The 58,234-nt window shown below is 46.3% G+C and overlaps 1 protein-coding gene and 2 long non-coding RNA genes across 5 annotated transcripts; all 3 read right to left on the bottom strand.

The window, feature by feature from the left end:
• Window positions 1-921: 921 nt before the first annotated feature.
• Window positions 922-6,387, bottom strand: LOC119866743. Of its 2 annotated transcripts, none has more exons than XR_005381237.1 (3): window positions 4,881-6,387; window positions 1,900-2,897; window positions 922-1,655 (listed from the first exon to the last, which is right to left on the bottom strand). It is a non-coding gene; the product is annotated as an uncharacterized LOC119866743 (long non-coding RNA). The 2 variants fall into 2 exon arrangements; XR_005381238.1 differs by lacking the exon at window positions 4,881-6,387 and adding an exon at window positions 3,083-3,383.
• A 10,784-nt stretch (window positions 6,388-17,171) lies between these two features.
• PDP1 (pyruvate dehyrogenase phosphatase catalytic subunit 1) lies at window positions 17,172-27,036 on the bottom strand. Of its 2 annotated transcripts, XM_038579762.1 has the most exons (3): window positions 26,901-27,018; window positions 25,320-25,354; window positions 17,172-21,265 (listed from the first exon to the last, which is right to left on the bottom strand). In XM_038579762.1, the coding sequence occupies exons 2-3, from the start codon at window positions 25,348-25,350 to the stop codon at window positions 19,608-19,610; spliced, it is 1,689 nt and encodes a 562-aa protein (XP_038435690.1). In that variant the 5' UTR covers window positions 25,351-25,354; window positions 26,901-27,018; the 3' UTR covers window positions 17,172-19,607. The 2 variants fall into 2 exon arrangements, with proteins under 2 accessions (XP_038435690.1, XP_038435691.1); XM_038579763.1 differs by lacking the exon at window positions 25,320-25,354 and having other exon boundaries at window positions 26,901-27,036.
• Window positions 27,037-34,221: 7,185 nt separating this feature from the next.
• On the bottom strand, window positions 34,222-39,882 carry LOC119866690. The gene is made up of 3 exons (XR_005380925.1): window positions 39,526-39,882; window positions 36,678-36,919; window positions 34,222-34,402 (listed from the first exon to the last, which is right to left on the bottom strand). It is a non-coding gene; the product is annotated as an uncharacterized LOC119866690 (long non-coding RNA).
• Window positions 39,883-58,234: the final 18,352 nt, after the last annotated feature.

Genomic DNA, 58,234 nt, shown 5'->3' with positions numbered 1-58,234 from the left:
GCACGGAGAGCAGGTGGCCGTCCTAAGTCATCCAGGTGACAGCCCAGTGCCACCTGCTTCGGTCATGGCATTTAGAAACGGCGGTACCAGACCTCGAGAAGGGGGCAGCAAACAGGCGTGCTCGGACGCTGCTGCTGGGACACTTCGTTGAGGCAACCTCAGGGAGAGCAATTGAGGAAAACGCAGTAAGGGCTTAAAAATGAAGGTAAACTTTGACCCAGCAAATCCACTTCTAGGATTTATTTTTAAAGAATGTAAAATGTGCAGCTGATCTCAACAGTAATTATAAGAAGAAAACAATGTACATGCCCCACGTCGCGGATCAGTCACACACTGTGCACAAATAATATGGGTAGGTATTAGAGATCGTGTTGCGAAAGATTCATTTTCCTCTGGATGCTTTTATCTTTTTGTATTTCTCCATAATTGGCACAGACCACTTTTGTAATTAGGAACAAATCAGTGAGAGATGTTTAGAGTTTATGAAAACACTATAAGGAATGTTTCCAAAGAACACAAGGAGTAAGTTCCCCGAATAGAAATGATGCAGGACTTATGCTTCGACCTCTACGGAATCGAAAATGAAAAGTAGCAGCGTATGTATAAGTGGCTCCACCCAGGAGGAATGCGAGCTCCAGCACGTTGTATTCATTTCTCAAATTACTCAACCCCAGTTTGAGTCCCCGTTGTCCGGGTTGCTGGAAAGTCACGGCCTTTGTGCTGCCGCCACGCGGCCCCTGCAGGCATCGGGGGAGTTCGCTGCAGGCGGTTCGAGATAGGACATTGGCAGCCACCTATTCTCAAGCAGAGAAGAAGCCTACGTTCTTCTTCTTCTTCTTCTTCTTCTTCTTCTTCTTCTTCTTCTTCTTTTTAAAGATTTTGTCTATTTATTCATGAGAGACACACAGAGAGAGAGGGAGGCAGAGACACAGGCAGAGGGAGAAGCAGGTTCCCTACAGGGAGCCTGATGCGGGGCTCGATCCCAGGACCCCGGGGTCACGACCTGGGCCTAGGGCAGACGCTCCACCACTGAGCCCCCACAGGAGGCCCAACTCCTAGGTTATGGAAGCCGGCTGCTGCCTCATCAATCAGAGTTGTTTCGTGCTTCACAAAGCACTTTAGCCAGCTTGGATTGTCCTCTCTCTGCCCCGCACTGCTGGTCCCTGTGTCCCAAGGTCATGTCACAACAGTCATGCCCTTCAAAGGTGAGCAGCACCGTGAGCAATCCCACATGGACAGCAGGGAGTCCAAAAGGGCAGGGCTTGTAGGATTTTCCAAATCAGATCGTCCCCGGGGGCAAGCGTCCGGTGTCTCCCCGCTTTTCTTCCCTGGCTCCCAGGTATCAAGCCTGCAGACCCCAGAGGTCACTGGGGGGCTCACAAGAACGCCGATGTTCATAGCAAGGCTGAACCCATTGAGGCACCATGAGTTTCCGCGGCTCGGGGGACCCAGAGCAGTGCTGGGTTCCACGGAGGAGGAGGAGGCTATTATCTCCTCTCTGACTCCTGCCACGTCAGACTCGTGCCCTGAAATAGTGGAGAGCCCCCAGAGCCCCCAGCGTTCCTCTCAATGTCTTCACCTCCTGGCACAACTCCTTGCCGTGAGCCCACCAAGGGCCTCAAGAAATATAGTTAGGTTTCCGAGCTGAAAACCCTCTGTAAGGAGACAAAAAAAAAAAAAAAAAATGAAACAAAACAAAAGCAAACAAAGCCAAACCAAATAACCAACCCCTACATATCCGTCACCTTTAACCCCGATTCCTCATTCAACCACCGTTGCACAACTGGAGCCGCAGGTGTGCGAGTGAGCGCACGAAGAGCCTCTGGGCCCTGGGGATGGAGATGTTTGTTCACAGCCTCTGAGTCCCAGGTTAGCAAGTCAGAAATGCCCCACACTCACCAAAAAGTCCATAAAACGATTCTTGGCTCATAAAACGCACTCAGGAAATGATCCCCCAAGAGCGTCAACGGTTGCTGAGTCAGGCCTCCCTCACGCGGGAGCTCAGAGCTTGGTGCTTACAGGGCGCAGCCACTGGCTTCTCTCCTTGCTTTTCCTCCCTTTGCCAGGTCTTCTTCCTGCGCCCTTCCCCATCCAGCTCTCCTTGGCTTTCTCTTTGTCTTTACTCTTTTTTTTTTGTCTTGACTCTACTAAATTCTGTTATTAATGATGATGGTTTGAATTGATTCTCTTGAGTTTTGCGGATAGAAAATGACATAATCTGAAAATCAGGCTACATTTACCTCTTTTCTGATAACACTTCCTTTCCTCGAATGCCATTTTGACACGTGTTAATCTCTCTTTTTTTTAATTTTTGTACAATACTTATCAGTAAATTCTTTTTTTTTAAAGATTTTATTTATTTATTCATGAGAGACACAGAGAGAGAGAGGCAATGTTAATCTCTTTTTTAACGTGTACTAGAATTTCGGTAAGCCATACTGTGCTCAAGACCTAACGCTGGAAAGTTCCCTAAATGTCCATTAATCAAGAACAGATAAAAATAAATGGTGGGGAATTCACACAATGGAATATTATGTGGTCGTGAAAAAGAACGACCTACTGCTGCGTGCAACGATGCGCGTGGATCTCATAAATACAATGTCGAATAGAAACCGCTGGACAGGAATCATACCTACTCTAGGGCCCCATTTATATCAAGTATAAATGCAGGTGCATCTAATCTCTGCTGAGAGAAGTGAGGATGATGACTGAACAGGGACGTGAGGGGGACCTCCGGTGTGAGGGTATCTTCTGTTTCTTGATCTGGGTGCTGTTCCGTGGATAGGTTCCGTGTGTTAGAACCTGACTGCGTCACAGGGAGGCGTGCTGAGGACGGCGACAGAGGCCGGGGCCAACTCCATCCAAAGGTGAACACACCGCTCAGGTCCAACCAGTTGCTGCAACTCAGAAAGAGAACATCAAGAAGCCAGAAGTCGAGATTTCTTTTTTTTTTTTTTACATGAAATCTTCCTTTTAAATATTTCTTTTTAAAACTTCAAACCAAACACAAACAAAAAACTAGTGTATCAGCCAAACACATCCTGTGTGAGGGCCAGACTTAGCTTATGGATCCCAAACTCACAGGCTCTGTTCACAATTCGGCAGGGCCAGGCGGACTCCAGCTGATTACAAGCTGACCACCTTCTTGGGGGGTGGGGGGTCTTTCTTCCCTGAAGGAGATGCTCTTCAGCTATGGCACATAAGGGTCACTTCGCAAAATTGTTACCTTCACTGATGCCCCCCCCCCCACCACACACACACACACACAAAACCTGGGAGGAAGGGGTAAAAGGAAAGGTTTGGGTCCCCTAAAGCCCACCGGCACCCCTTAATGTTTTATAATGTCCTTGCTCAGAAACTGCTCCTTTTTTTTTTCTAAGGGTTTTATTTATTTATTCATGAGAGAGAGAAAGAGAGAGAGAGAGAGAGGCAGAAGCAGGCTCCGTGCAGGGAGCCCGACACGGGACTCGATCCCAGGTCTTCAGGATCACGCCCTGGGCTGAAGGCAGGCACTAAACCACTGAGTCACCCAGGGATCCCCAGAAACTGCTCCTTATTAGTAGGTTGGTTTCTGGAAGAAGCAGGACAGGAAAAAAAATGAGGCAGCATTTGAACTGGAACAGAATCTGCCACAACGGGGCAGTATAACTACATCCTGCCCGCAGTCCCTAACCACCGGGGCTTTAAAGTCCCAGCCCCTGATCCCCGGAGAGGAGCCTTATGCAATGCGGGCGGAGGTCGTAGAGGGCCGAGAATACATTTGGGACACGATGCTCTTCCTGAGTCAGGACAAAAATTGGACTTGAAAATTGCCAGGTCCATGTTTTGAGGAAAGATGGAAAGTCCAACAACAGAGGAAGATGTATTATCGAGGATCTTCTGGGTGTTTTTTCCCTTGGGGATTTCAAAACGGATGGTTTTCCGTTACGAGTTAGACAGGGAAACTTCTTGCCACTGACTCTGCTGTGCTTTAGAAACAATCTAAGGGAAGTCTGCTGTTCTTAGCAATAAACATCCCATTTCTTTTCTCCATTCAATGGAGGGGAGAAGTGAATAAACAGACTCACACCTATAAAAAGGTCATTTCCGAAAGTGTGCTGTTGGGTGAATGTTTTGGCGGTTACAGTGCATTTTTTGCACAGAAACGAAGTGATACCCGAGGACTATGTTTTCATAAACAGGTCAAAAGAACCTAACGGTTCTTAACGGAACTAAAATATTATTTTTGCAATTAGGATGAGTAGAAAATGGCACTATCCTAAGAAAGGATCGTGGAGAAAACAGCCAACAAACTGAATAATTCAGCAGTCATTTACCAAATATTTGCTTTGTGCAGGACGCAGCCAATCTGAATTGGTTTAGAAGGAGGGCACTGGCAGGTTTAGTGGGGAGACGGGAACAGAAGCCCGAGGAAAATGGGCAAAAGGGAAAAGGAAGTGAGAAAGTAGAGCCAAGTGAGCTTTTTCTTTCCAGGACTTCCGTGGGGAGAGGAGAATGTTGTCATGATGACCAAGTGGGAAAGGATTCAGGATCACGTGGGGAAGGATTCAGGACCAAGAGGGAAAGAATTTGGGACCAAAAGGGAAAGGATTCAGGACCAAGTGGAAAAAGATTCAGGAACAAGTGGGAGAGGATTCGGGGCCAAGTGGGAAAGAATTCGGGACCAAGTGGGAGAGGATTCGGGACCAAGTGGGAAAGGATTCGGGACCAAGAGAGAAAGGATTTGGGACCAAAAGGGAAAGGATTCAGGACCAAGTGGGAGAGGATTTGGGGCCAAGAGGGAAAGGATTCGGGACCAAGTGGGAGAGGATTCAGGACCGAGCCCAGACAGCAGGAGAGGCAAAACGACAAGTTAAAGGAGGTGGAATCAATGGACGTACCTGTGTCCTTGTGCAAACGCTGCTGCTGCTCGCCGCTCTTCCATCTCTGGCCTGTCCTAGTCAGAGCCCCTAGATTTCCACCAGGAGGGGGTTGCACTTAGCTAGAAGGCTGGACTCTCCAGCCTCCCTGGCAGCAAGGTGTGGCCGAGGACTCAGGTCTGGCCCATGAGACAGACGTGGGAATTCAAGGTGGGACGTGTAATGGATCATTAGTGACGGAGGCCAGCAAGATGGCAGAGCCGGTCCAGCAGGGAAAAAAGAAATCCTGAAATAAGAATGCTAAGTTGGACAGAAAGAGGCAAATGTTCTTCAGAGTCCTCAAACCATCTCTCCCGAGAGAAATCCACCTGCCCCTTCCCCATTTTTAACAAATTAATGTCTGGAATGTGTGTGCAGTGGCTGGAGCCGCAGCAGCCACGGGGAGGAAGCCATGAACTGCGCTGGCAGGACAGAGAGGGAAAGGGGGCCTGGGCGCCTTGGCTTCATCGAATTCCCCGGTCTGATCCCTCTTTGGGCTTCATGCCGTGGGACTGTCACCTCGCATAGCAGCGCCTTGCGCAGTACACATGCCTTACACGGACGTACTACTCCATGCGCTCAGGCCTACATGGCACCCCGCAGGGCTGTGTTCCTACAGCCACAGCTGACGTCACGGGTGATCTGAGAAATCTGCTAGAACCCTTCTGAGCAGCTGGGACTCTTGCCCATGTGCCCACGTAAGGATCTAATCTCCACTTTGAGATGTGATTTCACTCAAGGGAGGCTGAAGGGGGAGCTGATGAAGGCCAGTGGAGGGACAAGCTTGAAAACCGGGGAGACGGAGGGAGAAGAGGCACGGACCCCTTTGCCGTCTGGGAAGTGGGAAAGCGAGCAAGCCCTGCTAGGGAATGGGTCTGGGAGGCGAGCGAGGCCTTTGCAAGATGACAAACAAAGGCATACGCTTAAACTCCACGCGTGATTTGGCCTCGGCTTGGCATCCTCTTCCTCTCCCTGTGTTTCCAGTCCCGGGGGTGGGGGGGACGTGGAGGGCGAGTGGGAGAAAGATCGAGTAGTTATGTGTTAAGCCTCTACTCAGAGTAAATACAGTCCGATCCGTAAGTAAGGTGACATTTTAGCAAGCTGTGCCGTCTGACCACATGTGGCTAAGAGCTGAAGTTTCCATCACGTATTTTACGCTTATTTTAGGTTAAATTCTGTCCCGGGGCAGAGTGTATACTTCATAAAGGCTGACGGATTGGCCAGAAACAAGGACTCCTGTAACTTTCTGAACCCTGCAGAAGCCACTGCTTAGAAGAAAAGCCCGTCGAGGCAAGAGCCCCTTCCTAGCGAAGGAGGCCTGCACCAGCACCGGCCTGGCCGCGGGTCTTGGGGGGCACCTTCCTCGCTCTCCCACCTCCTTCACGGCGGTGACAACGGGGGGTGCCCCGAACCAGAGGACTGAGCGCCATCCTTGGCCTCTCCCATGACCCATACTGTTAGCCAGTACCATGTCCTCCAGGGTGTGCGCTTGGCCTGAGGGCGCGGCCAGTGTCCCAAGGCCGCCCGGACGCCGGGAGTCCCCCTCCAGGTCCCCCTGGGGTTGGCTGGCGACCCCACAAGAAAGGAGGCCAGAGGCAGGAGCGGGGGCGGTGGCCTCCAGCACTGCGGCCTCTGCTCCTGAGCGGGGAGCTCAGCTTCTCCGTCCAGGTGGGGGCCCCCGGGGAGGGACGGCGGCCGGGCCTGGGGCCTCTGTGTGGCCCGGACGACCTTGGGCCCAGTGGGACCCCTGCGTCCTCAGGCCCCAGGTAGGGGGATCCCGCCACCGCCCGCCCCCCTCTCCCCGGGGGGTCTCCGTAGGGCTGCCCGCCCCCCTCCCTCCGGGGTGGGGAGGCCGAGTGTCCCCCCCTGGGGCACAGGCTGCCGGGGCACCCCCTCTGGGGCTGAAACATCATTAGACAGAGCCAGTCGCTCGGACTGGCGGGTATTTCCTCGCCCGTCCAGAGGGAAGGTGTGCCAGCTTCCTGGGCGTCTACAAGGCGCGGCAGGACTCTACTGCAACTAAGGACTTGGGGGCCACCCGGTGGCTCAGCGGTTAGCGCCGCCTTGGGCCCAGGGTGACCCCAGGGGTCCCGGGATCGAGTCCCACGTCCGGGCTCCCCGCAGGGCGCCTGCTCCTCCTTGGCCTGGGTCTTGGCCTGTCTCTCTGGGTCGAATGAACGAATGAATGAATGAATGAATGAATAAATAAATAAATAAATAAATAAATAAATCTTAAAAAAAAGAAAGTCCCAAACCCCGTCAGCTGTGGCCCGAAGCCGCTGCCGGGCCGAGGGCGCGGACAGGCCGCGGGATGGACGGGCTCCCAGGCCCGTGCGGAGCCCCGGGGACAGCGGCAGCGCCGGGAGGGAGGCGCCAGGGACCTGGGCCGGGGAGGGGTGGCGGGTGAAAGCTGTGAGAACCCGGTTTTCCGAGTGTCCAGTGTACACTGCGGACTCCGGGGAAACAGAGGCAGGTGGCCCGGAGGCCCGGCGGGGCAGCTGTGTGCTGGTCCAGTCACAGAGCGCCTGCTGGCCGCCCTCTTCCTAGGGGACCCGCACGGGTTAGAGACACGACCTTTATGAAGGTGGGATTCACATCCCCTACAACTCAGCCACCAGGTGACAACTCTGTGTTTTAGTACATTCAGAGTTGTGTGACCATCAGTCCTAGAACATTTTCTTCACCCACGCTACCCCCCACCCCCAAAACCGCACACCCATGGCAGTTGCACCTGTCACACCCCAACCAAGACAGTCTATCTAGAGATTTCCCTCGTCTGGACACTTCACAGAAACAGAACCACACAGCACGTGGCCCCTTGTCCCTGGCTTCTTTCACTCCGCATGACTGTTTTCACGTTTCTTCCATGTTCTATCCGTATCAACACTTCGTTCTTTTTTATCGTCAAGTGAGCTGCTGCGGCGTGGATGCGCCACGTCTGATTTCCCCACTCACCAGTTCACAGACACGTGTGTCATTTCCACTTTTTGGCTGTTATAAACGATGCTGCTGGGAACACGTATGTACGAGGTTTGTAGGACACGTATTTACGTATTTTCACTTGTCCTGGTATGTCCCTAGGTGTGGAACTGCTGGGTGATTTGGTAACTGTCTGTGTTGATCTTTTGAGGAACTGCCTTGGAGTGATCCCTATCCAAATCCTCTGCCCGTTTTTAAGTTGGGTTAGTTGTCCTTTATTATTGAGTTGTAGGGGTTCTCTATATACGTTCCGGATGCAAGTCCCTTATCAGATGTATGATTTGCAACATGCCTTATATTTGCAACATTAGATTGATGTTCCGTGTTGAGTCGACTTTGGAAGGTGTCCAATCGTGTTGTATTGCATGTGGTGCAATTTGGTGGTGGTACCCGTCCCATTTGTTGAAAAGCCACTGCACTGCCTTGGCACCCTTGCTGGAAGTCACTGATGGGCGAGGGCAGTACACTCTGGTCTCCCGCAGACTTCACTGTATAAGGAAACTGGAAGCAAGGGTAAATGGGACCCAAAGTGCTTGACCTGCCACATCCAGGGTGGAGCCTGCGTCTTAGGAGTGGGGACTGAGTGAAGGAAGGAAGCCTCCAATCTCTGGCTGCAACTTAACCTGGAATTTAGCCCCCACTATGTAGAGCTGGTGGGGATTCCTGCATTCCAGGGAAGACACCACACAGTCCTGGGCTGGTAGCTAGGGCAACACGAAGGAACTCCATAGTCTTGGTCACTCCGAACTGGAGTGGAGCTCCCATCGCGCTGAGCAGAGGCTGGGGAGAGGCAGGGAGCAGAGTGCAATAGACTTTCACCATTCTTACTGAGATTTATTAGATTTTCTTGAATGAATGATAAGTGCTTCTCCATTTGCCCTCAGGACAATCTCCACAAACTTTTTTGTTTTTTTAAAATAATTTTCACCAGTTATGGTTGTTTCACTGGGGAGCAGGCCTGAGAAGCTCCTCCTGCCATCATTCAGGAATTGCACATCTGGTACTTGCATTTGATATTTGAGCACAGAGGGAGAATACAGCTCAAGTTTGGTTGGGAGCCAGACAGAAAAGAAATGAGAACTTGGAAGCCAAAAAGAATCCCTTGGTCATGGTTACTTACCTCCTGGGGATTTTGTGGTGCAGCTCACTCTGGAGTTAGACCTCTTCTGGGCTGAGCCTGCACTGGCAAAGCTGTGGGCAGTGATGTATGACAGCCTAGCACCATTGGGAGGCATGTGATGTTCCCGCCAGCTTGCTCCTCTGACCAGAGACCAGAGAGGATGTGGGTTAGAGAGATAAGGCAAAAGTGGGGTTGGGGCTGGAGCCTCAGCAGGCCAGGAAGCAGAGAGGTAGGAAGTGAAGTGGGCAGGGTCAGGGACAGTCTCAAGCTGGCAGTTTTTGTTTGTAAAATATTCATGTCTTTCTTTTTCTTTTTTTTTTTTTAAGATTTTATTTATTTATTTATTTATTTGACAGAGAAAGAGAGAGAGAGAGAGAGAGAGCAAGCACAAGCAGGGGGAGCAGCAGAGGGAGAGGGGCAAGCACATTCCCCACCGAGCAGGGAGACTAACGTGGGGCCTGATCCTAGGATCCCAGATCATGATCTGAGCCGAAGGCAGACACTTAACTGACTGAGGCCCCAGGGGCCCCCATTTTCATGTATTTAAAGATTCTGTAAAGCAGTATCACAGTTATATTCTGCAAACTTCTGCTAAAGAATGGAAATTCTCTCTGCTACTAAGTCAAAGGTAAAGAGAATGAGAAAAAGTCTGAATTTAACCACTTAAATTATTATTTTTTTAGCATGGAAATTAATCCAATAAAAAAAAATCAGACAACTAAATATGAGCTCAGGTTCTTTGTAATAGAAAAAAATTAAGATATTGGTTATATGTATTTTGGCATGTCCAAAAAATAGATTACTATGCGATTATTTTTTAAAAGATATTTGTCATTAAAGGAGAGTTAATACCTATTCTTCTCAAATTGTTCCAGAAAATAGAAATGGAAGGAAAGCTTCCAAACTCATTCTACAAAGCCAGCATTGCCTTGGTTCCAAAACCAGACAAGGACCCCACTGAAAAGAATAACAGGCCAATATCCCTGATGAAAGTGGGTGCAAAAATTCTTAAAATACTAGATAATCAAAATCAATAATACATTATGAAAAGAATTATTCACCACGATCAAGTGGGATTTATTCCTGGGCTGGAGGAATGGTTCAATATTTACAAATCAATCAATGTGCTACACCACATTAATCAAAGAAAGAATAAGAACCACATGACCTTATCAATAGATGCAGAAAAAGCATTTAAAAAAAATAAAGCTAGATGAAATAGAAAACCTTCAAAAATAAATAAAAATATTTGTCATGTGCGAATTTCATTTTACTTATATATTTAAGGTATACAAAGTGATGATTTAGTATATGCATATATTGCAAAATAATCACCATAAAGCTAATTAACATATCCCTCACCTCACATAATTAAGTTTTTTGTTGTTGTTGTTGTTGTTGTTGTTTTTGTAGTGAGAATACTTGGGATCTACTCGCAAGGCATTTCAAGCATACGATACAGTATTATTGGGGATCCCTGGGTGGCTCAGCGGTTTGGCGCCTGCCTTTGGCCCAGGGCATGATCCTGGAGTCCCGGGATCGAGTCCCGCGTTGGGCTCCCGGCATGGAGCCTGCTTCTCCCTCTGCCTCTCTCTCTCTCTCTCTCTCTCTCTCTCTCCTCTGTGTCTATCATAAATAAATAAATAAATCTTAAAAAAAAAAAGAAACGATACAGTATTATTAATGGTAGTCACCAGGCTGTATGTTAGGTTCTCAGAATTTATTCATTCTGCATAATCCAAACTATACCCTTTGACCAATATCTCCCTATTTTCTCCACCCCTTAGCTCTTGGAAACCACCATTCTGCTCTTTGCTATTACAAGTTTGAATTTTGTAGATTCCACCTATGAGATCATGCAGTATTTGTCTTTCCGTGTCTGGCTATTTCACTTAGCATAACGTGCTCCAGGTTCTTCTGCGTTGTTGCAAATGGCAGAGTTTCCATCTTTTTCAAGGCTGAATAGTATTCCTCTGTGTGCGTGTTTATGTGTGCGTGCATGCGTGTGTGCGTGTATTACATTTGCTTTATCCATTCATCTGTCAATGGATTTTTAGGTCCTCGTATCTTGGCTATATGCCAATATGTGCATATACTAAATCATCACTTTGTATACCTTAAATATATAAGTAAAATGAAATTTGCACATGACAAATATTTTTATTTATTTTTGAAGGTTTTCTAGGTCATCTAGCTTTATCTTGGCTATTGTGAATAATGGCATGAGAGATACGGGAGTGTGGATATCTCTTTGGGATACTCATTCTACGTCCTTTAGATATACACCTACAGTTGGGATTGCTAGTCCATACTGCGGTTCCACTTTTAATTCTTTGAGGAGCCTCCATACTGTTTTCCATGGTGGCTGCACCAACTTACATTCCCACCAATAGCTCACAAAGTTCCCCTTTCTCTGAATCCTTGCCAACAGTTGTTACCTCTTCTCTTTTTGATAACAGCCATTCTAACAGGAGGGTGATATCTCGCTGCAGTTTTGATTTGCATTTCTCTGGTGATTAGTAATGTTGAGCACCTTTTTCATATACTGTTGACTTTTGTATGTTTTGAGAAACGTCTATTTGGATCCTTTGCTAATTTTTTAAAAAAATACTATGTACTTTATTTTTTTTAAGATTTATTTATTTTTGAGAGAGAGAGAGAGTGTGTGTGAGTGTGTGCATGCACACTAGTGGAGGGAGGGGCAGAGGGAGTGAGAGAGGGAACAGATTCCTGACCTGGAGAGCACGATCTGAGCAAAACCAAGAGTTGGATGTTTAACCGACTGAGACACCCAGGCGCCCCTCCTTTGCCCATTTTTAAATCCAGTTATTTGTCTTTTGCTATTGAGTTCCGTATATATTTTGGATATTAACCCTCACCAGATACATGGTTTGCGTATATTGTCTGCAAGTCTGTAGACTGTCTCTTCGCTCTGATGATTGTTTCTTTTGCTGTGCAGAAGCTTTTCAACTTGACGCAATCCCATTTCTCTATTTTTGCTTTTGTTGCTTGTACTTTGGGGGCCAGATATGCAAAAAATCATTGCTCAGACCAGTGTTCAAGGCAAGCTTTTCCCCCTTGTTTTCTTCTAGCAGTTTCACAGTTCCAAGTCTTATGCTTAAGCTTTTAATCCATTTTTAGTTGGTTTTTGTATATATTGTGAGACAAAGGTCCAATCTCATTTCCACATGCAGCTATCCAATTTTTCCATCATCATTTATTGAAGAGATTCTCCTTTCCATAGTGTGTGTTCTTGGCACTCTTGTTGAAGATCAGTTGAACTATAAATGCATGGGTTTATTTCTGGCTTCTCTATTCTGTTGCATTTGTTTCTCTATGTTTTTATGCCAGTACAGTACTTCCCACATGGGCCTCCCTATAAGGCTGCTCTGATCATGGCTCCTTGCGGAGTGAGTCATCCAAAAGAAAGAGAGTGAGAATGACCAAGGCAGAAGCCGTGGTGCCTTTTATAACTGAATTTCAGGAGGGACATCTCATCGCATCTGCTGTCTTCGATCGATCACACAGACCAAACCTGGGAGCCGATGACACAGGGAGGCAGGGTGCAGTGGGAGTCATCTTAGAGGCTAGTTACCAAATATCCCAAGTATTCTAAGCAATGAAGATGGTCGAGAAAACACTTTAGCTAGACTGGACTGAACAAACTGGTGGCTGGCAATTCCATCCATAGGTAATGGCCCAAGACTTTGAAGAGTGGCTGTTTCGTCACCCAAGGCCAGTTGTCAAGTTGGCCCAAACCTGAGTAGAGCCCAGTGATCCTGCACTGTGTTAACCAAGGAATTGAGAGGAATGAAAACATGATGGTTCGAACCAAACATAATAAGCTTACATAGCAGGTTACTAAATGTCACCATAGGCACCGAATGACTAATGGCAACATGTAAATCACACAGATGTTGTTGCTTAACCACTAATCTTACCTGATTTAGAATTACTCAAGTCTCCCACGTACGAGAAGCTAGAAGCCCGATTTCAGCCTGGCATGGCTTGGCTGACTTTGTTTTTGTTCTTTTTCCTCTTCCTCCTGCTCCCACCGAGTCTTGCTTGCGTCCCATGATGGTCCCGGCCAGTGTTTGCCTTTTCAAGTAGTTCTGTCCTTAAACCTATGCTGGCTGCAAGGGTGCTGCAGTCGCCCTATACCTCCTTACAGCTCTTTCTGCAGTTCCTACCTCTCTACCTCTTCTCTGACCAAGGTCCTCCATCACACTGAATGTTCTGGTCATACAAAAGGTCCTCAGACATCTTCAAACATACAGTACGGTTTCAGGTTTCTGGGCTTTGACTGATGCTCTCCTTCTTCCAGGAATGTCATTCCAGGCCCTTCTCTGCCTAGGAAACTTCTCTTCGCCTTTCAAATCTCTGCTCAAGTGTTTTCCCTTCTAATGAAATTTCCTGGACTCTCCGGGGCCTGCCTTGTACCTTAGCACACCAGGACGGAGTTCATCCTTCTTTTTCCTGGATTATTGCTGGAACTTCTGCTTATTTCAATTCCTGAATCACTCTTACTTGAGGGTAATTTTTCTTTTGTTTTACACATGCATCTTTCCAAGCAAAAGGTGAGCTCCTCAAAGGTAGATTCTACCTTTTACCCTCAACAGCTCCCCTCGGTGCCTAGACTGTAATAGATTTCGATGATCTTTCAACAAATAAACTGAGGAACTGAGAAACTGCACATCTGGACACCGCAGTGTCCTGCTAAGTGAGAGACATCTCTGGTCCCAACCTATAACACTACAACTTTGTTGATGCCCTCACCAGGCACACTCCATCGGTCTATGGGTGGTTCCATTCCTTAGGTGCTAGACTAACTATGGGGCTACATCAATCTTTGCTTTCTCTGAGGATCTTTGCCTCTGCTTCTCAGTGGGTCACTTGCTCATGGCCACCTGCTAGGTCTCAGGTCTTCTCAATCCTGAATTCTGATTACCTGGAGAAGCCAGGCAGCATGACGGCTTAGAGAAGAGGTTAAGGGGTCAGACTACCCAACGCAAGAATTAATGAGGAAATGTACGTAGCGCTCTTTCTACAAGACCTGACACGTAGTACGTGCCCAAGACACAGTAGTTGTGGTTCCTGTCAGTGCTACGATGGCCACGAGGTTAGTGGACTTTCTGGTTACACCTACTGCCATGTGAGCCGTCCCTAAGCAAGAGCCCCAGGGATCTGACCGGATCACCGGCGTGCTCGCTCTCATCTGCTCGGTCCCACAGCTCTAGCTCTCCTGACATCAGGACTCAGTGATCCAGTCTGTTTTCATCAGGCTAAATTAGGCTGATTTAACCCGTGCCCGGATAGGGAGCAAGAAAAACTATCGCTAAGTGAAGTCCTTTTGGGAAAACTGTCCATGTAGGTACCACCGATCCCTCTGCACTGGGTCAGTTCCAAAGACTTCTCTTTTTCCATCTTATCTGATGAGCCGAGACAAAATGGCCATGCTGATGGAAACTGCTTTGCATTCCAACTGCTGCTGTCCCAGCATAAAATACACGGTTTCATAAAGGCCCAAAAATGTTTAAGATCTTTAGCTACTGGGATCCCTGGGTGGCGCAGCGGTTTGGCGCCTGCCTTTGGCCCAGGGCGCGATTCTGGTAGACCTGGGATCGAATCCCACATCGGGCTCCTGGTGCATGGAGCCTGCTTCTCCCTCTGCCCGTGTCTCTGCGCCTCTCTCTCTCTCTCTGTGACTATCATAAATAAATAAAAATTAAAAAAAAAAAAGATCTTTAGCTACCACTCATCAGCTCGCTGCTGCCTTTGCTCTGCAGGGCTTTCATCCTGTCACTGGTCCAAGGTGTCAGAGGATCTGAAGCGCCCTGTCCCGTTACTGCCTCTAATCACTACTGAGATTGCTGCCACCATTCTCTTCCTTCTCTTGCCCACCCCCCCCCAAACCAGGTCTCTTGTCAGATTTCCCACGCTTCTCCAGCTTTTCTGCCAGAAGGCTGGCCTCCTCGTCAACGCCGCCAGCCAGTCAGTTCCTGTCCATCAAGGAGGCAAACTGAGTAAACCACTGCAGGAGAGATAACATCTTCGGTTGACTCTTCCTGGCTGCTTGTTTGTGCTCAGTGCCCAAGGTCTGAGGTTTCTGAAAGGCTGAACGTGATCACTGAACTCCTTGTACCATAGTGAAATCTGGTTGTACAGCTTGGTCGAGAGCGTGCAGCAGGCCAGTCAGCGAGTTAAGGATAGCTTAGAAAAGCAGAGAAGCGTGAGCCTTAGGGAAAGGCATTAAGTGGGAAACTCTCTCTCCCCTCCACCCCATGGGGTAGTAAGGTGAACCAGGAGGAAATAGTCCTTTGGGGGCTAAGTGCCCAATACTTTCAAACAGCAGCTAGTGTTCGTGGTTGGCCCTCACAGGAACACTTCTGCTCTGTGCATATGGCATAGGGAGCATCAGGGATCGAGGGTTGGATGGGGAACATTTAAGCAAGTTTTACTGGGGGATTGGTATTAGCCTTTTGGGTCCAATTGACTGACTCACTTGACAATGGAGACTTTGATGTCTCTCCTGATTAATACTGGAAGCCATCTCCCCTGGCTAACCTGGCCAAGGGGCTAATTTGTAATTTGGCACTTTCTTTTAAATAGTTCTTTCCAACAGGAAACTACACCAAGTTTTAGAAATCATTGACTCAACTATCAAGTCGAACTACAGCTCTAGGAATAAATTATTTCTCTGCAACTGGACTGAGAAGTTCTGAAAAAGAAGGATAGAACTTCACTCTGGTTGATGTTTTGTGTACCACTAATGCAAAATAAAGTGAAGGCCGAACAGCCACTTTACATTCATTTTGTGTCGGCTCAGAGAAACAAAGCCCATGTATGGGGTCCTGCCTCTAAAAAACTGAAAATCTTGATGGATAAAATTAAAAAAACTATTACAATTTAAAACCAGATATGTGCACATTTTATGAACCTAAATATTGCTAAGTAATCGAGCCTAAATCGTGTGATCCTTAACATACGTGTCGGATAATCATTCTTAATGGCATGTGAAATACATGGATTTTATTCTTAATATACTCACTTAGAAGACTTATAACTTGAGAGCTCTTTCGAAAACAATGCTGTATACTGTCAGGATTCAATCGAAGGCATACATTTTGTCATTAAGAACTGGGCAGAGAGGATTTAGTTCGGATTAAGCGTGGCTTGCAAAGTAAAGTCTGAAAGGAAAAGATCTTCCTACTGTAGTCAATTCAGATGCCATTCAAGATGTCATTTAACCAGCTCATCCAGGACTCACCTTTGAAGTTATTATTTATGACAAAGGGATGTCAACTACTGACCAAGGAGAATAGGTATCTTCACACTCTTGCTATAACCCAAGGACAAAGCTAATAACTCATAGTCAGGCACGAGCTTTGACTCCTAAACCAAGACCATGAAACACCAAGGCATAATTTGCCTTTCTGTTACAGTCATTAGCTCAATCACTTAATGAACTTAATTAGCTCAACAAAATTCTCAGTGGGAGAGGTACAGAGAGGTCAACAGCAAATGACCACTCCTTAATCCCTTCAAACTTTCACCATCATTACTTTTTTAAAGGGCATTTCCTTAAAAAGTCCTGCCTTTGAGGTATAAAACTCACCTGCAATTGTATTTGCAAAGTTAAAGCCACACTTCAAAAAGAGTACTGCCGACAACAGCTGATCTAATGGTTGGCTTTAGTAGGGGACAGCGAGGGGCTCGTAATAGCCATCAACCGTGAATAAATTGTGATATATATTCATATGGTGGAATGTTACCTGGTAATAAAGAGACTATGAATACGCTCAACAACATAAATGAGTCTCAAAAAACTGAACAAAAGAGTAGTACGTACTGTATTTCATTTATGTGAATTTCTAGAATGAGCAACACTAAGCCACGGTGGTAGAAGTCAGAACAATAGTTAACGTGGGGAAGGATGAACTGGGAGAGGGCAGGAGGGAATTTTCCATAATGGAAAAGTTGTGTATCTTTATTGGGGTTGTGGTCACCAAATTCCAAGCTACACATTTAAAATCTGTGCATTCTATTGAATGTCAATCGTATGTGGGATTTTTGTTAAAGTACTAATTACCTACTGGATTCTAAAGTGAAGTATAACCTACTGTTGTAGAAAGCATCTAATAAATCGCATTACCATTAAAAACCAACACAAGCCATTCAGAAAGCAGATATGAAGCTTTAATTTACTGTGGGCATTTCTGTGACCAATATTATAAACTTTTCACACGTCTTCATACAGATATATCTTTTATAAGACACAGGTTTTTGTTTTTGTTTTTTACCAAGTACTGTGAAATATACCACCATTCCACTTAGTTAGGGGCATATTATAAATATCGTGAGCCACTGATTAAATATAAATACAGAGGTTGATACACGTTAGAAAGTTTCCATAATAAAAAAAAAGTTTAAGAAAAGCTAAATACTATGAAAGTTTACATATGTTGCATACTTTAAATATCACATCACAGTGACAACCAATTACAATAAAATCACAACTGCTTTTAGATGATAGTACATTCAGATTTCTAACATCCAATTATTTTTGTTTCCATCATGTCAACTCCACACAGCGTTCTCATTTCTAGAGAGTAGACCAGCTTTTGGACTGCAGACCGAGTTTCTTGTGCAATAATGATTACTATTTTGATTGTGACCACTGGACACTGAATTTATAACATACGGTACTAAAAAGAGACAAGACTATGAAGTATATGATATGGAACTCTTCAGTGGCGGTGTTCAAGAGAAATTAAAATAGCAGCCTGAAAATGGGTTTTAATAATCTACATATATTTCAATTAAAAGACGTCAAAACATTTGGAAATAAATACATAGTACAGCCTTCCCCCTTCCAAAATGCTGCCTGGAAGAAAAGTTCCAAGCCGAATGAAGGGGAAAAGTGAGGGAAAAACAACTCAGAAAACAAACATTATATGCTGCTCTGAGCTACAATCTGCCTGAGTCTGTTTTTCAGTTGGAACAAGTTTTACCATCACTTCTACATTGCTTTAGTGTCCACAGTCCAGAGGAAGTCCTTGAACAGCTAGTTCATATTTTACAGAAATTGGAAGGACTCCTAAAACCCCTCAACTAATTACACACGGGAAAGCCGATCACGTGTTGTCTTAAAATCTATGTGAATATCAAACATAGTCGTAGCCATTCTCTTAACGGTGATGCCAGAGGAAGTGATGAAAATATATGCACAGCTGTACACAGATCACCATTAAACACAGGACAAATGCCGTTTGATGCATATCAAATAAGCTCCCAAAAAGCCAATTTGAATATATTTATTTTCATTTACTTTGATACAGCACTAGAAGGGACTGCATATAATTACAGAGACTGCTGCAAACAACACTTGATGCTACTAAGGGTTCTATTAAGCATCAGGCATGCACAACAGTTGCCTTTTAAAACTTCTCATGTATATATCTTAAGATTTCTACTTATAAGCTACAATAGGTTTAAAGCATTTAGTCATTTTTAAACCAAATATTTTAACTGACCTATGTCTACGTGGGGAAAAACAAAAACTCCCTCCCCGGTGTCAACACCCAAAAGTAATATTAAATCTTACTCTCCAATTTGAGACTTAAAACTTATTTTATATACGTCACCCTTGAAACTCCAAAAGTGGGGAAGATTCTGATCACTACTAACTGGGCAGTATGATTTCCTGGCAGCAGTCTATCCACCGCACACGCACGCACGCCAAGCCTTTGGGGATTACAAGATAAGCGTGACGTGCTGGTGGCTACAGATGACAATGATTGAATGAACAGTCTCTTCTTTTTATTCTGGATCATTTTATTTCAAACTAAATGAAATGAAATCCTTTCATTACTACAAACTAAAAAATGTTTTCTTTAACATCAACATAAGAGTGGAGGAAACCAAAAGCATCGTCTTCTAGTGTGTGGCAAAACAGAAAAGATCTCGATTACATTAGGTAACCAGGGGTGGGGAAGGGAGTAGTTTGTTTTTCCACTTAAGAAGCATTCCAGTCAAATAATCACAAACACTTACAAATTCAGATTGGTTCTCAGTCATTTATGGCTTAAAGTACTGGATTTGAAAACCACTTCAGGCTAAAATAAAGTTATATGAATAATGCATAGATTGTCTATCTAGGAAATCATGCAGTAAATAAACATTCTCATGTACACTGGAACCTTAGTGATGAAAGGGGTCTGCGGGTGTGAACGGAAACGTTTCTTCCCTTTTACCAAGAGATACGCCCAGCAAGATCCTGGCTTTGGGCCTATTCAAGATCCTACCTGCCAGGTCATCTTGATTTTCTCAGATTGATAAAAGAAGCCAATGTCACAAGACATTTGCAACAAGGAACTGACTTGCTGCGAGTGCAGGCGCTGTGAGGTCTGAGCCAGGCAGGACGAGACGCTCACGGTCCTGCCACCCTGCTGCAAAGTCAATCTGGAGTATGTGACCAACTAGAGTATCGAATGGGTAAATGCTTAGAATGACCCACTGGAAATGTTTATTATATTAGTATCTTTTACAAATCTGTCTGCCCTTGAAATCTATTTCATTTTGAGAAATGCCAGGGTAATAATATCCACTCGCTATTCCTGGTTTTGATACGCCCCTACGACATGAGAATTGAACTGAACCACGATGATGGTAATGTCGTCTCTGTACATCCGGGCAAGCTCCTCAGGAAGACTAAGCATTTTGGAGAGGCGCTCGTGATCAACAGTCCCGAACTCGTTGTTGCCCACTGCGTGACGAATGAGATGGGTTGCTGCATTCTGGTCCTCGAATACTGAGGACATCTTGGCTCTCCTTTCCGTTAAAAGGCCATGCATCTGTCCTAGAGTCACCTTGTAGCCACCAACAGCTATTGGCTGTTGGTGATGCATGCCGGTCAGGTACTCACCCACAATCCTAACCACATCCTGCCTATGCATGGTCTCCCACAACCCATCAGTAGCCAACACTAGAAATTTATCCTGTGGCCTTAACCGGTGGTAAGTGACCTCTGGCTCAGCAGTGAGATAAGGAGGCGTGTAATAATTAGGAGGGATGAACTTGGTGTATTCGTTGTCGTTCAACTGGTCTGGGCCCGATTCTATCACTCTCTTTTGAAGGTCAATGCTCCATTTGAACTTTACGTCTCCAAAAGCCCTAAAAGGCATCAGCAAGCCAAGCAGCCGATCCTGTTTCACCACACTCTTGGCCTCATTCTTCGGGTGTTCCAATTTCAGCCGTTCCAGTTCTCTTTCATTCTGAGCGTTGTGATCATTAGAGAGAGTGACTGCTGACCAAGAGCCATCCTCTTCCTGCACACCCAGCATGGCCCTGCTATCGCCAGTATTGGCCACGTGAAGGTCAACACCGTCTACGTGGGCCACACAGGCGGTGGCCCCAGAAAATGCCACTCGGAGCACCAGGTAGTTGAGGAAAGAATTGGGATCACCAACTTGAGCCTCCAAGGAGATGTCATTGTCGAGCCTCTTGAAAGCATTAATTAAAGCCTCCTTAACATCGATATCAGTAGACTCCCCAGTGTTGAGGTCTATAAGTTCCTGCCAGTAAGTCCTCAAGCTGTTGAAATACAATTTGGATGCCTCCTTACTGAAGTAATCATTGGGGTGCTTGTGCCACTGGAGGATGGGCAGCAGCGCCCTACCACTCTCCACTGCATTTTCAATCTCTAGCAAAGTCTCATGGGGTAACAGAGAGACAGCAATATAATAGAAGAGTCTCTCGCTGACCGCCTGCGAACAGGCACAGCCCGCATGGCCGTCGAACACCCCCAAGAGCATCCCTCGGGTCTGCAGGCAGGTGGCCGCGCTCCTCCGGTCCTCGATGGGTGCATTTGCAGGCAGCTGATTGCTGTCAAATCCAAGGACAGAGCTGACGTTTTTGCCATCGAACTCGGGCACCTTGAAACTGTACTCGTTAGCCTTCAGGATGCTGTTGACTTGTGGAGGTGTGAGGTAAAACTTCTGGGGTGTGGAAGCATATCTCCTCCCCTGGGTGTACTGCCACCAGCTCTCCTTCGGCCTGCAGAAGGTCGCGTACGCCGGGTGGGGGCTGTATCTCAGGCGACTCTGAGGAAGGTACGGGGGCGGGCAGCAGAGATGCTTGTGGTGGCAGTAACAGGCGGTGCCATAGATTCTGCTCAGCTCGCAGTTACGGAGGAGAGGGAAAAACAGCTGAGCTGGCGCTGGCATGGCATCCGAGAACAGCGGCAGGCCGGAGCTTCCGACGGGGATTCCTAGACGGCAGGTACACAGACAACAAAGGCAAGAGTTACACTTGGGATCACTCCACCTCGCCTCGCTTCGTGCAACTGCCGGCAGGTGGACCTGCGCTAGGCCCCGGGCTCCGAGCACCGCATCTCACGTGCCCACCACGTGCTCCTTCTACAGGGTGGATTGTGCTAAGTAAGTACAATTCTCACTCCCTCACGGAGCCACGACTACAGTCGAGCTTTACTCTTCTCTTTTCCTCACATTTCCTTGTGCAGCGCAGACTGTGCGGCACGTACAATAGATGCGGCTGGGAAAAGCTGAGGAGAAGAGGATTACATAACATCATGCAGCGGCAGTCCACCTGGCCAATCACCCTCCTCCCTCTGTATCCTCAAGGCAGCCCTGGATCTCCCATATCACACAGAGACTCCTCTCATTAATGACAATCCTGTTTCGAGACTTGTGGCCAATTGTCAACCTTTGATGACACAAGGCTATCGCATGTATCGGGTGTTAGTATTGTGTGTGTATATATGTTTTCATGAATTATTTTGTAAGTAATATACGTAGATCACTGTATTGATATAATGTTCATTGTAACATATAGAAAAAACTTTACATAATGAATAAAAATAGGAATTCCAGTATTCCCTTCCTGCACCCCAGTGGACGGTCTTGCAAACTACGCTTCTCTAGACCACTGCGCCAATTTGGTGAGCTTAGGAACGTAGGTCTGCCTGCAACTTGCCAAATAATCCTAGAAAGGTCAGTTTACCTCTCTGGGCCTCACTTCCCTAGGTTGTAAGTGAACACACCAAAGCAGATGCTATCGAAAGCCTCTCCTGGAATCCTATGCCTTTTTAAGTGTTAGCTGAAGTGAGGCTTTGAAATCGGATACTAGCTTCATTTTTTCATTGTTTAATTTACTGTACTCTTTGTGATAAAAACAATTTTAGGTATAGTAGCAGCTCTAAGACTTTGTTAGTAATGTAAATGCTCTCAGTTCTGGAATTTAATTTACTTGCTGGTATTTTCCCCTGATAATCAGAGGAAGCTATAGAAATACTATTTTCAAACATTATGGATCCTGAATAGAGTTTAATACCTAGAAAAATATTTTCTCTTACATTAAAAGAAAGTATCCACTTGCCATCAGGAAGCAATAAATAGTGAAATAAAAGTCTAAGGTTTGTATAAAAAAGGTACACATATTAATCAAGAATTTAAAAATGTAATACTATATGACACTGAAAATATTTGGCCAAAACATTTACCTACAAAATTTTATTTCATTTTATTTTTATTTTTTTAAAGAATTTACTTATTTATTCATGAGAGACACAGAAAGAGAGGCAGAGATACAGGCAGAGGGAGAAGCAGGCTCCATGCAGGGAGCCCGATGTGGGACTCGATCCCGGGTCTCCAGTATCACGCCCTGGGCCAAAGGCAGACGCTCAACTGCTGAGCCACCCAGGCACCCCTACACAGAAAATTTTATGAATGTGTATCATTAATCCAGATAATTCAGGCAAGGGGAAAAAAATAAACTTCCTTCTCACTAACATTTATTTCCCCTGAATTCTTGAGGCCTTGCTTCAAAGAATTCATTTGGCCTGTAAAGAAATAGACTTTAGAAATACTTTATTATTTCTTTTTTAAGTGGACTCCATGCCTAGCATGGAGCCCAACACAGGGCTTGAACCCAGGACCTGAGACCAAGACCTGAGCTGAGATCAAGAGTCAGACACCTAACCAACTGAGCCACCCAGGCACCCCAGAAATACTTTTAAAAAGGAAATAAATGCAGTAACAAAACAGAGTACAGAAAACAAAACCATTTGAATCATAATATCAGCATTTCCTTCTTAAGTTTGAACCCATTACAGGAAAAAATGTACAAATATCACAGAGATGGTTAGCTATGTTACGTTACTTTCAGGTACGCCCTTCTGACAATTAGAGAAGTGATAAGTGAGATGTAGGAAAGCAGAAAAAATCAAACACTGAATAATAACCGATTCTTGTCTGCTTCCGTAATAAGCAGCGCATAAGCCAGGCATATAGAACCTCTTTTGCAAATGACAGAAAGTACCATTATTTTAAATGCACTATTAAAGAAGGGATTTGTTTAAAAAACTGAAGCATAGGCAATAGAAGCTAATGATTAGAATTTTGGAAATAAGATCAATAACTAAACAAGCATTCTAAAATGCAGTAATGAAAAAGAAATTCCAGAAGGACAGGAATCTATCAAGACTAACCACTTAAATAACCGCACTTAAACTGAATACCTGAAAGTCATCCAAAGGTTAAGGGTACATGATTGAGCCAGGAGATGTGCTCAAATGTTGGGCCACATGACATTGGCTTCCAGGCATAGACTATATCTCTTGTCAGATTTGCACACAGAGAGCACAGTAACTCACTTCATGTTCTGTATAAAGATTTTCTAATATTAAAAATACACACGGATGCCCATCTTAAGGGAACGTTTTCTCCATGACTTTAGATTAAGTTTGTATTTGTGCAAAAAAAAAGTTTGTATTTGTGCTATTTTAAAATGTAAGACTTTTACAAGAAGAAATGCTTGCTTCTGCGTGATTCAGTTGTGATTCAGTTGAACTGAATCAAACTACTACTTTGTGCATGCGCGTGTGTGTACATGTTTGCAAGGCAGGGGTTTGGTAGATGCATAACAGAGTTTGGTTATATGATGTCTAATCAAGGAATAACAAGTCCAAGGAACCTGCACTTTCCTTAAATACTTTGTTTAGACAATTCTGCTTTTGTAGTCCACTGCAAAATGAATGAAACATTGTGGCAAAAGAACAGATTCATGCAGCAGATGGTCTGAATAATACATAAATTCAAACAACAAGCACTCAAATACTCAGGTAATAAGAATATTCCTTCACCGCAAAAGTCCTCAAGATTAAAAAAAAAAACAGTGGAATTTATCAACTTTCAGTTATTCAGAGGCTTAACATATGGACTGAGACTATCCCAATCCCCCAACTCCCAACATTCTTTCAAAAAACAAATTCTTGGAGAATATGGAATTCATGAAAACCCTGCTCTGTGATTATTGAGTGTTCTATCATCACCAGCACGTGATATATTCTCTCCATCAGACCAGAGATCCTTAGAAATCAGAGTACTTTCAAATGTGTAAAGCATAAAGGAGCATTCAAAAACTGAGCATCTTTCTGAATATCCTGTGATTCAACCACAAAACCCCACAAAATCAAAACTTCTGCTGACAAACTCGCTAAATTAATGAGGTAGAGAGCTCTTGACCAGGCTATTAAGAAGGGCAACAAGGTGCAGCGTCAGGAAACCGGAGGAGTGTCGGATTTTCAAGCGATCTCTGAGCACAATTTCACTGAAAAGTTCCCATCCCGTGATCCAGACCCAGGCACCTTTACACGCAGCATCTTAGAGCTGGGCAAACTTGGCCCATTTTGCCAATGACTAATAAGAAAAGATGCACCGCAATCCGACACAGGAGCGAGACCCATCCCTTCTTACTGATGTGCTCGGCAGAGCCTGTGCCAGGAAATGATTCCACTTCATTCAATAAACCCACAGACCCTATTAATTAGAAAATGCTGTTATACTGCTCCGACTCCGCAGCTCTTTAGCTTTCCAAGCTTTTGGTAAACGGAAGAGGGAAAAAAAGGAAGGAAAGAGAGCCACACTAGTCAATGTGTCAGAACCTCAGTTTATGTAATCCGATTGCATGAAACACCCTGTATAAAGACTTGAATTTCTCGGCATTTCTGGAAATGCCTAGCCGTTTCCCAGCCCCCGTTATCCATCTCTCCGTGAGTGAAGACACCCATTTCCCTCTGAAGCCCCGAAGCCCCACGCCAGCACTTGTTTGATGAGTTTCCTCGGTCCCTCCCTGGGAATTGCACTGAGGTCTCGAAGCTCTCCGGGTCCAGGACCCCCCCCCCCCGCCCTGCTTCTACCTACCTCCCCCCTTCATCCACGGCGACCCACCGAAAACCATGCACACGCAAAGCCAGTCACCATCCTTCCCGGGTACCCAACGCAGGTGGTCAAGCGCATACCTACCAATTCGTCTGGGCCCGGGACACACACACATTCTCCTGTCATCACAACACGGAGCCGACAACATCCACAACCCGCGCGGGCAGCAGCAGCGACAGCAGCACCGGCCCATTGAAAGCAAAGCAGAGATGCTCATTAGAGGAGGCGGCGGCGGGGGGCGGGCGCGGAGGAGGGGCGAGCCGTCGCTCCAGGCGGGAGGGGGCAGGCCCGGGCGGGCCCGGAGGGGTGGGGAGGACCGGAGCAGACGCACCCACCCACCCCGCGGGGGCGGCCGGGGCACGGCCCGAGGCGGCGGGGACCCCGCAGCCGGCAGGGGTGCGCCCCGGGCCCAGCCACGCCATCCGGCCCGGCCGCGGAGCCCGGCGGCCCCCGGCATCCTCCGCCGCCGCCGCCGCCCACCCCCCGCCCGGCCTCGGGGCAGGAGCCTCGGGCGGGGCGGCCCCGGGAGCGTACGGGGGACCTGGGCTCGCCCTCCCGCCGGTGCAGGAGCCTCGGGCGGGGTGGCCCCAGGAGCGTACGGGAGACCTGGGCTCGCCCTCCCGCCGGTGCAGGAGCCTCGGGCGGGGCGGCCCCGGGAGCGTACGGGAGACCTGGGCTCGCCCTCCCGCCGGTGCAGGAGCCTCGGGCGGGGTGGCCCCGGGAGCGTACGGGGGGACCTGGGCTCGCCCTCCCGCCGGTGCAGGAGCCTCGGGCGGGGTGGCCCCGGGAGCGTACGGGGGACCTGGGCTCGCCCTCCCGCCGGTGCAGGAGCCTCGGGCGGGGTGGCCCCGGGAGCGTACGGGAGACCTGGGCTCGCCCTCCCGCCGGTGCAGGAGCCTCGGGCGGCGCGGCCGGGGAGCGTACGGGGGACCTGGGTTCGCCCTCCCCCCGGTGCAGGAGCCTCGGGCGGGGCGGCCCCGGGAGCGTACGGGAGACCTGGGCTCGCCCTCCCCCCGGTGCAGGAGCCTCGGGCGGCGCGGCCCGGGAGCGTACGGGGGACCTGGGCTCGCCCTCCCCCCGGTGCAGGAGCCTCGGGCGGCGCGGCCGGGGAGCGTACGGGGGACCTGGGCTCGCCCTCCCCCCGGTGCAGGAGCCTCGGGCGGGGCGGCCCCGGGAGCGTACGGGAGACCTGGGCTCGCCCTCCCCCCCGGTGCAGGAGCCTCGGGCGGCGCGGCCCGGGAGCGTACGGGGGACCTGGGCTGGCCCTCCCCCCGGTGCCCCCGGCGCCCCCGGCGCTGACAGCGGCCCGCCCGCAGCCCGACGCCCCCGCGCGCCCCGGGGCCCGCCCCTCCCCCGCCCGCAGCCCCCAGCGCCCCGGGACTCGTACCTCCCCCGCCGCCCGCCTGCAGCCCCGACGCCCCAGAGCGCCCCGGGGCCCGCCGCCTCCCCCTCCCGCCCGCAGCCCCGCCGCCCCGGGGCCCGCCCCTCCCCCGCCCGCGGCCCGCCCTCCGCAGCCCCGCCGCCCCCGCGCCCCCGAGCGCCCCGGGGCCCGCCCTCCGCACGCCCGCGGCCGCCGCTCCCCACGCGCGCCGGGCAACCCCTCACAACTTCGGGCGGGTCGGGGAGGATCCCGCCGGCGCGGGGCCGCGAGCAGGGGATACGAACCGGGCACGCAGGGGACGAGCCTCTTGAGCACCGGCAGGCCGCGGCGGCACCCGGCGCTCCTCCCACGCCGCCCGGCTCGGCTCCCCGGAGTGCGGCCCCAGGCCCCCAGCTGGCCCACTCCCTGCCCCGCCGGGCCGCCACCCTGCCCCGCCCGAACGTCCGGGCCCCCGGCGCTTCCCGCCTCCCGATTGGCTGCGCGAGGGCGGGTGGGCGGGGCGGAGGACGGCAGGCCCCGCCCACGGCGCGGCGGGGGGCGGAAGAGCGGCGCGCTCCCGGCCCGCTTTGTGACGTCACGGGGGTCAGACAATCCCTTCCATTCCGAACCAGCCGCTCATTGGCTGTGAGGCCCGCCCCACGTGACCGCGCCCGCTCGCCCGGCTGGGGGCGGGGCTGCGCGGCGCTAGGGACCCGCGAGCGGTGGGCGGGGCTTAGGCTCCCGCTGGGTCCCCCGGGGGCGGGGCTGCGCGGCGCTAGAGACCCGCGAGCGGTGGGCGGGGCTTAGGCTCCCGCTGGGGTCCGGGGGGCGCGGCTGCGTGCCCCGCAGGGAGCGGAATTGCCGGCGCCTCGCCCCAGCCGGGACTCTAAGGCGCGGCGGCCCCAGGTTCCTTTGCATTCGCTTGCAGATTTTAGACAGGGGGACTGGGAGCCTGCGTTCCCTCGTTTTCGGGACACCTTTCGGGTCCTCGCCAGGGGCAGCGGGAGGAAGTCGCGAGGAGGGCGCGCTCTCTGCAGAGCGGGGCGGGTGCTCGAGGGCTTGGGAATCTGTAGGGTCTCCTCCTCCCTAAAGGGTTGCAGCCTGCGCAAGCGGGAAGAGCGCTGGGGTCGGCAGTCAGGCCCACGGTCCAGGTCACTCCTGCTGCATGAGACGGGGTCAGTGAGGTGACGTCAGGCTTGGGGTGGCTCGGCCTCCTGTGCTTGAGCAGAAGACCTCCTGGGGCTCCTTCATTGCCTCCATCCACACTCCATCCACGAGCCCTTGGGAGCAGCGGCTTCTAAAAGCTTCCTTGGATATTTTCACTCATTTTATCTCCTTTCCCTTTATTACCTTTCACTAATTTTTATGTCAGTGAGGGTGACAAAACATGAGAGACACCTAACTCTGGGAAATGAACACGGGGTGGTGGAAGGGGAGGTGGGCGTGGGGGGGGGTTGGGGTGACTGGGTGATGGGCACTGAGGGGGGCACTTGGCAGAATGAGCACTGGGTGTTATGCTATATGTTGGCAAATTGAACTCCAATAAAAAATTAAAATAAAATAAAATAAAAGCTTCCTTGGAGATGACACCAGGTGGATCCTGGCCCGATCCCTGCCCCGTGCTGAAGCTTAGTTTGATTCATTAAGCATCTCTGCTTGCTGGCCAACAGCATTCACAGGGCGATATGAGCTGGATATAAAAACTGTCATGTTAATAGTGTTGCAGGGTTTTTACTTTTTATTAATCCTGCATTATTTGGTTTGTGTGTAATAAAGGAAGAAACTAAATAGACACAAAACAGTGCCAAGAACAGATGCTTCGTAATTGCCGGGTGTTCTCAGCTGCTCCTCCAGTCTCTAAATAAATTAGAGACGCGCATTTTTGTTCAGTGCCAGGCTGCCCACGAAACTCTTATAGCTGCTCTAAGTGGCCTTCAGCTCCGTTTACGCAGTCCACCGCCCTCACTTCCCCCTTTCTTGTTACTTCTTAAATGAGCATCCCATAATTTCCTAAGTATTCTTCATCGTCCTTTTCCCTATTAGTATATCATCCCTTTACCCACTTTTTTCTTGGTTCATAGAAACAGTAGAATGTGGTTTAGCCTAGTGGGCAAGAGCGAAAGTGAAGGCAGGCTGCCCGGGTTCCAGTCTCAGCTCTGCGGCTTTACTATGTGGTCTTGGGCAACCTCTCTCTCTGGCTCAGCCCTCTCCTATGTAAGACAGGAATAAAAATAGTGATAACTCACAGGGTTGTATTACCTAGGTCAATATAAATATATATTGTGCTAAAGAAACTACATAGCAGGTAGTAAGGTCTGTAGAAGTATTAAACTCCACGTTGAGAGTAGAGGTTACTTAAAAATAAAATCTTGGGGCAGCCCCGGTGGCCTAGCAGTTTAGCGCCGCCTGCAGCCTGGGGTGTGATCCTGGAGACCCGGGATTGAGTGCTACGTTGGGCTCCCTGCATGGAGCCTGCTTCTCCCTCTGTCTGTGTCTCTGCCCCTCTCTCTGTGTGTCTCTATGAATAAATAAGCACAATCTTTAAAAATAAATAAATAAATAAAATCTTTTAAAAAGGTGTTAGCTGTTATTAATCTTATTGACATGTGTCCACATAACTTGTGCCTGTTTTAGATTTAGGACTCCTAAAGGGTAGGAGATCCAGATCCTTAAGAGCCTTCAGTGCAATATGTTCTTCATTAGATACTAAGAAGTTATTAATAGACTGGAAAGTCCGAGAACCTTAGGATATCAGTTTAATATGTGTGAGGGGTGTCCTGCCTCTCAGCCCCTCCTTTGCAGACGTGGTGACCAGTTAACTGAAGCTAAGAGTAGATTTTTACAAGTTTCTGCCTGAGATCTCAGAAGTGAAGTTAATACCAGGCTTGTCTGTTGTCTCTAAACTTTCCCAAGGACTGTGATAGTAATGAGATTCCACGACGTACACATCCATATTCATGACCTCTTCGAGTTGTTGGCTTGGTTGCATATACTTTTATTCCACACCAACATTGCCACTGTTCAGAGCACTTTTAAAATGACCGTTTCAAACTGTCTTTGTCTGCACAGGAAACGCCCAACCTGTCTTATTATAACTAGCACCTTGGTTTTTATACCAAAATAGCATTGATTTCCCCCATCTTACTATTCTTAGTTCTAAATGACCTGACTATTTCTGAAAATAACACACATTCTCAAAAAACTAGACTTTGCCACCACTAAGTATAGTCACAAGAATTTGTCCTGACTATTGAAGGCAATGTCAAGGTATTTCTGGAATCAGGATAAAGGGTCCCCAATGTAATGCCATGAAATAAACCCATTTAGAGGGGCACGTTTTGTTTTCTCACTGCAAATTTGGAGGATTCGGCGATATGTGTCTTATAAATAAAGTCATGGTCTTGCAGATGCTTTAGTATCTCGACCTTGCCTCCTCTCTCCTGTGGCTCTCCTGTCTCTAGGTCTCCGTTTAGCCACTTTGTAGCCTTGCTTCAAAAGTGCTGCTTGTTTTTACGTGGTCATCTGGCCAGGCAAGGACAGGTCCTTGGGTGTGCTGCTCTGACCCCACAGACTGTTTTAGCTACCAGAACACCTGTTGACACTTGGACATTGGAAGGCACAGAAAAGAAGCTCCATGACAGCCCAGGACTGTTGTAAAGAAGGGCTGGCAAAGAGAGAAGAAGGGGTTTCAAAAATAGTATGGTACCCCAAACAGGGCTGTGCAAGAAGACCTACTTTGTCAACACCCATGCTTTCTGTGATACCAGTAATGCAAAGACAGGTTCTTTTTTTAAAAAGATTTTATTTATTTATTCATAAGAGACACACAGAGAGAGGCAGAGACACAGGCAGGGGGAAAAGCAGGCTCCCTGCAGGGAGCCCGACGTGGGACTCACAGGGCTCGATCACAGGACCCCGGGATCCCAGGACCCCGGGATCACAACTTGAGCCAAAGACAGACACTTAGCCAACTGAGCCACCCAGGCGTCCCTGCAAAGACAGTTCTTGAATGAGACCCTTGACAGTCATTTTGTTGCCCTAGAATAAACCTAGAGATGAGCAAGTGCTGAAGCAGACTGGCCTGTTGTTCTTAGGGATGGATGATCAAACCCTTGGGGGTATTGGAGGTTAGCTGTGACAGCATGGAGACGGTCCAGCAGAGTCTCTGTGATCCCAGCCAGGGAGTTTAAAATAGATCCACATGTGGGTCTGACATACTGTTGGTCCCCTGGCTGCTGACTTACCTTTGCCTTTGCCCAAATCAACAATTAGAAGAGAGGTGGAGCCCACCACACTCCTCTTTTAAGTCCTACTTCCCTCCAGATGTCCTCCCCCATTCCAGATCTTGAATAGGAAATCAGCAAGTATTTACCAAGTCCTTCAGCAATCGCATCTCTTTTATTACCATCTCAGAGCTGAGAGTTGCTTCTTTGAAATCACTTGGAGTTTTATGCAGTGAGATGGACAAATCACCTGTAAGAAAGACATAGAATGTGTATTGTAGCTCATAGCATGTGGACGAGGAGCTTTCACATTTATCTCATTTAATATTTTATTTTTTATTTTTTAAAAAGTGTAATGGCTTTTAAAGTCATCATTGAAAAAAATAATAAAATAAAGTCATCATTGTTTATTTTATTTTTTAGATTTTATTTATTTATTCATGAGAGATACACAAAGAGAGAGAAGCAGAGACACAGGCAGAGGGAGAAGCAGGCTCCATGCAGGGAGCCTGATGTGGGACTCGATCCTGGGTCTCCAGGATCACGCCCTGGGCTGAAGGCAGATGCTAAACCACTGAGCCACCGAGGGATCCCCTCATTTAATATTTTAAAAGGGACCTGCTGTCATCAGAATTCATTTGGCAACAGTATGTTTGAGAGAGAAAAATAAAGCTTCATTCTCAATTTGCAAAACTAGAGACAAAAGTCGCCTGATCAGTAGGCAGGAAATTTCTGTGCATTAATTTAATATGACAAAGAATATGAATATGGGGTTGCTTAGTTAGAGGTTCAGGGGCCTTAGTAAGAAGACTGCAGGTCTGGGGACCTGGATGGCATGTCTTTCAACAGTCCCTGTTAGCGGGGTGTCTTGGAACACTGAGGATGACATGCATGTGGGGGCTTGGTATTATCAAGGCATGAGACAATCCACCAAATTGATTGCTCATTCGGTGTGAGTCTATGGATGGGTTCCCAAGAACACAGAGGGTGAAAGGTGAAGGAAGGGCTGCAGGGGAACTAAGACTATACCACAGGTGCCGATTCGTGGTGCCTCTGAAGCGGGTCAGGCCAGTCTGCAGACTCCAGGAGAGGCCTCCGCTCCATACGATCAAAAATAGTAGCTGCTGACGTGCACACTTCTTGAAAGCTGTACGTCTTTGCTGACCTACCTGTACACCTTAACTACTAGAGTGTAAGCCTCCCAAAAGCAGGGACCAGGTCTCTCTTTTGCACAGATGTAAACCCACGGCGTGGCATACAGTGAGAACCAGCAGGTCGTGAGTGCCTTAGTTTACCCTAGTGTCTCCTTATGTCCTCATAACACTCACACGAGGAAGGTGTCATCATTATATCCATTTCACAAGAGAGGAAACTGAGTCTCAAGGAGGGTAACTGGCTCAGGGCTACATGGGTAGGAAGTAGCAGTGGAGCCATCTATCCCAGAGCCTGTGCTCTAAGATGCTCTAAGGACCACCACACACAATAGGTGCTCAATAATGAACGAATGACCTCACTTCAAATGAAAAAAAAAAAAAAAAGGTCACTTGCTGCACCCGATGAATGCATTGTGATAAAGAACTGAAGTTTTGCGGTTTCTTTGTGGATTTGAGGTCAGACTAGATACTTGCAGAATGGTCACCCAGGCTTGTCGTGTCTGTGACCAGCAGTGCATCCCGGACAGCTGAGTGTCTCACCTCCGAGTGACCACCCTGGTCAGAGCGCCGCGGGGTTTGCTCATGGTTTTTCAGGAGAACTGACTGTGGCTATAAAAGCGTATTTTCCTGAGAAGCCAGATATCAACATTTGTAGACGAATACCTAACCTAGTCGATTCATACCCTAGTAATAGACGTATAGGTAATTACAGGATACAAAGTGAACAGTTTAATCTGTCAAAAAGCTATCAGTTATGTTGAGTTGAAAATGTCACTTTTATTTTTTATTTTTTATTTATTTTTTATTTTTTTGTCACTTTTATTTTTAAGCAGTATCAACTGGAGGGAGAAGAAGGTCAAGGAGAGAAGACAGACAAAGTGGAAGGTTAGTAATCGCTATCGGATTATGTATTCAGTGTCTGCCAGGAACAATGGGCTCTGGATCACTAATCAGAATATTTAGGTAATTACTCAGGTACAATATCTGGGTTGGTATTTTATCCCTTAAGGCATCACGGCTTTAGGAAATAGGTGTAGGTTGGAGTCAGAGAGACCTGGGTTCAAATCCTAGCTCTGCTTCTTATCAGCTGGGTAATTTTTCAAAGTTTACCCGATGGCTTCGACATTTAGGAAGAGCTAAGGCACGTCGTAAAGATTAAGGATAACGTCAATGAAAATACCAAACGATGGCTGGCCAGTGGTACCAAGTGGCAGACCTTAAATGAGTTCTCTGTTGCTGCTCGAAGAAACGAGCACACATCCATGGTTAAGAGCGCACCTGTCTCATGTCTCACCGTTCTGGAGGCAGACGTGTGCCGTGGGATTCAGCTGCCGTCTACACGTCAGCAGGGTGCATCCCCTCTGCAGTCTGTAGGGAAGAGACTGCTTTCTCCCCTTGCCCGGTAGGCCGAAGCTGCCTGTGTCACCAGGCCGATGGCCCCTTGTTCCGGCCTCCGGATGAGCAGCGGTGGCATCTTCAGATCCCTAACTCTGCTCTCCTGCACTGCCCTCCTTGCTGGGGGAAGCTTGCAATTGCCCCGGGCCAGTGTGATAATCCAGGAAGGTCTCTTTTTTATTTTATTTTATTTTATTTTATTTTATTTTATTTTATTTTATTTATTTATTATTTTAAATCAGCTGATGAGCAACCGTAATTCCATCTATCACCTGAGTTGCCCCTGGGGATTCTGATGTGGACACCTTGAAAGGAGGGCATTGTCCTGCCCACCACTGTGCTTTCCTCCCCTTAACATTTGTTCATTCGTTCCTACACTTATTAAAGAAAAATATGATGGCTGAAAGTATCTTTTACCCTCCAAAAATCTGTTTAGGTAGAGAGCTTAGATCTAAAAAAAAAATGTAATGGTGCACCTTATGGGTTAAATATCTAACTTCGGCTCAGGTCATGATGTCAGAGTCCTGGGGTGGAACCCTGTGTCAGGCTGTGCTCCCAGTGGGGAGTTCGTTGTCCCTCTCCCTCTGTCCGTCCCTCCTCTCATGCTCTCTCTCTCTCTCTCTCTCTCCCAAATAAATAAAATCTTTAAAAAAATAAATTAAAACTGTACTGATAATCATATGTAGTTGACAGTTTTATTAAAAATCTCATTAGAAAATTAACTGGAAGACAATCTGCAACAGGCCCTGGGATGAGCCATCGATTTCCTGCTGCAGACTTTAGGAGGAAAGATCACATAGGTGTAGGAGACCCAGGGAAGAATCTCTGGAAACTTTGATTGTCTCTAAGACTGAATGTAATAGGGTGCCCCCTACCCTCCCCAAAGGACACACGTGGTCTTAGTCTACTTTAAGACGAGAACAATGGAGGTGATAGTCTCCTTCCATTCTGCCTTGGTGGCTCCTTACCAAACTTTGGAGGATGCAAAAAAATCTTCAGTGGAGCCATCGGAGGGCAGCCAACAGGGCGAAGAGCCTAGAACCGGAACATATGAAGAGTTTAGGGACATGCGTGGTGTGACCTTCAGGTGCTTAAGTGATAGTCACAGGAAAAGAAAGGTAGATTGAGCTTTCAAAATCCTAGGTTTGAAAACGCCAGAACACACGTGCGTCAGATTTAAACTCTGTATTAGAACTTTATGTGATTATAGTTTTCTGAAAATGGAATGAGCTGCCCCTTGAGGTAATGAGTTTCCTGTTCCCCAAGGTATCTGAATAGAATCCAGACAAAAGTGTGAAAGAAGGAGTTCCCAAAGCCCTTTGTCCCTGTCTCAAACATTGTGCTTACAGTGGAATCATTTCCACTCCAGTCTTCCTGCATGAACTGTTACCTCTTTCTAGGCTGAACCCATCATATTGATTTTCACTTGGTGTGGAAGGTACCCACTGAATATCGGGTGGGGAATGGGTGTGGCCTGGATGACATTGAGGTTGGACAGGGCAGCCTTTGGAGTGTCTCCGACTCTGAGACTCTCAGTTCTCTGAGCTAGGATTTGAACTAGGTTAAATCAGTAGAATGAGAATCCAGAAAGGAGATGCTGGTGGTACATCCTAGGTTTCACAGTAGGGAAAGGCCTAGAGAGGGGATGGAGCACGTCTGAGTGGAGGTGCTGTATTGGGTGAAGAAGAAGCGTTAGAGTTGGGGCAGAAAGTTGGGTGCTGTTTTCCCGTAGTCTGACACATGCCTAAATCGTTCTGAAAGAAAAGTACTGTGACGATCTATGACTGGATGGGGGTGGCTGGGGGCGTAGCATGGACTGAAGTATGTCCCTCCCCAATTCGTATGTTGGATGAAGATGGGGCCCTCATGATAGGATTCATGCTCTTATACAAAGAGACACCAGGAAGCTGGCTTCCCCACCCCCATCCCGTGCAAAGACACATAGAGAAAGAAGGGTGCTGTCTACAAACCAGGAGGGCACCCTCACCAGGGAAAAGAATCAGCCTAAGCCAAGCTATGGCCTAAATATGGGAGTAAAAAGTTACAACTCTGAGCTAGACATTGGCAGCAGGAATATAAAGGAGGGGACAACTGGGGGCACCTGGGGGGCTCAGTCGGTTATGTGTGTGCCTTTGGCTCAGGCCATGACCCCGGGGTCCTGGGATCCAGTCCTGCATCAGGTTCCCTGCTCAGTGGGGAGTCTGCTTCTCCCTCAGCCTCCACTCTCTGCTCATACTCTCTCTCTTTCAAATAAATAAATAAATAAATAAATAAATAAATAAATAAATAAAATCTCTAAAAAAAAAAAAAAAAGGGAGGGACAGGTGGGAAGAGACATAACTGAAAACACCAGGACTCGGTGGTAAGGTGAATAAGAAAGGGAGGAAAGGAAAGGAAAGGTATCAAAGAGGCTTTGTGCACGGGTGACCTGGAGGATGGACATTTATGCCCATTGAGTTTGTTTCTTATTCAGATGGAAGGAATTTAGGAAAATATTCAGAATATTCAAGATTTCCCAACTCTTTCTGTGAAGCTCGTGGCTGAACGTGGGCTGTTCTTAATATCTGTGAGGATGAAACGTCGAGTGTCAGTCTGGGAGGGGCAGACGTCTCAGAGACGAGCTGGGGTACGGGCAAGACTTGGCCCCGAGTGGTGGCTGTGATAGCAGGTGCTGCGTGGGGCAGCCCGTCGGGAGCCGGTACAAGCACAGACACTCGAGACCAATCACCCCGTGTCATTAAATGGCCTGTGAACGTGAAGGTCTTTCAGCTCGTCCTCCACATGGTGTCTGCTTTGGGGTCACGCCCAAGGAAAATTCTCATCCGTGTTAATACTAAGGATAATTATATGTTTCTTAAGTAATTGTGTTTTCTTTTAAAAATTTTTGGACTCAGAATTGAATAAATACCCGACTGTCTTGTGTGTGTGTGTGACAGGGTGAGGGAGCAGGTTGGAGGAAGTACTCAATGTTTCGGAGCCAGGATCATGGTCCAGTTATATACTATATGTGTCATAAATTACTTTTTTTAGCTTCTCTTCCATTTCTTTTTATATCCCTACCCTTGTTTTTCTATCCTCCTTCCTCTTTTAATTTATGCTGCCTCGTATTTTATGCATTCTTTCTAGAACAAAGGAGAATAAGTCTAAACATATTTTTATATATATATTAGTCCCCATTTTATACATAAGGAAGCAGATGCTCAATTAATGTATCTAACTGACCCAAGATTCCAGCGGGCATATTAGTATTGTTAGGTAGCAAATCACCCTCGAAATGAGCAGTTGAACACATGAGCATTTATTTTCTCACTTGGTGTCTGCGAGTCAGGAATCTGGGAGCAGCTTAGCTGAGTGGTTGCAGCTCAGAGTCCGATGAGGGTGCAGCTGAGCTGTCGGCTGTGTTGCAGTCATCTGAAGGCTTGACTGGGGTGGGACAATCTGCTTCCAGCTCCTGCCCATGGCTCTTAGCAGAACATTTCCATTTCTTGCTTCATGGGCCCCTCTGTAGGGCTGTTCACAACATAGGGCCTTGCTTTCCCAAAAGCCAGTGATCTGAGGGAGACATTGAGGTAAAGTTGCAATATATTTTATAATCTAACCTAAGAAATGATGTACGATCACGTCCTTACATTCTGTTGGTTACACAAGCAAACCCTGGTAAAGCCTGGGAGGGAATTCCACAAGACGATGAATGCCAGGGTCGGGGATCACTGGGGCCATCTTGAAAGCTGCCAACTGCCCTGAGTCAATAATGTAGCTGAGGCCCCATGATGCCACTTTTACCAAAGCACTGGATTCATGCACAAGTGTGGGCCCCAGAGCCGTTTCCATTCCTTGCATCTTGACCTCTAAGTGAATGAGCAGCAGCAAGCAGTGCTAGTCTGGGTTCCCATCCCCTGATGCTGCTTCCCATTGCCAATGCTGCCACAATTTCATCCATAAAGCATTGTATGGCCTCGAAGTTCTATTTATTTAATCACTGCTAAAGCTAAACCCAAATCTGGGTCTTAAGATAACCCTAAATGATTTAACCTTTGCGTACCACTAAGAAGTTCCACTAACAATAGCTAACGTAACACTATTCATGCCTACATTCTCTGACTTCGGTTATGCAAAAAACAATTAATTATGACTTTTCTTTTCACTTTTTATGTTCTTTGCTTTGTGGGAGGTGTATGTGTAATGAGGATAAAAGTTTCTGGTGATTCCACCCCTCTTGCTAATGTAATGAGAAAATCCATAAAGATATTTCTACAGAACATATTTTTACTGCATTGTTGAACTGTAGCCAAATTTTGTCAGGGAACGAAATTAGGACACGTTGTTTTCCTGGATTCAGGGAACTGCTGGCTCAGTGTTTAGCATTCAGACCACAGATCCGTGACTTACCAATAAACCACCTGGATAAGTGAACACAAAGGATTTCATTTGCTGCTGGCTATGACCCTGCCTTTGGACGACTCTTACTCTATTCCGCATCTGGAAATTCCATTTTCATTTGAAGTATGCATAAATCGATGTCAGTATCAACCTTTAAACACAACCCCAAACCAATTTATCAGCCAAGATTATTTTTCAGGACAATGGTGTTGATGAATTATTTCAGCTTCAATTTAAGTTCGTAAGCCATCGCTCTGCGCTAATGGTATTCGAGAGTTCTTGAAAGTTTCTTTCCCTCTGGGATCGACCTTCAAGGCCTGGTGTGGATGTGCCAGTTTACAAATAAGGTCATTAATTTTGTCTAGGGGGAGAACTTCCTCTTCTCATCTGACTAACTGTACAAATGATTTAGATAAATTCTCCTATAATGCTTACCGGGTTCTCAGCTTTGTGCTACGATCTGTGAATGGATTAAAGGGTAAGGCACATCCTTGTGCCTTTAAGAGACCCATGGTCTAGCTGCTGGATAAACATTAACAGGAATAATCATGAAACCATGTGATATAGCAGCAGTATTCACAAAATGCTTGAAGAGAAGGGAGAAGGAGTTTAGTTCTGGCTGGTGGAGGAAGGAGATAGCAGGAAAGACTCTTCCTAGATCAGTGGTGCCCAGGTGGTGGCCCCAGGGCCAGGGCTAGTCTCTATTAGAAGTTTGACGATTTGTGGCAGAGTGAGAAAAACAAAACGAGGCCGTCATATTTTAAAATGCAAATAAATGAAATTGCATAAGCTAACTTTATGATTTTTAAAAATTCTCCAGCCTACAATGATGGGTTTATGTGTTTGTTTTCTGTTATATGGCCCTTTATGTAGTCATGATGATAATATCTATTATGATTTGTTTTCTTTAATTGCAAAATGAAACTTGGCTGCCCTCATGTCAATCTGCATTTTCACCCCTTCATTCATTTCTTGGCCCCGGCTATCCAAAAGGTTAGGAGCCCTTAATATGGACAGAGTTTGGGACAGAAGTACACTTTTGGAGCTGGAGTTGGAAGAGAAACACAGTCCTGCATGAAGGAATTCCTGCTATTTGCCTGCAAGTGGTTTAACCACATCTGCGTCAGGGGTAAATTAATTTATGAGAAAGAAAAAAATATGCATGCTTGCTTTTTTGAGACTGATTTTGAATGTTTTTCTTGTATGTGTCTGGGGGCGTGTGGGAGGAAGATGGAAAACCTGTGTCCGCAGTGCTACAGAATTTGAACTTACAGCTTTGGAAAGCTGCCGTTACCAATGTGAATACAGGTTTTAGAAGGATTTTTACCCCCATGAAGTCTTCTGAAGTTTAAATCAAGTGAATCTTGATGATTATAAACCTACTTTTTTCTGGGCGTTCTGTTAAAAAAGCAGAACTTTTGTATATATGAGCCTTGATCCCCCTAACTGTTTGCAAGGAGGCCGGAGAAAGAGCAGGCCATGGGCCCTGTCGGAGCGGGTCAGCAGCAACCGGACCTTTCAGGCAGCCACGCCGAAGGCCAAGGCCAGCTGTGCCCACTGCCACTCGCTCATCTCACCTCTGGTAGCAAGGCGTTTCATCTCTTTGCAAATAGATGCCTCTGAAGAATTGAGCTGTTGCCATAATTTTAAGGAATATGTCATCTTTGAAGAGAGATTCAAAGAGAATGACAAAAATGATAAAAAGGACTGAATAATTTCACAGAGATGTTTAAGAAAGGGATAGGGACTCCCCTGTCTGAACTTGGACAAGAGCTTACCTGCCCCGAGTGCCTCCCAGCAAAAGCACTTTAAGACACGATCAAAGATTTCCTTGAAAACTTGCCAGACAACACTTGTACACACCAAGCTCTCGTCGTACTATGCACTTGGAAGCAATCCCTGTGGATAGTAGGGTTAGGGCGTGCTGAGGTCAGACAAGCTCGTTGCTCCATCCTCCTCCTCCTGGCAGGTCACAACATTGCTAAACCTCAGTTTCCTCCTCTTCACGAGGGAAATAATAGTTTTTGCTCCAGAGGGTTGTTGAAAACAGAAGCAATAACATGCAACAACCACAAACTACCACTCTTCCTATTTTTGTTGCTGCTATTTCCTTCTGAAAGGAGACCCTCTCTCCTCCCCACTCTCGTCCGTACTGGGCACTGTCGATCATCTTTGATTGTGGAAGGTCCTGATTCAAGCTGATTCTTTCAGCTTCCTTCAAACTAGAGCATCTGCATATGAACAAAAGAAAAATACTCTAATGTCCATAGGGCAGGTCATTTATTTTGGTTAACTTTCATGTATTTAAGCAAAGTAATCAAGCATTTATATCACAGTACTTCTGGACAAAATCATGTAGAGAAAAGAATGTCATATATTTAATGTCAAATATTTAATAGAAAACTATATCTTCTATTAACCATCCTCCAACTTTTCTCTCTCCATGACCTGTAGCAAATCAGCAATGGAAATACTAGAAGGAGGTAAACATACCGGTGATGATGGAATAATGCAATATTATGTGTCCTTCCTGGTTCCTGCTTTGAAAAAAAGACAGGGGTGGGGATGCAGAAGGGAGACAAAGAGATATGTGGTCTCAAGGGAGTGGAATCATGACCTAATCTGATGCTCAGAGGAGTGTCTGCCCGCCTGAGATGACTGGCTGAGCTGTTGGGAGGATGAGATAGAGAAGCTAAGAAGCCTGTCTTCACTCAGATACGCCTGAGAAAATTTTGTAATTAAATCAAAAGGGGGGCAGGGATCATGAAATCATATCTCTTGATTAGAAAGGTTGAAGAGTGGTGCCTGGGTGGCACCATTGGTTAGGGGCCTGACTTAGTTCTGGCTCAGGTTGGGATCTCGGGGTCATGGGCTCGAGCCCGGAGTCAAGCTCCATGCTCAGCTCAGAGTCTGCTTAGGATTCTCTCTTCCTCTCCCTCTGCCCTTCCCCACCTCACATAAACAAATAAATCTTTTTGAAAAATGTTGAATTGACCTAACCTTAAAGAGCATGACTTTTCCGTCATTAGTCCAATCGATAGTTAACGGTCACCCCAAGGGTACCAGACACTGCTCTGGACACTGGAGATCTCCGTGTTCTCATGGAACTTGCAGTCTAGTGGGGAAAACCGTATAGAAAGAACACAGCAGTTCCGCAGAACGGACCCGCCTGTGGCACAGGAGCACCCTGAGGGTGGGCCTGGCAGCATGAGTACCGTGCTCACCAAGTTTCATATCCACTCAGAAACTTGGGTGTGTGTTTTTATGTTGTTATGCTAATTACCAAAACACCGACTTCGAGCTCAAGCGGTGAGAATTTTTGACCTCTCAAAAATGGTTGGCATGGCTTTGCACACAGATCTATTTTTGTTCTGCTTTCTCGGGTTTACACCCTTTGTGGTAGCCAACTAGGAAAATGCTGCCCAGCCACAAGCGTCATAGAATATGCTCTATGTTACCCACGATACGCACATGCCGAGAAGCAAAACTTTGATTTTTATCAAATGCAATTTTGTACTTTAAGCGCTGGGGTTACCTACCTAGGGCTTTTACTCTCGGATATACTTGACTTTTTTGGCATGCTTTCTTAAGTTTCATCGTCAATTTTAACAAGAAATCCCAGCTGAGACCAAAGTCTGGATCATATTATATGTGCTGGTAAAGCCACAAGAATGACCCTCAGATTCCTGTAGGCTGGTGGTTTGTAAAGGAGGAAAGTTCGTTCTAACCTTAACCCCCCCACAACCCTAGGGAAAAACATGTGGTAAATCAAGCAGAACATGTTAGGTTTTATATTTCAGCTATGGAGTGATATCTAATACGGGTCAGCATTTGTTTTTAACTCTGGATGTACTGTATCAGGTAGTTAGAACGCATCTTCTCTCAAACATTCCCCCCCCAGATTATTCATGAATTACAATGGGGGGAATGGGATGTTTGTAATGGGGAAATCTGGCAGATGCCTCTACCATCATCAGTGCTGGTGATTGTTGACTGGCAGGGCCTCCCGATGAGATGAAATGGCAAGTACCCGGCATCACCTCAGAAATAAGTATTCTCACCGAAGAATGTGTGACTTGCCCATGAGGAGACAGGCAGACACATCTAGACTGTGGGGCATTCTGCAAGGCAACTGGCTCGGCCTCTTCGAACACCTCAGTGCTGTGATGGGATGATGACAAAGGCAGGGAAGGATTGCTGCAAATTAGAAGACACTAAAGAGACATGGCAGCTGGGTGACGGGGTGAGTGCTGGATCCCAAACTGGAGGAGAGAAGAAGTGAGGGGATGGGAAGGGGGAAGGAAGAAAACATGTCAAGGTTATTTGGGACCAAGCTGGAGAACATTGACTATAGTCTATAGTCTTTTTATTACATAATCCTTTGCACCGGTGTTAAGTTCCTTAAAACCGATCATTATCAAAGAGATCGTTGTTGTTCTTTGGAAATACGTGCTGAAATCTTTGAGTGTGAAATGTCATAATGGCTGTGACTTTCCCAGGGTCTAAGACAAAAATAAGAGAAGCAACCATGGCAAAACGGTAAGCGGTGTGTCGAGGTGAAGGGAATGTGTGTGTTCATTGGATTATTCTTCCAACTTACCTGCAGGCTCCAGATTTTTTTTTTTTTAAATAAAAGGGAGCGTGGGGAGACAAGGAAAGTCTACTTGAGAGAAATTATAATAGAAACCTGGAACAAACCCAAAAGATGTGGGAAAGCACATATGCCTACAGCTTAGGCACACGGCCCAGGACAATGGGCGGAACTGCGCAGAGGGAATCACAGAGCTGATGTTCCCGGTCCTCTGTCATCACCCGCCGTGGGACTGTGGGCAGTCGGCCCACACTCCCTGTATCCGTTTCCTAGGACTGCCGGGACAAAGAACCGCAAACTATGTGGCTTCGAACAACAGAAACGTGGTTTTTCACAGCTCTGGAGGCCAGGAGCCAGGCGTCGAGGTGTCGGCAGGGCCCTGCAGCCTCTGAAAGCTGGAGGGAGCCTCCTCCCTTGCCTCTTCGTCGCTCCTGGTGGCTTGCCAGCGATCCTGGGCAGTGCTCCTCGCCTTGCAGTCACGGCACATTCAGCTCCCTCTGTGCGGTACACGGTGTTCTCCCTGTCGTGTGTGTGTCCCGGGACCTCGTCTCCTAAGTACAGCCGATATATTGAACTAGGGCTCCCATGACCCTAATGACCTCGTCTTAAGCTTGCTTATGTCTGCAAAAACCCTATTTCCAAATAAGGTTGCATTCACAGGTCCAGGGGGTCAGGGCTTTGACATGTCCTTGGGGAAGAGGGCACAGTTCAACTTACAAGACCCTCCATTCTTGGTTCTCCAACCCCCCAAACATGCCTGAACCAAAATGAAGTCCAAGGCCCCTTCGGCTCCCAGAGCACAAGGCTCTGTGCGTCCACTCTTCCAAGTTGTGACATCAGCCGGCCTTGGGTAACTAAGGAGCCCAAGGGAGACTTGGTGAGGAGGAGGTTCCAGGTCATTACTGAACAGATAAGAAACGCGGCCTTTGGAAAACACGATTCTTGCACATTCCTGGCATAGCAGGCCGCTTTAGCTCGCCGTCACAGTCATCCTCTTTGTCTTCGTTTTGATTTGCCTCGGTGGTTGTTGGCCCAAAGTTTTCCAAGTTGAATTCCCATCCCGTTACCCATGAAATTACGTAAAATGAGATGCTAGCGTTTAAATAAATAACTGTCACATCGCAAGTGATCTCAGATGTTGGGTAGGCCACCAGCTGGAGCAGATTAATGAGGAAAATCAAGACTCCTCTCTCTGTCTTTGTCCTTCAGGCTAAAAAAAGGCAAAATAAGAAGAGAGGACGTTCTGTAATGAGTAAGGGCAGCTGCACCTTCAAACCGGCTCAGTCCCTCCTGCTGGGCCCGCTCTGGGCGCCCTGGAGGAGGAGACCCTTTGAGGCCTTCGCCCTTCCCTTTGCAAGCAGAGCAGGCAGGGGGGCAGCATAAATGGAGATGAGAACTGTCCATGCTTTTTCCTGATGTCCCCGTGCTTCAAAGAGAAAACTGTGTCAAAGCACCGAATACCAAGTTGAAAGAGGACGTGTCCCCAGAACTCTGGGCCCACGGTTCTCAGTGTGACACGTTGTATACAAAGATGCATCTGCAACCCCTGCATCTCCCTCCAAGTGACCTAATGCAGACACACCAGGTGTCTGTAAACCAGGACAAGGTGGTGTCCCATCTGAGAAATCTCCAACTTGTGGCAGGAAGCAAAAGCCTCAGGGAAATGAAATCTTACCGGAGATTAAATAGTGTTTATTTTTCCTGACTTCCAGAAATTATATAGGTAAGCAGTTGGTCATTTTATTATAGCATTGCCTTTATGAAAGCCCGTTATGTCACCGGCTGCCAATACAAGATGAAAACATTGGGAATCCACACTGTGTTGTTATTATTCGTGTCTATCTCTGTCATTCCTTCAGCAGTGGGAGTTATGGGTTTGTCAGCATTTCCATTATTACCTCTTATTGCCAAGGCTCTGTCTTCATTGCTGAAAATTGCATTGTACTGGATGGAAGCCTGGGGACAATTTCCTTTAGGGTTATAGCAGCGACATTCCTTTATGGTCGTGTGTGACTTTGCAAGTGATTTCTTTTTATTAAAAGATTAATTTGCACATAAATCTCAACTCTTTATGCGTCTAGCTCTTATTCAAGATTGGAGTGTGAATCACACAAAGGAAACATTTACTAGCGGCGCACAATTCAAGAAAGGTACTGCCCTAGCAGCAGCAGAGCAAGGTGTGGTCAAGAAGTAATGAGATCTATGTGGCGGTAATCAGCCCTAGTTCTTTCTGGTCACACATTGTGTATCTCTGGAATTTGCAATATAAAACAGAGAAGAAAAGAAGATATGGTCTTAAATTATAATTTAAGTATTATACTTGTAGTATACTTGGTATCATACTTGCTACAGATATTGGGGATTTCTTATCAAATCATAGAATTTCAGTATCTGAAGAAGAACTTAGATTTGATCTTATCCATCAATTATGGATACTCATTCCTTCAATTCCACATTCCATCTTCCTCTTTTCCAACAGTGTATCAGTCACCTATGGCTGTGTAACAAATAACTCCACAACTTAGTGACTTAAAAAAAAGCAATCATCAAGTAACTCATGATTCTGGGTGTTGGCAGTTTGAACTGAGCTCAGCTAGGTGGTTCTACCGCTGGCCCCACCTGGACTCACCCACGTGGCTGCACAAACTCTTTTCAGGCCTCTGTTTGTGTACCATTTGCTAGTGTGTCATTGGCCAAAGCAAATTACATGGCCCAACTCACATGCAAGGAGGTGAAGTGATACGACTCTATCTCTTGGTGGAAGGGGCATAAATGGAAGTATGCATCCATTTGTTTTTATTTGGAAGCTGAGGTCCCATCTGTCAAATTCAGCTGGGATGTCCAGAGTATTCTGTTTTGCCTGAAAAAAACTAAACAAGAGATGGTTAGGGGCCAATGTGCCAAAACCAAAAAGCTTCCTAAGCGAAGTGATAATTCATCATAAGAGAGAGAGGACAGTGATACGATTGCCCAAGGACAGTGAGTCTGTGAGACAGGTGGGGACACCTCAGTACAGTCCCTGTCTGTCCCTCAGATGGCCCCAGCCCTGTGCCCATGATCATACCCAAGGCCTGAGAAGAGGCTGCAATAAAAAGAACAAAACAGAGTTTTAGTGAAGGCTCCAGGGAAGACGTGGAGGTTTAGAGGGTGAAGGGTGTATGGGGGGTGGTGCTGGGGGTGCTGAACCCAGCTAGCTTCTGGACCAGAATTGATATGGGAGAGGAAATCACCTGGGTCAGGCATCCAGGCCTTTGACACAGGCTTCGACGGAATGTCCAGGAGGAGCTCAACAGCCTCAGCAAGTCAAGGCAGGAGAGAGGACTCATTCTCAAGCACACATGAGACTCCCTCTCGGGACTCCCAGACAAACTAGGAGACACCCAGAGAACTGAGCATTCCATAGAGCAAGGACGACTGGAGTCAGAGAAACCTTTTCTGATGACCCTTATCTTGACCTCATTTCTAGTTTCTGGCTGTCGTGGCCTGAGGAGCAGGAATGAGGCCTGTCCTCTACTGATGAGCCATGCATGGCCCAGGAAAAACTGTAGATTATGGTTTGCTCTTGACTCGTCTTAACCTCCTGTACAGATTCTCTTTCTCCTTTCTTGTCCTCATCTCCTCTATATTTTATTTACTGTAACGAAAAGTTCTGCTTTCTGTTATTTGACAAGCAATTCCCTCTAGGCTGAAATTACTTCTCTGACCTGGAGATCTTTTCATTTTCATAGGAGATTTCTGATGCTCCAAATGCCCTCTGGGTCTAAAGGAATAAATCTTTTTTTTTTTTTTAATAAGAAGAGAAACTGGCTTTCATATTTTCATATATTCCAAAACGATCCACAAAAAGACATTCACTCTAATAAGTAAAATTATCAAGATCTAAAGGAAAAAAAAATCATTAATAGAAAATTCAGTTGTGGCAGGGGAGACGCCGAGCAAAGAAAGCTTCCTGGAGTCTCTGAAATCACATCTCATGGGTAGCTCTAGGCTCAAGGCTGTGTTTGTGCTTCCAGGAACCGTGAGGACCAAAGGAAACTTGAAAAGGACAATGTACTGATTTTGGAAGATAAGAGAAGCTAATGAGCCCTTAGTCAATATTTTATTATGCAAATTTTCAAACGTAAGAAAATTCAGAGGAATTTATACTCAACATCCATGTGCTCACCACCCAGATTGTATCATAGTGTGTTAATATACTCTATCCTGTCCATCCCTAGCCATCAATCCATCAAATTTTTGGCTACATTTCAAAGTAAATTGCAAACATCAGTTCCCCCTAAATACTTCAATGTGCATTTCATTAACTAGAGTTTCATTTTATTTACCGCTGTTTTTTAGGTGCACAATGATACAAGCACATTTTAAGCAAACATTCCCTAAGTTTTGACAAATGTACACAACTGTTTAATGGAGACTCCAATCAAAATGACATTACTATTATCCCAGTCACTATTCATCCAAGTGGTTGCTGTGTCATTAGTTCATCCCTTTTGGTTGTCGAGCAGCTTTCCATTTGTTAAATTTACCACGGTATGTGTATCCACTCTCTAAGATCAATACCTGGAATAAGGCTCCATGAGCATTCTTGTATGTCTTTTGGTGGAAGTGTATTTTCATTTTTGTTGGATAAAGACTGAGGAGCCGAGATCCTGGATCATAAGATCAGCATGTGTTTCGTCTTACAAAAAACTGTGACATTTTTCTGAAGTGCTGTATCATTTTACAACCCCACCACTAATCGGTTGCTCTATATTCTCATTAGCATGTTATATATTGTCATTCTTGCTTAATTTTAGCCATCCTGGTCGGGGAGTAATGAGAGAAAGTAATGAACATGTAAAATGAGGTGAAAATATTTGATAGGGCGATGAAAGAAATCATTATGAGTTTTGTATTTTTATTTTTCTAGTTTTCTATTTAATCTCAGGGGGTATTCTGGATACCATAAAAGTTAATGATATTGGAGGTAGAGTAGCTCCTTTTAGCTCCTGAAAAAATACGTGAAGGTTTTCTCGTCTACACATAACACTGTCATGAAGACAAGAGAAGCATGATTACCGGTGGCTGTTGAGGAACCAGAATGAATTGAGTAAGTAAGTAGAAATTTATATTTCCAGAAATATGAGCCACTGGGCTCGAAGTCATAGAAAACAAACAAAACTATTGTTCTTAAGAATTTCGGGATCCCTGGGTGGCGCAGCGGTTTAGCTCCTGCCTTTGGCCCAGGGCGCGATCCTGGAGACCCGGGATCGAGTCCCATGTCGGGCTCCCGGTGCATGGAGCCTGCTTCTCCCTCTGCCTGTGTCTCTGCCTCTCTCTCTCTCTCTCTGTGTGTGACTATCATAAATTAAAAAAAAATAAATAAATAAAATAAAATAAAAAATAAAAAAAGAATTTCTTTCCTCTTCTTTCATTAGCTATTGCTTGACATCAAAGCCGATCAACTATTGCTCTAGGTGGGAGGATACACCGAAGCATTTGTCGTGGTTTCTGTTCTCCAGCTCGCATGCAAGTCTGCATGTGTTGTTCCGTGATGCTGTATGAGCAATAACTGCTATGCAATCAGCAAGTGCTGGAGAAGGGGCTCCTGGGAGCCCTTGGCCAGAGAGAGACTTCAGGGGAGGGATGATACTGAAAGTGGATCTGCAAATATGGGGCGATCAGGGGAGGGTTAAGGTGGAGAATATTCCAAAGACCAATCAAAGGAATACTCATGAAGGTAGAGTAACACCTTACTGAGAAACCTGCTTCTTTATTAAAAGATACTTTGTCTTTGGTCACTGTGAGAGCTCACATGTCCTTGATCCCCTGAGAGAAACTGTAGGGTCAGGGGAATTAGGGAGGAAGAATGTTCCTGATGCCCCCTAGAATTTCAATATTCAGAATCACTACAGAAATCGAGCTTCTTTGGCAATGGCGTTGGTGAACTATTGCCAGAGAGAAAGTGAGTGGGGTGAGTGAGTGTGTGTGTGTGTGTGTGTATCTAAAGCAGAGGCCAGAGGCAGCAGAAAGAACACAGAAGTCTTGGATAAAACAACATGTATATGACACACTTATTGATGTGTGTTTATTTATATGCTATTTTGTTGCAGAAGAAAGGATGACTGGAATGGATACGCACAACTTGAAGGCAAAAATTTTAAATATGGGCGAGTCATTGTTACATGCGTTTTCTCCTGCATCACTGTACTAATAGCTTTGCACTTGTGGGGACGATCGAATGGCGCTTACATCCTTCGACCTACATTTAAAAAGTGGGCTGTCTGACTGTTGTGCAAGCTGGATCCTTTCTGGGTCACCGCCCGCTGTGAGTCAGGTTTGGAATGAGTGCCACAACCTTGCTCGGTTTAGGTTAAGGGATACTCTTTATTGAGGAAAGGGGAAACATCTGAGGCAGGTCACAAAGAAAGAGAAGACATGGATTCACTGCCTCCCATGGGCCCTCAGAGAGACAGGCGAGGGGGCCTTGCAAGACTTGTAGTCAGGGTTGGTATTCCAATAAGGAACAATCCCCCCTCCAACACCCTGATTCCACTTTTTTTCTAGAAAACAAGTATAAGAAAGCTGCCCTGTGGCTGGAGACAGACTCGGGCAGCCCATCCAGGCAGTCTGGACTTGGAGGCCCAGGTGTTTACAGAAGTTGCTGGAAAAGCCAGCTGCCCAGCAGCTGAGGAACTAGGGTTTGTAGGATGTTGCGGTCCTCCTACCAGGAGAAGGACACTAGCCTTCCCAGGGGAAGCGGAGCTTAGATGCAGCTCTTCGGCCGTCACCAGGAGTCTCATCGCTGGCTCCTGTCCAGGTCACCAGGGTCATTCTCAGACTCTCTTGCTCATCACACTATCCTTAGTGAGAAGGCTGCAGCCAGGAAGCCTGGAACTTGCTATGGCAGCCTTGCAAAGGTCCCTTCACCTCTCTGGCCCTAATTAGAGGTTCTGGTACTTACCCTGTTGGTAGGTTGTTAGGGAATCCAGTGGGAGCGACCAACAGCCAAACAGCTAAATGGGCTGATGTGGAAGTAGGTGGTGAAAAGGTACAACCTTCCCGTTGAAGAAGATAAGGAGTAGGGGTGTGCGGCCCAGCGTGGTGACTGGGGCTGAGGCTGCCGTGTGGGATATAGGGAGCAGGCAAGAGAGTAAATCCTAAGAGCTCTCACCACGAGGAGAAATTTTTCTTTCCTTTTTATTGTATTTGTATGAGAAGACAGATGTTAACTAAACCTACTGTGGCAATCACTTCAGAATATATGTAAATCAAACTTCCACGCTGAACACAATGATGTATGTCAGTCATTTCTCAATAAGACTGGAGGGAAAAAAGATTTAAAAAAAAAAGGTATGAGCAACAGAAGTGTCTGGGTGGCTCAGCCAGTTACGTGTCTTTCTTGATTTTGGCTCAGGCCGTGATCTCGTGGTTGTGCGATCAAGCCCTACACCAGGCTCTACGCTCAGTGGGGAGTCGGCTTGAGATTCTCTCCTCTCCCTCTGCCCTCCTCATTTTTCTCTTTAAAATAAATAAATAAAATAAAATAAAATAAACAAAATAAAATAAAATAAAATAAAAATAAATAAATCTTAAAAAAAATAAATCCTCATGGTCAATTTCACTTAATCTTTTTGCTTTCTAAAATGTGGCTACCAGGGCACTTGGGTGGCTCCATCTGCTAAGCGTCGACGTTCGGCTCAGGTCACGATTGAGCCCCACATCAGGCTCTCCACTCAGCAGGGAGTCTTCTTCTCCCTCTGACCATCCTCCTCCTCATGTTCTCTCTCTCTCTCAAATAAATAAATATGATCTCTTTAAAAATAATTTTTAAAAATATTTAATTTATTTTTTTGAAAGTGCTACCAGAAGGAGTTTATAAATCATTTTCTACAGTTATAATAAGAGAAAGATGAATTCAAAGTACTCTGTAAATAGGGTAATACTATATCCCAGTCATATCAGTTGTCCTAGAATAATTCTTAACAACACCCTCTTTTGTTTTCAAAAATTTCCTGGGTTTTACAATAAATTACAGTAATTCATTTTCTAAATATTTTGGGAATAAAGAAGGGAGGAAGAAGAATTACACAGACACAAAGAACTTTTGGAGGTTTTTCTGTTTCTGAAACTAGAATATGCGAAGAACGTCAGTGAAGTACCCCAATCCTAGTTCGTCAATGATTAGATTTACATTTCCTCAGAGCTTTGCACAACCATGCCTGATAATAAAAAGGAAAAAAAGGATTTTGTTAGAACTTCAGAAGAAGTTATCCTTAGTTTTTATCAGTTATTCAATGGTAAACATTTATGAATTCTTTTTCCTTGGGGAAGTAAGATTATTTTTAATTAACAGTAAAGACTAATGCTTCCCTGAGTTCTTTTCAAGAGCCTCGAAAGTGAGTCTTGTTATCTTAGATTGTCTTTTGTTTCTCATCCTTTCTTTTGATTGCAGCTGATTGTTAATTAGAAAAAAACAAACAAACTGATACAACACATGAATGTATAATAACTAAGTGGCTTTTTTGGGAATGACTTCCTGGTATACATATTAAAACACAATTCTGAGAATACCACAGTCCCTCAGCAAAACCATTTGAATTCAGTAAATAGTAGAAATGCAGGAGGATTAATTTAAGTCAAGAAGCAAAACATTGACTTCTGGAAACATGAAAGGTTTTTTCTATGAGGTCTATTAATCCTTTACAATGTGTTCATTTCTTGAGTCTTTAATTAAAATTTATTCCATTTGAAGAGAGCATCAGTCTCTATAACATGGCTAAAAAGTATCGTGAATTGGAGGCTTTTTTCATAGAGGAAGTTAATTATATGATGGATAGCTCAAGTTGAGTAAGATTGACCCCCAGGAAATTAAAGACTATATTTTATATATGTTGTCATGAAATTGCCATCCATATCTTGACATATAAGGCTATAAATGCCACATGGCCTTCTTTTCCTAAGACCAACACTGTGGCCCTCCCATTCTTCCTCTTTCACTGCTACTTTTTTTTTTTAATTTATTTTATTTTATTTTATTTTTATTTTTTATTTTTTTAATTTATTTTTTATTGGTGTTCAATTTACCAACATACAGAATAACCCCCAGTGCCCGTCACCCATTCACTCCCACCCCCCGCCCTCCTCCCCTTCCACCACCCCTAGTTCGTTTCCCAGAGTTAGGAGTCTTTACGTTCTGTCTCCCTTTCTGATATTTCCCACACATTTCTTCTCCCTTCCCTTATATTCCTTTCACTATTATTTATATTCCCCAAATGAATGAGAACATATAATGTTTGTCCTTCTCCGATTGACTTATTTCACTCAGCTAAAAATATTTTAAAAATAAATAAAATGTGGCTACCGATTCCTTGTTTACCGGGCAGCGCTAAAGTAGACCAGCGGTGATGTCAGGGTCATAGCTTTCAATGCTATAAAAATGTATTGAGCACATACAACGTGCCAGGGACCGTTCTGGGCACTAGGGACCCTGAGACAGTGAGGCACAAACTCTTGTCAAAGAGTCACAAAGATTTTGCAGGAAACAGACACGCAAACGAATCCACCGCGGTGGAGGATTTGGTTCTCAGCTTCACGTAGCTAGAAACAATCTTATCAGTTCCACAGAAAAAGGAACTGGCTCGCAGTCCCCACCCTCATGAGACACTGATGCATAAATCACGGTACCATCAGTTATCAGTTTTCCAGGAGATCTGTCATAATCATAGTTATGGCTTATTAAGCACCTACTGTATACAGACACTGCCCTAGATATCTCCTCGCATTATGCCATTTACTCCTCGGGATGGCCCTCTGAGATGGTGCCCTGGTCACCTCCATTTTACAGATAAGGGATTGAGTTGTAGCGCTTTGAAATAATTTGCCCCAAGTCACGCAACTGGGAAGGTCCTAAGCTCAGGAACTGTACCCTTTAACCACCACGCTCTGTCCTCTCTTGCCAAAGGTCCCAGACCTGAGTGTTGGCGGCTCAGTGGTTAGTTCCTCTGTAGGAGGATGCACACGCAAAGCACAATTACACCCGGAAAGGGTCTCTGTGAGCATCAAGTCAGAGCAAGGAGAGTCGGAGACAAAGTGAGAGGCTAATGACATGAAGACCCCCAGTAGGGTCAAATATCCCCAGTGCAGTGATGGGAAATTGAATTTGTGGGGTCATCGAATCCCGGCCTCCGGATGCTGCCAACTTCGGCCTCTCCATGCTTCTGTTTATTTTCTTTTTCACTGTTTCTAGAATGGCAGTTCCCCTTTCATTGATTCAGTCCTACTTTTGACAGCATAATACCTGCAGTTATGTTCTTGCTCTTCCTGTTTTGAGTCTAGGAAATATTTTGTGTTTAAGTTGACTGATTTACTGCATTCCTTCACTGGCCGTTGGCTTGATTAGTCAAAGCAACAGGGTTCTGACCGACCGCGCTCCACCCTCCCTTCCCTTCGCAGTTCAAATCTGGGACCTGAGATTTCTACGCCACTCCTACCATCTCTGTCACAGCAACTGAGACAAGCCTGGCTTAAAATGATAGATCTTTAAAAAAAAATTTTTTTTCACTGAGGGGGACACTTGACGGGATGAGCACTGGGTGTTATTCTGTATCTTGGTAAATTGAACACCAATAAAAAATTATTTTATTAAAAAAATTTTTTTTATTCGAATTCAGTTAATTAACATGTATTATTGGTTTCAGAGGTCGAGTTCAGTGATTCGTCGGTTACATGGCACCCAGGGCTCAGCACATCGCGTGCCCTCCTGCATGCCCATCACCCAGTTATCCCCATCCCCCAACCCTGCTCCTCTCCAGTGACCCTCAGTTTGTTTCCTATGATTAAGAATCTCTTATGGTTTGTCTCCTTCTCTGATTTCATCTTTTCCCCCCTTCTTTTTCCCTGTGATCCGGTTTCATTTCTTAAATTCCACATATGAGTGAGATCATATGATAATTGTCTTCCCCTGATTGACTTATTTCACTTAGCATAATATCTTCTAGTTCTACCCACGTTGTTGCAGATGCCGAGATTTCGTTTTCTTTTTTGGTGGCTGAGGAATATTCCATTGTATATATAGACCACACCTTCTTTATCCACTTATCTGTTGACAGACATCTGGGCTCTTTCCACAGTGTGGCTATTGTGAACAATGCTGCTATAAACACTGGGGTGTGGGTCGCCCCTTGGGATCACTGCATCTGTATCTTTGGGGTAAATCCCCAGTAGTGCACTTGCTGGTCACAGGGTAGCTCCATTTTCAACTTTTTGAGGAACCTCCATACCATTCTCCAGAGTGGCTGCCCCAGCTTGCATTCCCACCAGCAGTGCAGAGGGTTCCCCTTTCTCTGCATCCTCGCCAACATCTGTCATTTCCTGACTCTTAATGTAGCCGTTCTCACTAGGGTGAGGTGGGATCTCATTGTGGTTTTGATCTGTATTTCCCTGATGCCGAGTGACGTGGAGCATTTTCTCATGTGCTTGTTGGCCATGTCTAGGTCTTCTTTTGGGAAATTTCTGTTCATGTCTTCTGCCCATTTCTTGACTGGATTATTTGTTTCTTGGGTGTTGAGTTTGATAGGTTCTTTATAGATCCTGGATACTAGCCCTTTATCTGATACGTCATTTGCAAATCTCTTCTCCCATTCTGTAGATTGTCTTTTGGTTTTGTCAACTGTTTCCTTTGCTGTGCAGAAGCTTTTTATCTTGAGGAAGTCCCTATAGTTCACTTTGCCTTTGTTTCCCTTGCCTTTGGAGACCTGTCTAGGAAAGAGTTGCCGTGGCCGAGGTCACAAAGGTTGCTGCCTGTGTTCTCCTCTAGGATTTTGATGGGTTCTGCCTCACTTTTAGATCTTTCATCATTTTGAGTCTGTTTTTGTGTGTGTTGTGAGGAAGTGGTCCCATTTCATTCTTCTGCACTTGGCTATCTAATTTTCCCAACACCATCTGTTAAAGGGACCGACTTTTTTCCATTGGATATTCTTTCCTACCTTGTCAAAGATTAGTTGAACATATTGTTGTGGGTCCATTTCTGGGTTGTCTATTCCTTTCCATTGATTTATGAATCTGTTTTTGTGCCAGGACCATACTGTCTTGATGATCACAGCTTTGTAATGCAGCTTGAAAGTGCGGAATTGTGATGACACCAGTTTTTGTTTTCTTTTCAACATTCTTTTGGCTATTCAAGGTCTTTTCTGGTTCCATACAAATTTTAGGATTATTTGTTCCAACTCTGTGAAATAATTTGATGGTATCTTGGTAGGGATTGCATGGAATGTATAGATTGCTCTAGGTAACATAGACATTTTAACAATATTTGTTCTTCCAATCCATGAGTGTGGAATGTTTTTCCATTTCTTTGTGTCTTCTTTGATTTCTTGCATGAGTGTTCCATAGTTTTCTGAGTACAGACCCTTTGTCTCCTTGGTTAGGTTTATTCCTAGGTATCTTATGATTTTTGGTGCAATTGTAAATGGGATTGACTCCTTCCTTTCTCTTTCTTCTGTCCCATTGTTAGTGTATAGAAATACAGTTGATTTCTGTGCATTGACTGTATATCCTGCCACTTTGCTGAATTCCTGTATGAGGTCTAGATATTTGGGTGTCGAGTCTTTTGGGTTTTCCAAACAAGAGTCCAGGGCCAGATGGCTTCCCAGGGTAATTCCACCAAACATTTAAGGAAGAATTAATACCTATTTTTCTGAAGCGGTTTCAAAAAATAGCAATGGAAGGAAAACTTCCAAACTCTTTCTAGGAGGCCAGCATTACCTTGATCCCAAAACCAGACAAAGACCCCACCCAAAAGGAAAATTACAGACCAATATCCCTGATGAACATAGATGCCAAAATTCTCACCAAAATACTAGCCAACAGCATCCAATAGTACATTAAAGGATTATTCACCACGACCAAGTGGGATTTATTCCTGGGCTGCAAGGGTGGTCCAACATCCACAAGTCACTCAATGTGACACAATCATATTAATAAAAGAAAGGACAAGAACCATGTGATCTTCTCAATAGATGCAGAAAAACCATCTGACAAACGACAGCATCCTTTCTTGACTAAAACTCTTCACAGTGTAAGGACAGAGGGAACATACCTTGATATCATAAAAGCCATATACAAAAGCCCATAGCTAATATCATTCTCAATGAGGTAAAACTGGGAACTTCTCCCCTAAGGTCAGAAACACAGCAGGGATGTCCACTATCATCACTGCTGTTCAACATTGTACTAGAAGTCCTAGCCTCAGCAACCAGACAACACAAAGAAATAAAAGGGATCCGAATCGGCAAAGAAGAAGTCAAACTCTCCCTCTTTGCAGATGATATGATCCTGTATATGGAAAACCCAAATGATAGACCTTCTTGATCTTCCTGCCTAGAGCTTTCCTCTCTCCTGAGCAACCTCCACGCACATGCAGCCACCCAGAATAGCTCCAGGGTTGACCTACACCTTAGGTAGCTCCCTTTTGATCTCAAAATAGGTTCCTTGGCTTGGTGTTTTCGGCTCCTCATGATCCAGCTCCACCCTCATCATCAGTGTTCCTCCCACCAGGAATCTTCTGTCCTTCAGGCCTTTGTCTTTGCTCATGGTAGTTTCTTCCTCTGAAAGCTGTCTCTATTAAAACTACCTACTCTGGCAGGGTCTCCCTGATTGCTCCCTCTCTTCTTTTATTTTATTTTTTACTTTTTTAAATATTTGACTTATTTCTTTGAGACAGAGAGAGAGAGAGAGAGAGAGAGCACCAGCGGCGAGGAGGGTCAGAGGGAGAAGGAGAAGCAGGTTCCCTTGAGCAGGGAGTCCCACGGGGGGCTCGATCCCAGGACCCTGAGATCATGATCTGAGCCAAAGGCCAACGCTTCACTGACTGAGCCACCCGGGTGCCCCCTCCCTCTCTTCTGCGTTAAGATTCTCTCTCTCTCTCTCCTCCAGGGTATGTTCAGTGCAGGAGAGCAGGACACAGTCTGGCTTATGTTATGTTTAGCTCAGTGGTTATGGGAAACTGGGGGCTCTGGAGCCCTGCTACCTGGGTGAGGAGCATGTCAAGTCATTATGACAATATTCGTAACAGCTTGGACTGTTTCAGGTGTCGCATACTGAGTCTTTATGGCATTTTCTCACTAACTACTTCTAGCTCTTTGAGGAAGGGGTTACCGTACTCATGATACAGATAACGAAACTGAGACTGGGGAGGTAAAGTAGTAACCAGGTGGGGCAGGGATTCAGAGCATGTTGCAGAGGCTCACGTTGGCATTTTGGTGCCCACCTCAGGGGTGAGCTGGTTGCTGGCTCAAGGGATGCATCAAGCCGATCTGGTCTAGGCTGCCCTCACTGAACTCCTGTTCTTAGTAACTTGGCAAAGAGCAGATACAGTGGGTGCCGCAGCGACCAGAGGAGGAAACCAAAGCAGGAGTCCAGAGGAGCTGGTGCAGAGCAGGAGAGGGGAGCTAATCCACCCCGAGGGCGGAGGGGCCCCGAGAGAAAGGAGAGCTGGGAAGGTGGAAAGTACTAGGAGGGCTGGCGGACAGTGACGGGGGCTGCTGAGTAGTGGGACGAGGTAAGAGCAAGGCCGGGCTCTCCTGGGCAGCACCCGGTGGAGGTGTGAAGGCCCAGACAGGTCGTCTCATCTTCGTGTTTCTAGACTCAGCAAGTATGTGTGTGTGCGCGTGTGTGTGCGTGTGTGTGTGTGTGTGCACTCACTCACTCGCAGCCTCATCTCTCACCCCTTGCACACTAAGACTGAGCCCCATCACACCCCGTGAATCTTACTGACTTTCTTCTTTTCTGGGTTTGCCTGTGTTTCCCATTGCTGCGGAGAGAAGCTGTGGGGCTGTTGCATTTATAGAACACGGGGTACAGCCCATAGCAGTGGGGAGGCAGCAGGTGAGCAGCTGGATAAGAGTTCTGGAGGCTCTGCTTTAGCTGGAAGCAGGATCCTGGGTTCCATGTGGCACCACCTTGTACTCACCACATTTCACTCCCTACATACACTTAATTATTCCGTACTGATGAGTCTGCTTCCTCATCTGTGAAGTGGGAATAATAACAGCGCCTACCTCATGGGGTTGCAGACAAGGGTAAAGGCAAAGGGGCTTGTGTTGATCGTTGGTAAATGGACACTGATGTTCTCTTTAAATCTCCCTGGAGGTTAATGGGGGAGCGTATTCACAGTTTGCCTGTAGCCTTCTCATTCAGATGACTTTGGATTTTGAAATGCCAGGCTTTGCACAGATTAGCAGATGGAAACTCATAGTGCAAAACAGAAAACAAGGCTAGTCTGAGGACTTTCGGCTAGAGCTGGAATAAGGGATCCCAATCTTTGGAAAGTTGGTGAAATGGGTCCAGGCTTTAGAGCCATATTTTTATGGACCCCTGGGGCATTGTGGGCCTCGCCCCATCAAGAGGGCCCTCATGCTTGGATATTTGGGAGCTGAAGCTCTGTAGTGATGTGTCGTCCCCAAACCTCACTGCTGGCCGCACCATCTAAGGCTCGAGAGCACTGTTCAAACACGATGTAGCTTACACATCCGGGCTGCGGGCCTGCCTGCAACAGGGTGAGGAGGAGATGGAGTGAGGGCCTCTGAGGGTTTCCTTTTTCTCCCTCTTCACTTGGGGAATGTATTCAGTGCCTGCCAGCAGCACAAGAGCAGTTCTGGGCCCTCTCAGCTGGCTGATTCCCAGGAGGGGGACAAGGGCATCCCTGGCCTTCCAGCTGTGAAGGCCCCCTGGGCCTGTTCAGTCTAGACTCAAGGGCTCAAGAGCCAACAGTGCTAGTCTGTAGTTCCCTGTCAGAGTGACCGATGGGCAAACCCACCCAATACCCTCAACCAGGGCTCCCCACTCCGATGTTCTGGGTGAGCAGGGCATATCCGGAGAGAAGCCATAGAAAGATCCTTTATGATTCAGACCAGAGC

Source organism: Canis lupus, chromosome 29 (assembly GCF_011100685.1).
Source record: "Canis lupus familiaris isolate Mischka breed German Shepherd chromosome 29, alternate assembly UU_Cfam_GSD_1.0, whole genome shotgun sequence".
Classification (NCBI taxonomy): domain Eukaryota; kingdom Metazoa; phylum Chordata; class Mammalia; order Carnivora; family Canidae; genus Canis; species Canis lupus.
Note: the sequence above shows the minus strand (reverse complement) of the source record. Positions and strands in the feature narration are given on the sequence as shown.

Bases quoted from the DNA above. Each gene is read 5' to 3' on its own strand.
- PDP1 (XM_038579762.1), bottom strand. From the start codon at position 25,350: ATGTGTGTGTGTCCCGGGCCCAGACGAATTG. The intron at 21,266-25,319 runs GTAGGTATGCGC...CCTGCCGTCTAG, and splicing joins TCCCGGGCCCAGACGAATTG to GAATCCCCGTCGGAAGCTCC.